The sequence below is a fragment of the Artibeus jamaicensis genome, unplaced genomic scaffold, assembly GCF_021234435.1.
Source record: "Artibeus jamaicensis isolate MK-2021 breed Jamaican fruit bat unplaced genomic scaffold, CSHL_Jam_final scaffold_474, whole genome shotgun sequence".
NCBI classification, from domain to species: domain Eukaryota; kingdom Metazoa; phylum Chordata; class Mammalia; order Chiroptera; family Phyllostomidae; genus Artibeus; species Artibeus jamaicensis.
Window position 1 is genome coordinate 11,425,714 of NW_026522046.1, and position 72,089 is coordinate 11,497,802.

Sequence of the window (72,089 nt, forward strand, 5' to 3'; positions counted from 1 at the left end):
TAAATTAGTACTGACAAAATTATTTTGATTAATTATCAATTATCCTATTTTTACCTTCAGCTGTCACATGAGCCTTCTGACCTGAGGTCAGAACTGTCGGACGTGCCCACTGACCTGCTGAGAGGACTGGATCCATTGGCATCGCCAGCAAGCACAAGTGTTTTTCCTTAGTAACGATCTGTTCCTGCACACCAGCACCAAAATGTCTAGAAAATACAAGTTGTTCTGAGATATTTATGGAGCATAATATATTTTATTGTCAGCTCAAAGACTGCAGATGCCATTTGCCAACAACTTGCTTATTTGATTTATGGAATAATTAATTGTGTATAAGATAAGCCATACACTGAACACTGGCAGCTATAATTAATCAATCATCACAGCAAAGAAATCTTCATGCGATCATGAATGCAAGTTCACGGACCACAGAAACAGTGCCTCGAAAATTGCTTTACCCTTTCTTGGTATCCCATCCTTCAGGTGTAGGCCCAGAGCTGTGTGAACAACAATGCTTTATATTCCATTTGACGCATTGTGATTTTCAAAGTAATTTCTGACATGAAATGTTTTGTTGGGTTGTTCCCCACCCCTAACAATGAACACAGAGAAGTCAATCTTAACTGTACCGAGGGCTGAGGAAACAAACCCTGAAAGGATAGGAGACATGCCCAATGCCATATGTGAAGTGTCAGCGCTGAAGAAAACCCCAGGACAGTGACTCTGAGTCTGCTGTGTTTTACACCATGATTGGAGGATGCTAGAAAGTGCTTCTTCATAGTACCTGGATGTGAACCCTGCCTCTTGCCATGCATGGCCTTTGTCAACAAATCTCTAAATCTCCAGGAGACTCTTGCTTCACATATAACAGAGAACAGTATAATTTCTACTGCAAGCTCCTGGTGAGGATTAGTGAAATGAAATAAAGCACGAGAAAGTCCCTGTCTACTGGAGCCTGGAACATAGGAGGTACCTCAAACTGCAGCTTTTGGCTGCTCCCCATGCCCCAGTCTCCAGGCCAGCCCTGACCCACCATTCTTGTCTGCTCCCACAGCTGTTGTGGGCCAGTTCACCAAACGCTCCCCAGGATATACTATGTCAGAAGAAGATTGACAGCCTTAAAGTGTGTCCTTTCCAACACTGCAGAAAAACTCCTTTGAAATAGATTCACTCCAGAGGAAATTGTGCTTTCAATAAAACAACGTTTGAGCCAGGTTCATACTTTTTTTTAACTATAAGAAATGTGGGAGATGGGGAGGAAGGTTTTTCAGGAACACATATAAAAAAGAAAAAAGAAAAGAAATGTCCCAGTCTTCAGACAAAGCTACTTACATGGGGACAGAATATTGACCAATGTCAGAGCAACAGCTAAAGATATTGTACTTTTATGTCTGTCTTTAAGCAACCTAAAACCTAAAGGGAACTTAACAAGAGAGGACATAGAGAATAATAAAGGTGAATCCTTATCTTTTTCTTAACTGAACATGAGAGCATAGCTTCTTCACCTGTCAACCATAACTCATTGCCAAAAATGACAATTTTATTTCCTTACAAATGAAGCAACTTTTCTAATTACAGTAATGTCTTGTGTTCAAATCACCAACTGTACTTTCTTTTTAATTGATAGCATACTCAACCAATAAAACAGCAACAATTGTTTTGCCTTGTGTCATTTTGTGTGCAAGTTGCTGGGCTTTTACTAAAATAAGGTCTCTGTTCTCACTGTGTCCATCTCTCCTGTCTGGGTTAGTCACTTCATAAATGTGGCTGGAGTGTGTGTATGTGTGTGTATGTGGATGCATGGAGAAAGGGAAAAGACGGTGAACACACTGAAGAATGTTACTATGAAAACCTAACATGGATTGCAGTTCATGAAATGGGTCAAACAGCCCTTGATTTATTGCTCTCTCTGAGCATGTTTTCATCACCATCAATAATACTTCCTGGAACATGATTTCCGGGTGTGTGATTTCTTCTCTAGGCTACAGACTGTAACTGCAGACTCAGCTACAGAACAATTTTCCAAAACATTCTCAATGTAACTTCAGATTATATACTTAAGAGTTTAGTCTGTTCTTCATCAGAGACCCACAAGTATCAATTTTTCTGATCACCATCCTGTGCAGTGTGGTTTGTGCTAATCAATTCCATCGAAAGTAACACTGAAATGAATTGATCAGAGAGGTTCTGCTACTGAGCTCAGAGTATCTGCTTTGTATTAGAAAAATGCACAAAGTCACCTAAACAGCAATTTGTTCTTAGTCTTGTGACCTGTAGAAATAGGGTGAACATATTCCTCCTAGATGGTTTTATTTAAAAAAAAACAACTTTTGTTTTGAATTAGGTACAGAAAAGAGGTTGTTTTAAAGATGAATGGTAGGGGGAGGGGAGAGTGTTGTATAAAATATGTGAGTTACTTTTAAGCAATTTAGAATGGATCTTATTTTAAGAAACACATAATCGATAGTTCCCAGTTAATGGTCGTGTCCAGAGAATGTTGATAGAATGACAAAAAAGGCATAACAAATGGTCCTCACAGAACTCACTGCCTTGCTGGAGACACAGGAACCGCCTTGACAATACAGTGGGGTGGAAGCTATGAGGGAGGAAGCACAGGGGGCTGTGGACACATGAGGAGGAGTAAGGAGGCACTTCTAGAGAGCTGATGAATGGACTCATATTGAAAGGTTGAGTGGGATACAGCCTGGGAACACAGGGGGAGGGCAAGGACTTTCAGGAGAGGCCATAAAAAGCCAGAGAGCATCGCAGGTCAGGGGGACCATACACAGTCATACATGACTATGTACTGATGTCAGGGTGGCAAGAGTGACAATGGTGAGCACTGAGGCAGGGCCAAATCTTTTTTTTTTTTTTTAATCTAGCCTGTATCTATAATCTATACTAAAGATAATGTATTTTTTTTTTTAGATTTTATTTATTTATCTTTAGAGGGGAAGGAAAGGAGAGAGGGAGAGAAACATCAATGTATGGTTGCCTTTCGTGCGTCCCCTGCTGGGAAATGGCCTGCAGGGAACCTGCCTGCAACCCTGGCATGTGCCCTGACTGGGAATCGAAGGGCCAAATCTTCACAGACCTTGCATGGTCCACTCAAGAGAAAGCTTCAGAAGGATGTCAACAGATGACGTGATCCAATGTGCGTTTGGACATCAGTGGCAGCAGAGTGGAGGGTTGGGCCTGAGGAGAAGGAGCCTGTGGCAGTAATCCTTACCACTCAAGGGCTCTGATCAAGGCAGAAAAGCCCTGGTGAGGAGGCAATGCAGGAAAGAGTGCATGTGGGCTCATGTGTGGTGATTTAAAATGTCGAATCACTGTATGAGCTCAGTCTTGATCTAATGAGAAGTCTTCATTCTCTCTTGGTCTCATTTGGCAGCTTAACACCTGGTCTGTGCCCGAGGAAGTTTCTGTTTTTATAGTGTGTTCCATGTTTAGTTTGGTTAGCTTTGGTTTTGATCACAATGAAATCAATAAGCAAAGGCTGGAAAGGAGATTCTTGGACTTACTTGGGATAAATTAAAGGAAACACCTTTGGCTCTTTCATTAGTTACTAAAGAAGATATTAGAAATGGCATTTTCAGTTCTTACCAATACTCATCAAATACACCTAATGTTTACTAGGACTCTCATTAAAAGCAACAAAGATAGTAGTAGAAATGCTGTCAAGGAGAAGCTTCCAGGTGAGCCATGTCATTCAACTGAAGGAGTATTTCTGAGAGTTAAGCCCCAGCAGTTACAGGGGGATGCAGTGATTGAGTTGCAGCCCTGGGAAAGGAAGAATAAAATACTCGTCCAACATAAAATGCTCACTTGCTCTTTGTCCCTAAAAGTTGCTCCTTGGATTCATCTCAAAAACATGTCATAAAAGACATTCTTTTTCCGGCTTACTCTTTTTGTCCAGATGCCACTAAATGTTCAAATGTTCATAGATTCACTGTATATAGAACAGAAGCTGTTCAAGCTCTCTCTCTCTCTCTCTGTCCACATTACTTTTTATTTCACATTCTACCAGGTATAGCTGGAACACATATTTTTCCTCTTAAATATATAATCATATATGTTTATTTTCTCTGAACAACATTTTATCACATAGTAAAGGGACTGTAATTATTTCATCTATAAACATGTTAATGGTGTTTTTCTCATTAAATACTCTTTTTATCTAAATTATGCTAGACTTGTTTTGCCCATCTCAGTATAATCATAGTGAATTATTCTTGCTTATGTATAATGATAACAAAAGCCCCATCCTTACCATGTGTGTGTATTCGTGAGGGTGTATATGGCAGAGGAAAAGTGACTGATGGAACAATGGAAAAAAGATAGAGGGAATTTAGAGATTAAAATTATAGGGACAAAAGCCCTCTAAAAATTAGGTAGATAATTTCTGCACCTCCCACTAGGTCTCCCTTTTTAATATTTCAGACATAAGAGAACACATCTCATTTCTCTCATTCTAATCCTTCACTACACTTTAATGAAATGTGCCTCAAATATATACTTTTTCTGTGTTCAGTTCGTAGTGCTAGAAACTCAAGACCCTTATCATCCAGGAAACAGTATAAGGTAATTATAGATGTTTATAAAACAACCCAGATTAAGGGACCTGAGAGAAATAGAAAGACAGTTCAGTGAAGACATTAGAGAAAAGGGCAGAGTCATGGTCATTTGCAGGATTTGGGGAATGCTCTGTGCACAAGGTGATTCTGAACACTTGAGGATGGGTAAATGTTCTTGATGGGAATGCAGAGAGCTCGTAAGAAAGAAGTAACAAGGACAAAGCCAAGCGGACAACAAGGAGTGTGCTATATGGAAAGTGTTCCAACCAGTCACATTTCACTGAGTGTCATGTAGGAGGGGTGAGTGGACTAAGAGTCTGGAAGGGAAAATTGGGCCTGTGTGTGAGGTCCCTATAAATGAATACCTAAGTCAAATGGACGTATGTGAGTTAGACTAAAGAGACAATAAAAAGTTTTGAGTAACAAAAGGACTATCACAACTATGTTTTTAAAAAATGTCTCTGGCATTTATATATTTTAAGGGAATGGAAAGAGAAGACACGATAAATTGGGAAATAGAAAAATTTGAAAGTTATGGCTTTAGAAAAGAGGTATTGAGTAGGGCCTAGAGAGAAACAGTGAGGATAGAAAAGAGAAGCCAATGTGTGCACGTTCTTCCTGTGTCATGGTTAATGTATTATTTTATTGTGATTGGCAAAGCCACTTCTTATGTAAGTAAATTGGTCTGCTTGAGTGAAAGAGACCATTCCATCATGGAATGCTTCACAAGTAGATCAATTGATTGATATTAATATAATTCGTATGAGGACCAGCTCACTCATTAGAGCTCAGGAATTTACCATAAAAAATGTTTTTAACTAAACCTTTGTTTGATTTTGGGAACCAGAATGAAGTGGAAGGATACAATGAAATGTGGAAAGACAGAAAATTAATAAAAATTAAGTATTAAAGCCCTGGTCTTGTGGTTCAGTTGGTTGGCGTGGCATTCTGTAAACTGAAAGATTGTGGGACTGATTCGCAGTCAGGGCACATGTACAGGTTGCATAGGCACCTGCAGGTTCAGTTCTTGATTAGGGAGCATGTAAGAGGCAATCCACTGATGTTTCTCTCCCTCTCTTTCTACCTCTCTTCCCCTCTCTCTCTAAAAGAAGCAAACAGTAAATTTTTTAATTAAAAAAATAACAACAAAAAATTTGGTGGAAACCAGATCCTGGGGCCTAGATGTTAAAGTGTTACTTAGGGGTCACCTGTTGGAAAGGTGGGCAGAAAGGGAAACAAAATGGGAACTTGGTGCAGGGGAACATGTAGTTTTTCGCTCAACATTTCTTGATTATGTCTGGTACTGTGCTTGGTACTGAGAACAAAACAAAAATGGTCATCTAGCCCCTTACACAGTTCACAGTCAAGTGTGACTAATTGTAGCTGTGGTGGGAAAGAGCTGTGGCATGAGTTAATGGATTTGAAGCATGTTTGAGTAGCCAGAACAGTCAGGAAAGTTAAAAAAAGACTGGCTTGGAAGAATTCATGTTTTAAATGAAGAAGATTCTCCTTTGAGACTTTTATTTGTCCAACTTTCAGATAAGGAGGTTTCATTTGTTTCTTAAAGAAGGCTATTATCTCACAATGTGGGAGCTATTGTGAGGCAGAATTCACAGGACTTGCTCAGTGAGAGGCAGAACTCATTCAAAATGCCAGGAGGTCTTGAGCCTGGGAGAGTAACAGAGAAGAAAAACATGGTAGGGGCTGTGTCCTTCCCCTCCATCTACCTGGGGAAAAGCCGGTCCTTCTCCTCTTCCTCTTGTGTGTGCGTTATTCCCATGTACACATTCAGCAGTTGATGGGAAGAAAGGAGGAAAAAGAGCAGTTTTAGGCGAAGTTTCCACACATTCAGAATTCAAGCTGAAAAGAGACATTAGAAAAATCAAAATAACTCCTTTTTTCATTAACATTCCCTTGCTTCTTTAATCAAAGACCACTTTCTTTGACCTTAAACCCTGTTCTTTCTCACCACGAATAACTGTAGTTGTAAGCCTCCTTTGACTATCTCATTTTTTTCAGTTGTAACTATTAATTACAATGCCTGACCCTCACTTTTTTCACATAGACTTAATAGGTATATTCTTTTAAATTCTCTCTGCTCCTTTGTAAGAATTGCAGTACAAGGATATTTCAGCGCCCCAAAAATATGTTTTATTTTCATTTTTTTCTGCCTCACAGCACCGCGCTATATATCTGTGCTACAGCAGAGGTTCTCCACATTGGTTGCACATTAGAATAATCTGGGGACCTTTTAAAAATCTGGATGCATATGCCATAGCAAAGACCAGCTAAATCGAGGTCTCTGGGGGAGAGGGAAGAACTCGGGCAGCAGTGTGCTTAAAGCCCCCGGGTGATTACAGCATGCAGCCAGGATTAAGAAGCACTGATCAACAGCAACACCTAATTGCTTCTCAATTCCCGGAACTGGCATTTATTTTCATGATTCTTAGGCCCATGCTACTTTTCCAGCATCAAATGCTTTTCCTTATTTTATTTCCTAAAATAAAACAAAACACAACACAACATGCACAGCCATCAAGATCCAACTCAAATGTCCTCTTTTTTAAAAACTCCTCTTTCTGCCCCATCACTAGTCTCAATTGTGCCTCCCCTCACTCCCATCCAAGTGACATGTACCTATCATTAACTTGAGGGACATTGGCTTTGAACTCTAGATAATTGTGGACATGTCCTTTATTCAAATGGATTTTAAGCTACTTGAAGATAGGGAGTTGGGCTTATTCATTTGTGTATAGTAAATGTTCCATAAATATTTTGAAATAAAATTAAAATTGCCAAAATAAACAATATAAACAAGTCTATACTCTTGCTATATATATTGCAGATGATGATTTGTGCCTTCTATTAAAAATGAGTTCTTTGGAAAAGCCGTAATACTATTTCTTATAAAAACATGGGATATGATTTACTATCCCTGGCAACAGCTGCTGCTCACAAATGATGACTTCAAAAGTCAGTTATAACAATAATTCAGCAGACATGGGGAATCTCAGCCTACACAAGATTCCACATGGGTTTCAGTACAGCATTACTTCCTGCTCATACAAATTCACTCCAGGTTTTGTTTTATAAAACTTAGATTAAGTGAGCATTGGCCAAAGCATTGAAGTCTTCCCATGATAAAAGCTGTAGACTAACTGCTAGACAAAGAGAGAGAGAGAGGGTATGCAGAGAGGGAGAAAGGTATAGCAGATGCTCAAAGCCCAGTCCTTCTGGAAGAGTTGACTTAGCATGACCAAGATAACTTCTCTGCCTTCCAGGTGTCCATGTCTTTTCTCTCTGCTCCCATCGAAACCCTGGATTTAATTCTGTCCTACTGTGACTGACTGCCTTCACTATCCAATGGGAACTAACTTGAAGGTAAGTAAATATCATATTTTACTCAGTTTTTATCATACATAGCACTTAGCTATCATAGTTCCTATCAGACAACAAGAGTCAAAAAGTATTTCTTGAGTCAGTAATTGAACAAAACGGAGAACCCTGAATTTATGAAGGTAAGTGTTGACATGAACAGCTCTCCCTCAAAACCTGCCCCTCTCGCCGGCTGCAGAAAGCCAGCACCAACTCCTCCCACCCCCATAGGATCAGTGACTGGAACAGGTGCCAGATTTGACCTGAACACCCAGAGAAAAAATAATTAAATTCACAGGTGATAAATCAAACAAACGCTACTTGATTAAGCCATATTACTTGAGATATACAGAATCTGTTATAAATTTCACTTACCTGCTAAAAAATCCTAAGGTGCCATTAACACTAGGGCCAGAAGTAGGGTGAGACAGGTGAGACACTCACTTTGGGTACAAAATTCAGGGGGGTGCATAAAACCTTGATAATCAAGATAAATAATGTGTAGTGTTATATTTTTCAGTTCACAGGCCAGTGCTCAATCCACTGAGCCACACCAGCCAGGGCACAATAATCCAATATTTTTAAAACTCAATAACAATGCAAAAAACCTAAGATGAGCAAATGTAAAGGCATAATCCATCTGGATATTTTTGCAAGCTATTATGTGAGTGTTATTATATCATGAGTAATATGATATGAACATTATTACATGATGCTATTAATAAAGCTCTGAGCAGGGTAATAACAGCCCACAGATTTTCTTGCATATAACTTTGAAACTGTAACCAGCTATGCACAGACATGGCTTCTTCATAAAAGGAAATAGTATGACACAAAACACTGTCGTAGGTGGTTTTCCATGAGAAGAGCAAATAATCTTTCATGTGTGTTTGAATTAGTGGTCAAAATAGCTAATGTATTAAAAATGAAATTGGTACTTCCCCACTAAAATACCTTAACAAATATTTATATATTGAAAGACATATGCTTTCATTTCATTCTTCACTGTTCTATCATTTCTTGAGTGTCTGACACTGTGCTCAGCACTGAGGCTAATACATGGCCAGCTACAGGCAGACACCCTTGTCAGCAAACACCAGTAATAGAAAACTGAGAAAGATACAAGAGAAAGCAGTGGGGTTACCATGGAGACGGGAACGATTTCTGCCTAGGGAAAGAATAAGGTGACAAGCTAAAAAAAAATCAGGTCAGTACTTTTCAAAACTGCATTTTCCCCCTCATGGCTAGTTGACAATATGTATGAAGTACATTAAAATTCAGAATGATTTTGATAAAGCACTTTCATTTCAAGGAAATTACCTCAAAGAATTTTCATGGATGTATGTGGAGACTTCTCTCCATGAAAGTTAATCACAGTATCATCTATAATACAATAAAAATAAAGGAATAAACCCAGCTAGTCACAACATGGTATTGTTGAGTTACACACATGGTTAATGGAATTCTTGCAGTGATTAAAAGTATGTAGTAAGGAATCAGTAGAAACAGAATGGTACCCGTACCTGGTACTTTCTCCTGGCCCAGCAACATGGTTGTGCTCCAGGAGATTCTTAGACATGCAGATTCTCAGGCCCTGCCCCATACCTACAAAGTCAGAATCTGCATTTCAACAAAGTCCCCAAGGGACTCCTGTGCACGTTAAAGTTTGAGAAGCTCTAGTACAAGCCATATTTTTAAGCAAAAAAACCACATGTATATAGCAATTCATTTTGACTCCCTGAAGTTTAACTCAATGGATAGAAGAAAAAAGAGTGGATAGATAAATATCCAAATGTACACAGTGATTATCTCTGGACTGTGCTTTTTATTTTCTTATTTTATTCAGACTTTCTAAATATTCAACCACAAAGGTATATTATTCTTGTTATAATGAAAGAATAATTATTTTAAGTGTAGTTTCTCTTGGCTATTTTTCTCTTTAAATAATTGTTCATGGCAACTGAATTATTTTCTACATAATAAAAATTCAGGTCAATTGTACATCGAGGTTTGCAAAGTTGGAAATATAATTTCACATCAGTATGTTCTAGGACCACATATCTAGGACACCTGTAATTTTAAATATTTCTTCACATGGTTTCCCTAAGAATATTTGTCTCTTGCCATTCACATACCTTGCTTTTCTGCCTGTTAAAGGTATTTTGCAGAATGTCTCGTCCATCAGCAGGTTATGTAATCTCTTGAATAATTCTTGGTTTCCTTTGTATCTGACTCTCTCCCCTCATGCCATCCAAAAACTTCTAAGATATACAAAATTTCTACTTTTCTCTTTGATTTTGTTCAAGGGATTAAAAAGCCTCCTTTCAATAGACAAATGTAATTGGCATACCTGGCTGTTACTAGTATAAACCCCCTTTGGGGGCTGTTTTTAATCCAATTTTTTTCTTAGAGGGGGATTCCGAGCTTAGGGGACACAGGTGGTACAAGTTTTGGAGCCAGGAAAGAGGAAGGCAAGACCCCCACCCAGAGATCAGCTCAGGTGGGCCCTGGTTGCCACAGAGTGGACTGAAGACAGAGAGAACGGAGGTATCAGGGGAGATGAGAAGGGCCTACCTACAAAGCTTGCCTATGACAGTTCTAGTTCATTCCAAGACATTTAAGGAATACAAGCAAAACCCATTTCAGCGCAAATCTTTTTAATGTAACATTTTGTTAATGAATCGTGTGCATGTCCTCTGAGAAGGGACACAGTAATTGGGCTTTGCTCATCTCCTCCCATGGATCTTATAGAACAAGTAGAGTAACACGACCTGTCCATGCAGCTGCCTGATTAAGGCAGACCCTGCCCTGTTGGACATTTGTGCTCTTTCCTGCAGCAGGGGCTTTAAGCAATAGCAATGGGAAGGTAAAGGAGACCTACAGCCTACTTTTCAGAGAAGTTGCAGGTGGAAAAGATGGGATAGATTATTGAAAAAATACTAGAAGAGATAGGAAGTAACGTTCGTGGAGGAACTAAAGGGCAGGCTCTTTTCACATATCATCATGTCCAGATTGGGCTGTCTATGAGCTGGCTGAGATTCAGTGAGGTCACAGCTCCTGTCAGTTGACCCAGCTAATGAATGGTGGATCAACTAACTATCCTGTTGAAGTGCAGGTTCCTGATTTTGTTGCCTCAGAGTCAGTAAGTCTGAGTGGGACACAGGCATTTGGATTCATCACTTCCCAGGCAGTTCTGATGCACAAAGCATTCAGAAGTGTGCCAAGGAAGGACATAACCCACACACTGAGGGGAGACCCTTGTCACACCTGTAGAAAATGCCGCCTTTTCCCACCAGCGAGCCTTAGATAACACTGCTCCCTTCTCTCGGTCTGCACTCAATACTTCACTGCCTGGTTTCAGGCCCTCAAAAATGGAGGAAAAGGATCTGAAGTGAGAAAAATGGAAGTTAAATCGTAAACCTCGCCATTGACTAGTGATGCTAGGTAAGGAAGTAAGAACTTCTTTGAAACTTAGCTTACTTTTCTACAAAATGGAGAAAATAATTCCCACCTCTACTATCTCACATGAGGATTGTGAGAAACTAATAAGAATATTTAGCTAAAATGGACTCATAGACTGTTACTGATTTTTCATACAGATGTTAGTAATTGGGTGAGGAGTCGGGGCTGGAAATGGAAAGACCTGGCCTTGAAGTCAGACGTGAGTCAGAGTTCTGGCTCTGTCTCTCACTAGCTCTCACCTTAAACACTTAAGCTCCTGGGACCTGTTCCCTTTTGAATAAAAAGAGAATAACAAACCTTATTCCCAAGAGCAGCAATGGAAGCAACCTAAACCTCCATCAGTAGGGGAGTAGCTAAATTAAGGGTGCTTTGTCCATGCTGTCAGAGAGAAGCATCTTCTCCCTACTTCTGGTTTCAAGGGGAAGGGATTTCTTAGTGCCCCAATGGCCTCTGCCTTTAAGTTACTCCAGCCCTGGGGAGGTGGCAAAACATACTGAGTGGTAGGTCTTGGCTCGGCTTCAGCCTTTTCATTTTGTGAACTCTGTTAGGCTACGCAGATGGGTTCTACATGTGCAGGTTCAGGATTAACAAGCCTGCCTAGCTAGTTACATAAAACCCCAGCCTCTGATCTGGCCTGTATCTGCAATAAAATTAAATTTGTGGCTTCCATATGCCATCCACTCATTTCATTCTCAAATCGTTCAGAACCTGGAGAGTAGGGGGCAGGGGAAGAGAAGGACCATTTATTGAATCCTCTCAAAACTCCAACATGTATATTGAAAACTGTGCAGTCATTTAACAAAAAAGGAGGTAAAACCATAGGTACCTACTGCCATGAAAATTACCTTGGGATATGTATGATGTTAAGTGAGAACTGGCAGACCCATAACAGTGCATTTACTGTGCTCCCATTTGTAGAAAAATAAAGGATGCATTCACAGAGAAACGCCATGTATTTAATTAGAAAATTACCAGAAAAATATGGTTGCCCTTAAGGTGGAAACTGAGAATATGAGATAAGATGTACATGTTCTAACATGATTTTAACTTTGTTAGGCAGGTATTGTCTTTTAAACAAATATATGTAATACATCTATCACATTGCTGTACTGGGCAGTAAACAATATCACATTGGTACATAAAACCTGCTTAATAAAGTCAATAAGTCCAGCTTCTTCATTTTTCTACCTGGAAGTCAGCTTCCCCTTGCTAGCAATGTTCCTTTGGAGTTTCTGCAGGTCACTTTCTTCCAGCACTGTACTCTGACTTCTTTTAGCCCTAGCATTGTCCCTAGTCATCAGAAGGTGCCCCCCAACCCCTAGAAAACAAGCTATAGAAGAGCAAGGGACCAAGAACATAACCCTCCCAGCACCTCACTGAGTCTGTTAACATAGTAGAGAGCCAACACATGTCTGTGACATTGAAAAGTACAAAAGGCTCTCAGTCTTCAAGCCAACCATGGACTCTGCCATGGAGTTGGAGTTGGCATAAAGGAAGCACTTGCATGACTCAACTAAGCAGGAAGCACAGCTTCTCAGAGTAGCTGAGGTTCCCCCTGAGATCGTAGATTCAGCCAGTGACATTTTGTGCAAAATCATCACCTATGGGCTACTCCCAACCACTATCATCTCCTGATACAGAAATTTTTAATGGAAACACATGAGGAAGACAAAACAAATATGACCTTTTCCTCTCTGTGTTTGGCGATTATTTATATATCAGAGTTTAAGAAAATGTAAAAAAAAATTACCTAAGCAAGAGAAAAATGAGCTGCGAGCTCCTTTGAAGTTTTCTACCTTGGGCATGGTTTACAAAGTTAACGTTGGTGTTGCAGGCCGAGAAGCTTGGCTAAAGTCCTGTTGGATAGCAGAGGACTCGGGCTGGAAGATCATGGACTAGGCAATCACACAGGAAGGGTTCAAACCCCAACCCCACCCCTGCCAGGTCTGTGGCATGTGCTCTGTGAGCCTTGGCTCCTCTGCTCTGAAATGAGAATGCTTACTTTGAGGGTATAAATGGTGTAATACCTGTAAAGTGCCAGATAGATCCCCTACATATGGTAATAATTATTAATTCAGAAATTAATTTATAAAAAGTAATGCAATCGACTGTGACGAATCATCTGTTGAGTCATTCATCTTATTTTTCCACCAATCCATGATCTCTTAGAGGACAGAACTTTCCTTTGTTCATTTCTCTAACCCTGGCTGTGACTACCTTGTCTTATTGATAGCTCACTTTCCAGTAAACATGTATTGAATACAGGAATGAGAGAACTGGAAATAACTCCACACCATGCCACCCAGTGTCATTTCCATACTCAACAGGGACCTATGTATCAGTGCAGTAAGTCTCTCACACACTATACTAAGTCCTAAGAGAGGGAGAAACATCAGGCCAATTGTGTGGAAATGGGTCCTAGCTCCTTCAAGTTCAAGACAGAGAATAAGCTAAAGCACGTTCCTTGAGTTAAAAAAAAACAAATTATAAGACAGTGTTTCTTAGTGATGTGCATTTTAAATCCCCCTGCTTCAAACCTAGGTTTGAACATAACTCTGGGACACACAAAAAAGGAAGTTTGCAAAACTAAAGCACAATATTTGGTCTTGCTATACAGAGTTTGCCATAAAAGCTAGCTATTTCAATTCCCCAAATACAAACTAAATTTTTAATATGTGCCAGCAATATTAGACATAGAAAAACCTCAACATGAGTAAGACATGCCTCTATTCCAAAAATATTATGCTTACCACCTAATAAATTTATAAAGGCCTTAATTGTTAACTTATTTAAAAGCACTACCTCAATGCCTCCTCTCTTCCTAACATACATAGCTAATAAAATTCTCCACGACACGAAATATGATAGGATGATTTTTTAAAATTCCTTATTAATTAATCAGTATTCATTTTACAGCTACAAAAGCCTAGTTTTATCAAAATATAGACATAGTTTTACGTGCCTGGAATATCTGTAGAACATATAGGTGTTAACCCACGTATTTTTTAGACACATGTACTTAAAACCAAAGCAATATTTATTTTAAAGCATACTAAAATACTATGTCATATCTATTTATTTTAATTAAAAAGTGAACTTCATTGAGATACAATTTACACAGCGTATACAGTTTGAGGAATTTGACAAATGCATACGTCTATGGAAATGGCACACCACTAACAAATCAGCAACCTTCCCATCACCCCAGAAAGTTCCCTCCTGCCCCACCCTAATTCATCCCTACCCTCAGAGGCAACCACTGTTCTGATGTGTATACTCTAGAGCTAAAGAGATTCGTGCAATATGTGTTCTTTTGTGTCTGGCATTTTTTGCCCCACATTATAGCTTTGACATTCATCCATGTTTTTGCCTGGATTGGTAGTTCTTTTTTTTATTGTTGAATGGTATCCCGTTGAATGGATATACTACATTTGTTTATCCATTCTTCTGTGGGTGGATATATGGATTATTTCTTGCTGTAAGCTATCATAAATGAAGAGGTTAATAACTATCCTTTTAAAACTCTTGGTGTATGTATGTTTGATTTCTCTTGGATAAATACTTAGAAAGCACTTCTTGAGTTGCAATGTAGGCATATGTTTAATTTGATAAGCCATTTCCAGAAGATTTGTATACTTCCACCAGCAATGGTATAAGTGCTCTGCTCACTTTCTGTATTTCTCAAAATTTGATTTTTCTTTTCATGTTAGTCTTCTCTGAAAACATAATGGTGTTGAACACTTGTTCACATGCTTACAGGCCATTCGTACATATCCCTTTCCAAAGTATCCATTCACATCTTTGGCCCAATTTAATTGTCTTTCTTGGTCTGTTGAGTTGTTGAAATTCTTCATATACAGTTTAGACATAAATTTTGTTAGATATTTGTTACAAAGATTTTCTTCCAGTCTAGGGCTTGTCTATTTATTTTGAGATATATGTCTTTGAAGAGAAGTTTTCAACTTTGATGATGTACAATTTACAAATATATTCTTCTAGTGATGATTCTTTCTATAAAATGTCTAAGAAATTGTAACAGTGGGGAATGTAACCCACCCTACCATTCTTTTGACATTGTTTCTGTAAATGCTTACTCTGACTAATATGTAGCTTGTAGATGAACAGTGTGTTTGTACAGGAATCCTAGGAACTAACTTCAAAAGATAGATTATGACCTTCGGGCATCTCAGCTCCAGGAGATTGGCTGACCTCTTACTGTGGAGCCAGGATGATGTGAAACCAGGTTGACTAAACCAGGATGATGCACACGGTCTTATCAGAAGGGACTGTGCTCATCTGCCCATAGAGAACTGTGCAACCCTCTTCCTTGACCTCTTTATTTTGTCTCACTCCCCCTCCTAATAAAAACCTTGGCCTCCAATGAGAGATAGAGATGAGCTTTGAGACACGAAGATGGACTTTGGAAACTGAGTTCCCGATCTTCCCAGGAGATGGGCTTTGTGAAATGAGTCCCCCTTCTTCCAGGTGGCTGGCACTTGAAAATAAACCATTTTCCTTTACATCAGCACCTGCCTCTCACGTGTTGGCTTCCATGGTGGCAGGAAGCCAGACCTGCTTTCAGTTACCAACTGTGTGTCTATTCCAAGGTCATTAATATGTTTTCCTGTTTTCTTCTAGAACCTTTATGTTATTTTGCTTTTTGATGTAGGTCTATGATCCACCTCAAATTAACTTTAGTGTATGGTGTGAGGTGTAGACTGAGGTTTATTCTTTTTATATATAGGTCTTCAGAGAGTATGGTTGTTAATTCTATATGTCAACACTGTCAACTTGATCTGGTGCCCAGAGAGCTGGTAATACACTCTTTGTGGGTTTGTCTGGGAGGGTGTTTCTGGAAGTGATTAACGTTTAAACTGGTAGACTGAGTAAAGAAGGTCACACTCATCATTGTGGGTGGGCATTCACCAAAACTTTGAGAGCCTTAATAGAACAAAAAAACAGGAAGAATAGTGAATTTGCTCTCTCCTTGACCTGCAACATTTATCTTCTCCGGCTCTTAGTCATCAGTGCTCCTATTTCTCAGGCCTTTGAACTTGGGCCAAGACTTACACTATGTGCCCCACAGGTTCTATAGATTCCGTGCATAGGAGTGTCATTAAATACAGATTTGTTCTTTTTAGTATCTATTCAGATTTTCTAATTTTTCTTGTCCCAGTACTGGTAATTTACATCTTCTGAGGAATTTGTTCATTATCTCAGGAACTGGTAAATTTATTATAACAATTGTTTATAATTGTTATTCTCTTAATGTCAGTAGGGTTGGACAGATAGTCTCCTCTTTAATTATAAACATTGGTAATTTGTGTTTTCTTTTTTCTGTAACAGTCTAACTAGAGGTTTATCAGTTTATCAGTTTTATTGATCTTTTCCAGGAACCAGTATCTTGTTTCACTGATTTTCCCTACTGTCTCCCTATTTACCATTTCATTGATTTCTACTCTTGTGTTTATTATTCCCTTTATTCTATTTACTTTGTATCTAATTTGTTCTTCTTCTTAAAGTAGAAGTTTAGAGAATTGATTGTAAATCATTGCTATTCTCTAATTTAAGCATTAAGATATAAAGTTCCTATTAAATGCTGCTTTTATGGCACCCATCAAATTTTGATATGTTATGGTTTTATTCTAATTTAGTCTAAGGCATTTTTTATATTTATTTTGATTTCTTTGATAAATGGGTTGTTCAATATATGTGATTCTTAATTTATAAATGTTTGGAAATATCTGAGGTATTTTTGTTGTTGTTGCTGTTGATTTCTAATTTAATTTCAATCTGGTGAGAAAAGACACTTTTAAATTTATGGCTTGCTTTATGATCCAGCACATATTTTAGCTTGGTAAATGTTCTTTGTTTTCTGTAAAACAATGTGTACTTTGCAGGAGTTGGGTGTAATTTCTTATAAATATTAGTTATGCTAATTCAATTAATGGTATTGTTTATACTTTCTATATCCTTACTGATTATTTTTGTATAGTTTTCTAACAATTACTGAAAGGACAGTTAAATCTAGAAGTCAAATTGTGGATTTATCTATCCCTCCATTTAATTCTCTCCATTCTTGCCTTGTGTATTTTGAAGTTCCATTACTAGTTGCATAAACACATAGATTACGTCTGTTCTATCTTCTTGGTGATTTGATCTTTTAAATGTCCCCTTTTATTTCTGGTCACATTCTTTTTTTTTAACTTTTTAAAAAAGATTTAATTTATTTATTTTTAGAGGGGAAGGGAAGGAGAGAGGGAGAGAATATCAATGTGTGGTTGCCTCTCGTGGGTCCCCTGCTGGGAACTGGCCTGCAACCCAGGGATGTGCCCTGACTGGGAATCCAACAACGATTCTCTGGTTTGCAGGCCCGAGCTCAGTCCACTAAGCTACACCAGCCAGGGCCTCCTGGTCACATTCTTTGTCTTGAAATCTGTTCTGTCTAATGTCAGCATAGTCATTCGAGTTTTCTTGTGACCAGTCTCTTCATGCTGTGTTATTTTACTTTTAACCTACATAAGTCTTTATAGTGTGTAGAGTTGGGCCATGGTCTTTTAACCAATTTAATAATCTTGAGATTTAATTATAGAGTTTAATCTAATTACATTTAATATACATACAAATATGGTTTAAAATCTTTTCTCTTGCTATCTTTTATTCCTGTTTGTTCCACTTGTGCTTATTTTACTTTATTTTCTACCTTTTCCTGGATATATTGAGTATGTTGTAGCTTCATTTATTCCTTCTACTTTTTGTATGGATTACAATATGCTAGATAGATTACTTAATCTATCTTGAATTAATACAAGATTTCTTTACATATATTAAAAGAACCTTACAACAGTATGGTTCCATTTACTCTCATTCATTACAGTAGCTATCACCATATATTTTATTTCTATATATGTTGTAAAATTCACATTACTTTATATTTTGATTTCTGTGTTTTAAAAAACAATTGTCATTTAAAGCAGTTCAGACTGAAAAATAATGTATTTTTTATTCTGTAGGTATTTATCATCTTAGGTGCCCTTGATTCCTTTGTCTGATCTGAATTCTATTTGTTATCATTACCTTTCAGTCTGACAAACTTTAATATATTTTATTATAGGCGTACTTGTGATAAATTCTCTGAGTTTGTTTGATAGTGCTTTTATTTTGCCTTCAATTTTGAAGACAATTTTACTGCACGAAGAATTCTAGATGAATGCGGTTCTTCTCTTTCAACATGTTAGTGGTTACCATACTGTGTGCTGGCTTGCTTTATTCTTGGGGGAGAAGCCCATGTTCATTTTCACCTTTGATCTCTAAGGTAATTGCTTTTCTTTCTATAGACTCTTAAGATTATTTTTATGTTTAGTTTTTATCAATTCACCTATGAATTGCCTAGGTATGGTCTTTTTTTTGTTAATCCTCCTCCAATTTCTTTGAATTTCCTAGATCTTTCAGTTAATTTTTTAATCCAATTTGGTAGCTGTTTGACATTATTTGTTCAATTTTTTTCTGCTTCAAAATCTGTTTCTTTTTTCCTATACCTCTAATTACAAATATGTTCAGACCATCTAATATTATCCCACAGACCACTGAGTACCTATTCATTTATGTTCTGTCCTTCATTCTCTCTCTGCTTCAGTTTAGATAAGTTTCTTTACACTTGAAGTGCATTAATTTTTATTAATAAGCCCATTAAATATAATAATGGGCTTTATTATTAAGCCCATTAAATTGTAATTCTTTTAGATTTTGCATGTTTCCATTCTAGCATTCTCATTTTTTGTGTGGCTTTTATTTCTTTGTTTGTTTGCCCCAAGTATGCACAATTATATCTATCTTGTTTTTTAATTCCTGAACAAATTTAAAGTGGCTATTCAAATCTTTGATAGCTAATGCTAAAATCTGTAATATCTCTATAATTACTTCTATTGATGGTTTCTATTCTGGTTACAGGTCACATTCTCCTATTTCTTCACATGTCTAAAAATTCTGTTGAGAATCTAGATTTGTGTTGTCTTCTTTAAAGAGTTTTAAGTTTTGTGTTGTTAGCCAATTAATTTACTGGTAAATAATCTTGATCCTGTTGAAACTCATATTTATTAAGTTGGTTCTAGAGCAGTCCTTACTCTTCCAAAACAGAGCCTTTCTGCAGTCTTAGGTGAATTCCCAAGTTTCAATCAGACTACTTGAACTCCAAGGTCCCTTGCAGAGTGAAATCTTCAGAATCACACTGTTCAGCTCACACACTCCAGTAGCCATTTTCTTCCAGACCTCATAAAGTCATGCCTTAATGTTTAGTATTCAGTATTCTTAGCATTCACCTCGAAGTGCAGATTTCTAGAGCTTTTTCTCTGGAATGTTCCCTGTCTGCTTTCCCTTGGCCCTCAAATTTCAGCTGTCTCACCAGCCTCAAACTATTCTGTTTTCTACATCTCACAAGACTATGCTCCTCTCTTTGGCCTCAACAACCTGAAACTGCAACTTTGAAAGTGCCCCCATGGAAAAAGTCCTGTTAATCTAGACCTTACCCCACATGTAGCCCTCTGCCAGTGATCACAGCCTGTACTATTTGCTGTCCAAAGACTGAAAACACTCACTTCAGATAGTTTTTCTACTTTTATAGTCTTTGGAGGGGTAGGTCTAATATATATTAGTTCATCAAGGCCAGAGCTGGAAAACTAGATCTAAGCTATATAATTATAACTAGAAGTGAAATGCAAAGTTGGAACAATAAGAAATTTTTAATAAAAACAGTTACTATTATTATGTTCAATAAGAACAAAATTCTATGAGAGAAAGAAGGAGCTACTACCCTTTGCAACAACATGGATGGAACTGGAAAACATTATGCTGAGTGAAATAGGCCAGGTGTTGAAAGACAAATACCATATGATCTCACCTTTAACAGGAAGCTAAACAACAAAACAAACAAGCAAGCAGAATAAAAACAAAGACACTGAAATAGAGAACAAGGGAACAGTGACCAGAGGGGAGAGGGAAGGGAATTTAAGGGGGGAAAAGGGGGGAGGGATTTGGAGAAACAAATAGGAAGGACACAGGGACGAGAACTAAGGGGGGTGGAAATGGGAGGGAGGTGGGGAGCACGGGGCGGGGGAGGCTGGAATGGGAGAAATAGACAAAAAAATGTACTTGAAAAATAACTAAATAAATTTTTTTTAAAAGAAAAAAAATATTTAAAAAAAAGAACAAAATTCTATGAAACTATTATTCCAAGGATGCAGAAACTGACACCGAGTGAGGTTCAGTGAGGTCAGTTGGTAACTAAGAAAACCAGAATTTGCACCAAGACAAGTTTTATATCACAGTCTACTGCTGGAGTAGTAGTATTGGAGTCTACTACTCCAGTGCTTAAAATAATCAAAGCAAGTTTCTTAAAGAAATTACAAGTTGAGCTGAGTTTGAAAAATGTGTGGGCTTTGGGTTGCTGAATAGATGGGAAGGAGCAGACTCACATCCTAGCTAAATGGACCAGAATGCAGTGGGAAGTGGTTGAGACCCTGACTAGAGAGGCCAGGTTCCATATGGTATGTATTGGAGACAAAGTTAAACAGTGTATACATATGTGCTTGAGGTAAGCTGATAGCATAAAATGCAACATGGGCAAAAAGCAAAGAGAAAGAAAGAGAAATAGTATTGCCTTATCAAAATTTTTTAGATTGTAGTTTATTACAATGTTTTAGCCATAGAATTTTTCACACTGCTAGTAACTACATAATTATATCATTCTTATATTATAGAATCTTCCCTTCCTATGTTTGTAGCTTCATGAACACAGAAGTCTCTGCCATTCTTAGTTACACAGATGATAAAAGTTTAAAAGAGAAAGCAAAAAGGGAGAAGGTAAATTTTACCCCTGTTTTTCACTATACATATCTGGTTGGTTTTCATAGTAATGTAAAGTGTTTCTCTAAGCTACTCAGATATCAAAACGTCTAGAGTTGCTGCAATTCCCTTTCTGAGATCACAAGAGGTATCTTGCCTCTTCTCATTTAGTTAAAATTTATCTACAAAGTCTTCCTTTAGGCTTATGACCTCCTCATCCACAAAGATCATATCTATTTAGAGTTATTATTTGAGCAGTCTCTTGGCTGGAGGCAGGGTCACAGACCTGCCTTCCCAGTTGTAACTTGTGAAGAGAATTCCCATTCTTCAGCTGTACAGCCTGGCTTTCCTTGTGTGGACCTCACTTTAAAGACAACTCTTTGTTTGGTATTAAAGATCTGAAATTTCTTTAAAGATTTACAAGATAGCTTTGATTTTCTAAATGATCTTTAAAATTTGACTGTTTTAGCACTGTTCTACTAGGTGTCTAATTTTGTTAACACCAATTATAGCTAACACAGACAGAGCCCTTTCTAAGTACCAGGAACTGTGATCTCTACAAGAATTATCTCACTCGAAACCGCCCAACAGTCCTTGAGGTAGTTTTACTTTAATTGTATTTTTCCATTACTGTGTGTTCCCCTTCTACTCTCCTCCACTCCCTGCAATCACCACCCTGTTGTCCATGTCCATGAGTCCTTTTACTTTATCCCTCTACCTCTTAACCCCTCGTCCTCAAACCTGTCAGCCTGCTCTCTATGAGTCTGTCTCTATTTTCCTTGTTAGTTCAGTCTGTTCATTAGATTCCATGTGTGAGTGAAATTATATGGTATTTGTTTTTCTCTGGCTTATTTCACTTAGCATAATGTTTTCCAAGGTCCATCCATGCTGTAATAAAGGGTAACATTTTCTTCTCCTTTTTTTTTTGAATGGCCCTGATTTATTTTTTAAGCATTTGTAATGATTATTCTATTACAGTTTTTGCATTTTTTCCCTTTTATCCCCCCTCCACCCTGCCACCCCAAGCCTCTAGCATTCCCCCTCTTAGTTCATGTCCATGGGTTATACATATAAGTTCTTTGAGTTCTCTGTTTCCTATACCATTTTTATCTCTCCCTGCCTATTTTATGCCTACTAATTATGCTTCCCTGTACATTTTTCCCCCTAATCCTCCTTTCCCCCTCCCCACTGAAATCCTTCTGTGTGATGTCCATTTCTCTGATTCTGTTCCTGTTCTAGTTGTTCGCTTAATTTTTGTTTTTGTTGTTTTTCTTTTCTTTTAGATTCATTTGTTGATAATTGTGACTTTGTTGTCATTTTACTGTTCATATTTTTATCTTTTTCTTAAAGAAGCCCCTTTAACATTTCATATAATAAGGGCTGTTGATGATGAACTCCTTTAACTTGACCTTATCTGGGAAGCACTTTATCTGCTCTTCCATTCTAAATGATAGCTTTGCTAGATAAAGTAATCTTGGATGTAGGTCCTTGCCTTTCATGACTTCAAATACTTCTTTCTAGCCCCTTTTGCCTATAAGGTTTCTTTTGAGAAATCGGCAGATAGTCTCATGGGCACTCCTTTGTAGGTAACTGTCTTCTTTTCTCTTGCTGCTTTTAGGGTTCTCTCTTTATCCTTAATCTTGGGTAACTTAATGATGATATGCCTTGGTGTGTTCGTTCCTCTTTGGGTCCAACTTCTTGGGACTCTCTGGGCTTCCTGGACTTCCTGGAAGTCTATTTCCTTGGCCAGATTGGGGCAGTTTTCCTCTATTATTTGTTCAAATAAGTTTTCAATTTCTTGCTCTTGTTCTTCTTCTTCTGGCACCCTTATAATTCAAATATTAGAACATTTCAGGTTATTCCAGAGGTCTATACATCTCATTGTTTTGAATTCTTGTTTCTTCATTCTGTTCCAATTGGATGTTTATTTCTTCCTTTTGTTCCGAATTGTTGCTTTGAGACCTGGTTTCCTTCCTGTCATTGTTGGTTTCCTGAATATTTTGCTTTATTTCATTTTGGATATTTTTCATTTCTTTTTTCATTTTTTGACCAAGCTCAATCAGATCTGTGAGCATTTCAATTACCAGGGCTTTAAATTCTCCATCAGATAGGTTGGCTACCTTCTCCTTGCTTAGTTCTCTCTCTGAGATTTTGCTCTGTCCTTTCATTTGGGCCCTAGTTCTTTGTCTTGGCACAGCTGTTAAGTTGTAAGGGGGCAGGCCCGCTCTCATCAGTCTCTTGTTTATATGTCATATAGAGCAGTGAAGCCCCATAAAAGATCTGTTGCACATTAAGGCCACTGTGAACCCTCCCTTAAAGAGAACAATTCAGTTGGCAAAGAGCTGTTACTCTCCCTACACTTTGCCATTGAGTAGCAAGGACTTTTGCCACAATGCTGGCTCACTGCCTCAATAATGAACCCTGGAAGAACAGCAGAGGTACCCATAATACTCAGGAGGACGGTGGCAGAGAAACAATGAAGGACACAATGGCCTTGGAGAATCATCCAAAGCAGATGAGTAGCAGGATACAGGATACATATAGCAAGGGCAGCTTGGAGGTGAGCACATCTAGGGGCTCTCAGAGAACAGGGAGGAAGACTTTTCAGAGAACTGTACTATACAGGTAGGGAAAATGAGCCAGAGTAATTTAAATACTGACTAATAAGGTGGCCTCATTTATATCCAAAGGCTGGAGATGTCTAGAGAAATTCAGGTTACATTATAATAAAAACTATTATTACTATGATTGTGGTGTAATTGCATTTGAAGCACAGATTTTGCTCAGAGCTGCTTGCTTGTCACTTTGGATAGCACCAATTTTCCAGTGGCATAGACTCAATTTTCTGGTGGTTTGAGTTTTAACTTTCTCTTGACATTGTTTAGGGGGTCAATATGAGTAAGCTTTTAAGAAATGTGTATTTATTCCTTAAGTACATTTCCCTTTTTAAAATGCTGACATGTTTTTCCATACGCCTAATTAAAGTTTACGTAAACCTTCGTGTTTGTGCATTTCCTTGCATCCTATGAGAATAGTTCTTTTTAAATAGGCTCATTAACATAGGAACGATTAGAAATAGGAGGCCCTGCATTAGTGAATTTTTTATCCTTAATTAAAATCTTTAAAAAAAATGATTCCTCTTAAGAGTTTTAGCTCAAGAGGTTGCCATCTGAAATATATGTGTGACAGGCATATCATCCAGTTTGATTCATATTATAAACTCATCAGAAAGATTAGAGGATAAATTAAACTTTTTGTATTTAATTTTTTAATTTTGTTTAGAGAGGTTTTTTTTTAATGTTTAAGAGAACCACAAAGTTATAGTCATCTTCTTTAAGGTCTCACAAATATAACACCTATGGAAAAGAGGTTAATTTTCATCAAAAGGCCAATTCATACCTTCACTGCTGCTTAAGTAGAATTTTTTTGCTTTAGTTAATTTCTCTGTAAAACAAATCTCTTCCCCCAACACTCTCCAAAAACAATTTTATGTAATAAAACTTTTAAACTTTTATATAATGAAATATATATGACTTTCCAAAAAGAGTTTATTTATAATCTGTGACATGATAATGAGATTGTTCAAGGAAATGAAGCATATGTTTTCAATACAGAATAACAAAATATGTTGGTCTCCTACAATTTGACCCAAAAAATCATGTTTATTTGGCAATCTAGAGAGTTAAGCTGCTTTGTGTAAGAAATGCTAAATCTGTTTACCATGAAACGGATCTTCATCTAATCCTGCATTTTAGGCATTAGTGAGAATACTATCAGCTGCCTGGCTGGTTAAAAATGGACTTCCCCAAATATTTCTTACGTGACAACTAGTCTTTCCAACATTTATATACTGAAAGTATGCTGACAAGAGTATCTAACCAGAAGATAACCTCTGGTTATTGCCAATGCACCTCTTACCTTTAAAAGCATAAACCCTTTGAAGAGAGATAAATTTTTCAATACATCAACAAGTATTTATAAGTAAAATCAGTACTGTTATTACTTAACAATAACTTTCTATCAAACATTTAGAGCCATGCTTCTAAACACTTTACATGGATTACATTACTTATCCAATCGTAACTATATGGGGAAGGTTATTCCTTTTATTATTATGATTATTCCTACTTTATAGAGATGAAAACCGAGGTTTGGTAAAGTTAAAAAACTTACCTAAGGTCACACAGTCAGGTTTTGGCACATGTCTAACCTGAAAACATGCATTTACAAGCTTGCAGTTATTCTTATGAGCAAGACACTGATAAGAGCTTATAGGGAGACAAAATATCTCTCAAACCTGAGTTCTTGCCTTGGGTCGTTTATAATCTCACATGTAATAGAAGGAGACACACTGAAGGGCAGAACCATCCAGGTGTATTGAGCTGTTCCAAGGCTCCCTCCTTTCAGTACATCCCTCTTCCAAGGCCAGGGGCTTGGCCACTTGAGAAAGGGAAACATGGAGGTTGCTGTGACCTCAAAATAGGACACATTGAAAAATTAAGTTTTCCTGGGATCATGTTTACAGTTTTATATACCTAGAAACTACCTGGTACTAAAACTTGAGATTCACAAAAATATTGTGGGGTTTTGGAGGAAAGAGGCAGCGATACCTGGCCTAAGGGAGATCAAACAACAGCAGGAATTCAGTTTAATGTGGAAATAGTAGCAGAATGTGTCCACTTTGGGACTGGAAGTTCCTGTGGTTCTGGTAGTATTGATGTGGCTACTTTACCTGGTTAGAGAAAACCTATTAACTGAGATATTTATTTTCCATTTGACATTAGTGAGAGCTGGCTTTGAAAAAACCATTTTCATAAAGCAGAAAAACTTGTTTCACAGGTCTTCCTATTTGAATGCTTTTCCCCCCCAAGGTGAGTAATAGATTACTTCTCTAGCTCCTGAAGAACATTTTCCTCAGTTTATTTTGGCTACCCTTCTGTAGAGGTGACCTGAATTAAAATGGCCTAGTCTATTACTTATTTTTCCTCTAAAATTACAGTAGTGCTATACTGTGCAAATTTCCATTGCTTTTCAACATGAAATTAAAGTTACATGATTATAAAAAGAAGAACTTCAATATACAATTTTCGAAAAGAAGTCTTATACTTCCAAGTATAATTACATAGAGCTCATTAAAAAGTGGGATTATTAAACCAAGTGCTAAAGTTTCTAGTAACAGTGGATTTTTTATGATAGTAATTATAAGAGTCATAAATATTAAGCATGAAAGTAATACCCTCCACTTAAAGGGAAAGTGTGCACTCACATCTTTACTAAACTTAATGTGAAAAAGGAGACATTGAAGAAGTCACCAGATTGTTAACGAGCCAAACACAAGCTCTATATTTGGACTCCTAATTAATGAAAGTCATTAGAATAAACTGTACCCAAAATTTCTATGTATATACAAGTCAACAGATAAAATATATCCATCACTAGGAAAGGTGCACAATAGTACCTTAAATGGCCTTTTTCCTAAACTGTTCTGAGGGAAAAAGCAGGCAGCAACAGTATATTCAGTATGATTAGAATTTTGTAAAAATGTGAAAGAAAATTACTAGAATGAAATATGCTTAAACATTAATAGCAATTATATCTGAATGGCAGATTTATAGCTGATAGTTTTAGCTTTTTAATAACTTTCAGTAATCTCTCAGCTTTCTCCAATGAGCATATATTTCTTGCAGTTTACCTACAACTTTCAACACTTATTTCCAAGATTTCTAGTTTCTTTTCCACAATGGTTTGTTCTTGGTTTTTTTAAGCCTTTATTGTTGTTGTTGTTCAAGTAGAGTTGTCTCCATTTTCCTGCCACCACCTTCCCCTGCTGCACTCACCCCCACCTCCTACCTTCAATCCTTCCCCCCTTTGGCTTTGTCCGTGGAACCTTTATACATGTTATACTTTACATCTCTCTGGATGTTGATTAAATTTACTGTATCTTGTACTATATTTTGTATATTGGCCCAGCTTGTTTGCAGGGAGGGCTCACAGTTGTTGCAGACTTGCATGGCAGTGTTTTCTGCATGTGTTAGTGGAGTGAGGGTTGGGGTAGTGGAAAGGTGCGTGTGCCACTGGACTGTATGCCTGTATGGTAGGTCTTCTGGGAATGAAAGCTCTTTTCCTTCCAGGTCGTCACCAGTAGCTAAGAGCACTGCCAGGTCTCTATAGTCACAGTCCTACACTCCTTGCTCCAACCTGTAAGTTAACAATGAAAATGCCGTTCCTGGAGCACCCCATGCCTGTTGCTTCCACAGACTTTGCTATAGAGCATCTTTGTTCTCCTTCCTCTTTGTATGACACTTCTCTCCATAGATGAGATCTCTCTCCTCCTAGGATTTTACCTATTTTGTGACACACCGAGGGTTGTTTTGAGCATGTGCCATATATTCAATCACTAACACAAACAAAAATCTTCCCTGTTTTTTCTAAATATTTGCACTGAAGAGGCAGACCACAAATTGTATTTAGTCTGCTGTCTAGAAACAGAAAAAATAAAAAACAATTTTAAGTGTTACTTTAAAACACCCATTTCAGTAGAGTTGTATTTTTGCTAATTAAATTAAAAATAGTGCTGCAATGAACCTCGGAGTGTTGACATATCTTCTAAATTGTGATTTTTTGTTTTTCAGATAAATGCCCTGAAGTGGAATTGCTGAATCATGTGGTAGTTCCATTTCTATTTTTTTCACATTGTTTTCTTTTTCCACTGAGGCTGCATCATTTTACATTATTACCAACAGTGCACAAGAATTATAATTTCTCCACATCCTTGACAACACTTGTCTTTTATTTTTTGATGATGGCCATCCTAACAGGTGTGAGGTAATATCTTATTGTGGTTTTGAGTTACATTTTCCTGATGATTAGTGACCTTGAACATCATATACCTGTTGGCCATTTGTATGTCTTCTTTGAAGAACTGTCTATGTATTTAGCCCTAACTGTGCATTGGCAAATGAACGGATAAAGAAAAATGTGACTATATGTTAAAATGGCAGTTTTCAGGTTCTGAGGGGGGAATAGGAAATTGTGAGTTGACAGGCACACAGTTTCGCCTGCACAAGATGAGTAAGTTCTAAAGGTCTGCTGTATAACTTTATGCCTATAGTTAAAACACTGTACTATACTCTTCAAATTGTTAATAGATCTCATACTAAGTGTTCTTACCACAATAAAATAAAATTTTTTAAGTGAAAAGTAAAAATAGAAAACTATGTTCATTGATGCCTAAGGCATTCAGTCCGGAATACATGGCAAAAGTACCACTGTCACCTGGTCCGAGATTCTCTTTTTTAATATTATTTTGGGTATATGACTGGGGTTTTCATTTTGCTTTTGAGAATTTTTTTCTTTCCTTTTTGTAAATAAGCAAAGATATCTCACTTAAAGATAGACTTTTCAAGCATAAATATATTTAAAAAAACAGCAATAATCAAGTAATAAATTTAAAAATTAAAACTTTTAAGGGTTATAAATGTATATTCAGTTTGCCAGTGACTTGAAGCAATACAGTGTAAAACCTTGCCTGTTCATCTTGCTTATCTGGGCACACATTACAAAGTGTGCATCACTCAAAGACTGTCAGTATGTACTAAGCGGAAAAGTCAGCCAGTGTTTTGGGAAAAGACCTTGAAAATGCTGTAATTTCACTCCAGTTCCCTCAGAAGCCTTTTTTTAAATCAGAAGATTTATTCTTTTTTTGTTATTCTTGTTCAATTACGATTGTCTCCATTCCCCTCACCACTCTCCGCCACCCCCTCACCCCTACCTACAACCTTCAATCTTGCTCCCCTTTGGCTTTGTCCATGTGTCCTTTATACATGTTCTTTGATGACTCTTCCTCTTCTTTCCCCCATTAACCCTCTCCCATCTCCTCCCTCCCCTCTGGTTACTGTTAGTTTGTTTTTTATTTCAATGTCCCTGGTTATATTTTGCTTGCTTGTTTGTTTTGTTGATTATAATCCAATTTAAAAAATGGGCAAAGGACCTGAACTGACACTTCTCCAAGGAGGACATACAGAGGGCCCAGAGATATATGAAAGGATGTTCAGCACCACTAGCCAGCAAAGAGATGCAAATTAAAACCACAATGAGATACCATACCGCTTCACACCAGTTACAATGGCCATCATAAACAAATCAACAAACAAGTGTTGGAGAGGATGTGGAGAAAAGGGAACCCTAGTGCACTCTTGGTGGGAATGCAGACTGGTGCAGCCACTGTGGAAAACAGTATGGAATTTCCTCATAAAACTAAAAATGGAATGGCCTTTTGGCCTAGCAATTCCACTGCTGGGATTATATTTTAAGAATCCTGAAATACCAATCCAAAAGAACCTATGCTCCTCAATGTTCACAGAACACAATTTACAATAGCCAAGTGCTGGAAGCAACCCAAGTGCATACCAGTAAATGACTGGATCAAAACTATGGTACAGTTACACAATGGAATATCATGCAGTAGAAAGGAAGAAGGACCTCCTACCCCTTGTGACTGCATGGATGGAACTGGAGAGCAATATGCTAAGAAGATATATTCTTTTAATTCTGAGTTAATCTTAATGACTTGTGATACAGTTAATCAATGTGTTTTCTATAAAACTTTACTTTAAAAAATAAATATGGAAAATCGAATAAAAGTAATAACCAGAAAAAGTAAAATGCCCAAATGGTTATTCTCTCAGCTCATGAGTTGGAAATTTTCAGATTGAATTTTGTCCTCTGAGGATTGTGTTTTATTTACAGGCAACAAAAAGAGATTTTTTGGTTTTATAAAAAGGAGAAAATCCAAAATTATTTTGAACATCAAGCATGTTTCTTTTATTAAATCATATGTATTGTTATTTTATTACAGTTGTACCAATTTCCCCCTTTGTGCTTTTTCTCCCATACCACCCCTGCTCCCACAGTCAATTCCTCACACCACTGTCCATGTTTGTGGGTCATTCATACATGTTCTTTGTCTAGTCCCTTCCCCTTCTTTCTACCATTATCCTCCTTCCTCCTCCCCTCTGGTCACTTTCAGTCTATTCCATATCAAACATGTCTTCATCAGCTACAGATAATGACTTAAGGGTAAAGGAATCGGAATCAAGGTTAGATTTTTAAAAAATACACAGGGGTTAGAAAATGAATGGGGAGGCTTAGCCCTGAATACCTTTGACTTATCCAAAGTCTGAAACATTTAGGGAAAAAATAGTTGAAATTATTTGCCAAGCTCCAAATATGGTTTGTTTCTCCAATATGTAAAAATGATGCTATTAACTTTTCCTGAAATTAATTCCAGCAATTAACTACAGTATAATCACAACAGAGAATTTTTCAAATGAGGAAAAATGAAACAGAAGTGTAAAAACTGAACTATATTGTTGCTGACTAATCTTTGGCTCAGTCTAACTTAAAGATCTGGTCTTTTTAAACTTCCGATGTTACATTTGGGGCAGAACAGCAACACAGAATTTATCTCACTCTTTTACACACTGTTTAAGTAGTGAGGTTGACAAACAGCAAACTTAAAGGGGAAGCCTGACCAAGGCCATCCACATTCACTTGTGATGCAAAGGTGAAGACAGTGAATCTGATCCTGGTATTCATACCACCCAGAGCCAACCCCAACCTGGACTGCACTGATAGAGAGGATGGACAGAAAGTGCTCTGTGGTCATCTTCAAATACTGCAACTGGGCCATAGCTAAGAAGCAAAAGAAATCATCTACAAATAGCCAATAAACATGAAAAGATACTCCACTGTACTACTAATCATAAAAAAACCGTAAAGTGAAATAATGAAATTAAAATATTCATCAATTATTTTCATCTATCAGATTGGCAGAGATTAAAAAATTCTTTAAAAATTGGCTTAGGGACAGTGTAAAGAAACTGCATTTTATTGTAATCATAGAGTGATCATATATATATAACTCTTCTGCTCAAAAACTCTCCAATGCCTGCCTCACTCCAAGCAAAAGCCAAGTTATCGCTATGGCCTACAACATCCTACCTGGCCCGGCCAACACTCATCATTAGGACTGCCCCCTCCACCACTCTCCCCTTGCTCATTTCACTCCAGCTATACTTTTTGCCTCCTGTTATTCTTTAAACCTTATAACCATTCCTTGCTGTTCCTTCTGCCCCCAAATACCGTGTCCCAAAATTTACACAGGTGGTTCATTTTCTCACCTCCTTAAGAGTTTTCTTCAAGTGTCAAAAACGAAGGCTTTCTAAACTCCCTTTTAACATAGAAATACCTCTCCTATTCCTTTCTCCTTGCCTGTCCTCCTTCTCCCCCTTTGCTTGTATTGTTTCATAGCATTTAATAACATCTAAGATAAGATACTGTATTATTCACTTATTTTCATTGCTTATTTTCTGAGTCTTCTCTCACCCCACGGGAACATAATCTCCACAGGGTAAGGATTTTTGGCTGTCTGAGTCCCTTCTGTATCCACAGTGCCTCTAACAACATCCAATATGTCATAGGTACTCCATGAATAGTCACCGAAGCAATGATACGGGTGTGTACCAAGTGAGCAATAGGTATCACCGGGGCATAGAATTTGGGCTGGTTTTTGTTTTTTCTTTGGTGCACATACTATTTTTAAAATAGACTGTTTTTAGAGTAATGGTAAGGTCACAGTAAAATTGAGCAGGAAGTAGAGCTCTCATGGACACTGTGGCCCCAGCGCACCCACAGCCTGCTTACCATCAACACCCTCCATCTTGTTACAACTTGTTACAACCGCTAATCTACACTGACACATTCGTATCACTCCGTTCCCATAATTTAGGGCATGGTTCACTCTTTGAGTTGTACATTGTATGGGTTTGGGCTAATGTGTAATGATCATTGCTATTGGACTGATGTCTTCACCATTGTTGTATCATACAGAGTAGTTTCTCTGCCCTAAAAACCCTCTGTGCCCCAGTAGTTCATATCTCCTTCCCCACTGACCTCTGGTAAACACTGATTTCTTTATTGTCTGCATACGTTTGCCTTTTTTAGAATGTCATATAGTTGGAATTATTCATATGTGGCCTTTTCATATCGGCTTCTTTTACTTAATAATATGTACTTAAGGTGGGTTCCTTCATGTCATTTCTTGGCTTGATGGTCCCTATCTTTTTAGCACTAAATAATATGCTGTTGTCTGAATATACCTCAATTTATCCGTTCACCTGCTAAAGAACATCTTGGCACCTTGGTTGCTTCAGAGCTTTGGCAGTCACTAGAAAAGCTGCTATAAACATTTATGTTCAGGTTTCTGTGTAAACATCACTTTTTACTTATTTGGGTAAATACCAGGGAGCATAATTCCTGAATCTCGTGCTAAACATATATTTAGTTTTTATGAAACTGCCAGACTGTTTTCCAAAATGGTTACACCATTTTGTATTCATGCCAGTGATAATGAACAATTCCTATTGCTCCACATCCTCACCAGAATTTGGTGTTGTCAGCATTCTGGATTTTGGTCATTCTAATACATATGTTATAATCTCATTGTTGCTTTAATTTGAATTCCCTTGATGACTTATGATACAGAGCACCTATCTGTATTCTTTTAGCCATCTGTATATCTTTGGTGGGATGCCTGACTACACCCTTTGCCCATTTGTTAGTCAGATGGTTTATTTTTCTTTCTTTTCAACTTCCTTCCTTCCTTCCTTCCTTCCTTCCTTCCTTCCTTCCTTCCTTCCTTCCTTCCTTCCTTCCTTCCTTCCTTCCTTCCTTCTTCCCTTCCTTCCTTTCTAACAGTACGAAGTTCTTTTTACACTTATCATGCTGTGAATTCATAGGTAACAGGATCCAGCAGTTCAGGCTACGTTCCATTGGTTCTCACAAAAACTGTGCTTCCCAGGGCAGAGCTGGTTGATGCTGTGGTGAACCCAGGTACCTTCCTCTTTGGCTTCCTTCTTTTTCTGGTCATAGGAAGCTATTTTGAGTCTTACTGCTCAATACTTACAGTAACTCTCTTGGCCAGAATCTTGCTCTTAATTTGTATGTTTATAACGTGGACTCACTGCATGCTGGGTGGCACTGTAGATTCTTCCAGTTTTGTCCATGCTAACATTTGTGGGGCATTTTGAACAGTACTCATTTCCTTGATCTCTGTAGAACAGTGATAGGAACAACTTCATGTCTTCTAAAAGGCCTAGAAAATGTATAGAAGGTACCTTTCCTCCTTCTCTTTGTGTTAGGCACTTTACACAATTAGACAGATTCCTGGAAGATGGCAGTTCCAGCTGAAAAGAGATTGTTTATTTTCTGATTGTTGAGTTTTAAGAGTACTTTGTATATTTTGAGTAACAGACCTTTATTAGATATGTCTTACAAATATTTTCTGTCTGTGGCTTCTCTTCTCATTCTCTTGAGATTATTTTTATAATTGAATAAACATTTCACATTTGAAAACATATATCATAGGTCATATGCCAAGTGAGTACTAAATTATTTCAACTTATGTCTGTGTACATAACAGCTTTGCTATATTGGTTATACCATAAAGAGTACACATGAATCAATATAGCCTGAATCTATATAACTGAATATCCTTCTGTGCTTCTTTACTATTTTTAATATACACTTTAAAATACACACAGCCATTGCTGGGATTCCTCACTCCATGTAGGCCATGTCACATCTCAGTTTTTTATACGCAGAGTGAAAGCAAACACTCTATTTCTAGACAAAGCGTCTGTCCTGAGTCCAAGATTTCATACATGGTAAACAAAGCAGCACCCTCTTCCTCTTTGCCTTGAGCAGTAAGTATCCCAGGCAGATGCTCCAGCCTGCCTTGCTTTTGGACCGGTACTACTCCATAGAAGCAAGCATGCCTTACCAGAAGTCTCCTTAGCCCCAAAGGAACCAGCCACCCAGGACCCACTTCAGCTGAAAGGCATTCAAGGACCTCCCATTCCCAAAATCCCCAAAGATTCCAAACTGTGATCAAAATGCCAAGAGGCTAAAGATCCCCAAAAGTCAAAAGGTTGTGTCCTTCCTCTCAGATGTCCCAACCCCTTCAAATTTTTCAGTTTCATAATCTCTTCCTTGCCTCTATGAAGGCCTGCCAGAAAATGTAAGGAAGATAGATGTCATCCGTCCCATTCTCCAGCCAAGAGACTCTCTATCAATCCTTGTCTGCTTCTAATGGAAAAAGAGCTCTCTTTATAATTATCGATGGTCCTTAAGCATGTTTCTTAATTTGCTTGAACCTCAGCTTCTGTCTGTCGAATGGAGGTAAAATTGTCTTCCTCTCAGGGCTATTACAAAGACTAAGAAATGATATATGTAAACCACATTACATGCCTTAGCTACTCAGAAACTGGGTTGTTTTGTTCATCCGTTTCTGTTAACTCCCCATCCTTCTGTCCACATCTTTCTGGATTCTCAAGTTGCATTCCAAGGTTCTTCCTTGAGAAAGCACATGTGAGAGGGCAGGATATTCATTCTATTTACTGTTTTATGTCAATAACATATCTTTTGTGATGAGTTGTTGCAATTCTAATTGCTGGCTAAGTAAGTGGGGAAAATGAGGCTCAGATCTGATGTCACACACTGATCACATGCAGAAACATGGCTGGGTCTTAACTTCAATCTGAGGACTCTATTCTACCTTTATCATCACAAGGAAGCATTTTACTGATACAGTCACAGAATGTTAGAGGTGAAAGAGAACTGAAGCTGAAGCACAACAAGGTCTCCCGACTCCTGGCCACAGCGATTTTCCCTGTACCACTCAGTCACCCCCACTACATTGCTCTGAATTACCATGCTAGAAGAATTAAACTGCTACTCTCCCCTCCACTTGGCCCAGAGGTGCCGCTAAGCTGTGCACAGGCACGCAACCCTGGAGGTGACGGGGCGGCACCTGCCAGAGGGTGCCTGCAAGTCTGAGGGGATGGAGAGGCGATGGAGAGGCGATGGAGAGGTGATGGAGAGGCAATGGAAAGGCTCTGTGCTTCCACCACCTTCCCTTATCACCCCAGGGCTGCTGCCCGTGCGCCCTCTGAGACCTCGTCATAATTTTGACCTCTGTAATGTTAACCTATGTCTTTTTTTTAAATTGTTGAACAGTATCATTTTTAGAGGCCATTCTCTCCTTTATTCCCTCGTAGCCACATTTCTGATGAATCCTCACTTCCACTTTACTGATATGTTGACTTAGAGTCAAGGGAGAATTTAAACATTGGTCAGCAATTTTTCCCACAAGCCATGCAACATGCCTAAATCTCTGCCACATTGTGTAGTGGAATGGGCCATCTCTCAAACCAAGGCAATGCTTAGAGACTCGGCTCTAAAGTGACTTACTCCTATTTATCTGTATTTATGCAACATGCCATAAACTGAAGCTTAGTTTCCATCTGTAAATGAAGAGGACAATACCAAACTTATAGGATTACTGACAGTGTAACCCTTTGCAAATCATAACCCCCTTTGTTATAAATGTTATCTATTATTTTAGTTTTACTTAATTGTAATTGAATAAATGATGTCACAGGCACACTATTTTGTAGACAAAGCTGGTCACCACCAGCAAAAGGCCAACATAAGAACAGTGTCAATACCTTCTCAAATGCACTGCTCAATTACAGATTGCACTGTGAGCATGGAGGAATAATTATATTCTTAACAAAAATGCACTGATACTGTAAAGATTGTAGTCATTGCTAATGAAATGTTTGCAGAGGGTAAACATCTTCCATCTGTCAGCAAAACAAATACCGGAATGGCAGGAGGTCACCTCATATTTGAAAGACAAACTAAGAGGTAATTACAAGGAAACCAATTAGAAGATTAACAAACCCCAAATGGTTTAATGTTATACAAGTTACTATTTAAAAGTCAGAATTTTAAATTCAGAAGATAGCAGTCTTGGAAATCCTCCAGTCAAATCCTCCCTGGGGCTTATGAAGTGATTTGCCCAAGGTCACACAAAGACTTTGTATGAGATTCTCTAGATAGTTCAGGTAATGTTTAAGCTCTTATATTTTTAAAAAATTTAACCACAATGCATTTTTGGCTGTTAGATAAGATAAGCTACTAATTGTTCTGTGCTCACTAAGAGCAATGCATTATAGAGAGAATTTCATGTACATCATCTCATTGCTTCCTCTCAGCCCCAGGAGGTGGAAAGTAGGGTATTTCCCACATGGGAGGTGAGAAAACTGAGACTCAGAGAGGTCAATAAACTTGGTCAAAGCCACAGAACTGCAGTGCAGTGGTGTCACGCTTCAAATCTAGTACTGCTTCCACAGACGGTACTCTTCACATTATCTTTCCTTTTATTCTCAATCTTGGCAAAGAACAGTTATTAAGGATACAATAATAACTAACCATCTTGGCATTTCACAAGAAAACTAGGGTAGGCTTAGGGCGGAGCCTTTCTGACACATTATCACTGAGCCCAAAACGCAACTCTCAGCAAGGTTAGCAGGTGCCTTTACCATCCTGACTCCTGTTCTGAACTACTGGTTTCTGCAGAGCTTCGGCAAGGGCATTAAAAAACACAGCGAGGCTCCAGAACAAAGACACAGCCCTCTGTTGACACATGAATATCCATCATGTTTCTATGAATATTGTTAGAAAGCAAGTTCATGACAAATGGCACCTGTGGAAGAGTGAAACATGTCCCGAGGTTAAAATCAGAAAGGCTGAGTCCACGCGGGATGCAGCGTCACCACTTCGTACCTGTGTGACCTCAGAGTGAGATTCTTCCCTTCACCTGTAAGACAAGGCTTGGAAAGGACATCGTGAAGCAATTTGGATAGCTTCAAAAAGTTATTAAAGTATGAAAAAGTATTTACAGGATACATCATTCTGTTATATATAATACAGTGTAGAGGAATCTGCTATGTGCTAAGTTTACAATACAGTCCCTACCTTCAAGAAATTGGTAAGCTAGGTAGAAAATCAAATATGAATAGCTCTAGAAAAAAGTTTTGCATCTGGTTTTCTATCCCCATTATTTCCAGGTTATAAGTAGTAATACTGGTACATTTTTAATGAAGTACTTGTTTTGCCTTTTGAATTTTTTTCTACGGATAAACTTCTAATTTTACATTATGTCTATGTTTTACTGGTTTAAGGCATAGGTTGGGCTATCTATTGCTGTAACCATTAATCATCCCCAATTAAGTGGCTTAAAACAACAACCACCACTTTTTTATTAGTCTTTGCAGCTCTGGGTTTGACCAGACTCAGCCAGGCAGTCTTTCTCTGGGTCTCTCAGGTGGTTGCACTCAGCCTATAGCTGGTACGAGAATCGTGTCAAGGTCTTCCTCACTTAGAGTCTGGTGAGTCCACAGTTCATGCTGGCTATGGACCAAGACTTCAGCTAGGGCTCCTGTCCAGAACGCCTGCACACGGCCTCTCCATTTGGCTTCTCCATGTGCGCTTCCTGCTTCCTCTTGGTATGGTACCTGGATTGTAAGAGCAAACACCCCAAGCAACACAGGCAGAAACCACCTCATTTTTTATGCCCTATAATTAGAAGGCATAGCATCAATTTAGTTATAGTCATAGACCTTTCCAGATTCAGAGGGTGAGAACATCATCCCTTTCCTTCCAAGGATAATGTCAATGTCATATTGAAACATGATCATGGAAAGTACTATCTACCACTGGGCACAATCTATCAAATGTCCTTTATACCATTATGAAAATTATATATATATGAAAGCAAAAGGAATATACAAAAAAGAAAGTTCTTATCAGACTAGGGGGGATAAAAGAGTCATTCTCCCAAATGTGTGTTTTTGCCATAGTATTTTTCTTTCAAAATTCTCACTTATGATACCAGGTTGTTTGTATTCTCCGATGTGGCCAGGCTGAAGCTCTCGGGTGCAGAAAGAGGGACATAAGTGCTCATGGTAGTTTAGGGCCCTCAGTAGAAGAGTGAGAGGTTGAGCCTTTATTCTTCAGGTGGCAAGAGGCCAAAGACATCCACTGAAAAGGTCAGTCTGTTTCAGAAAGTATTTTAGGAAAACACACCTTGGGTGGAAAATGAGGGCCCTTGCAGTCAAGGCAGTAGATCAGACTCCATTGTGATCAATCACTTGTAAAGGTGTGAGGGCCTAAAGAAAGGTGGGCCAGCACGAAAGGAAAGGAAATGGAAGTAAAAGGCCTGACACGGGAAGAAGGAATGGGATTTGGAGACTGGCGCTCAGTGAGATGGAGAAGGACCATTCCCAGTTCGCGGGCCTGAGTAAAAGTACTCCTCATCTCTCACCAGTCTAATGAGAAGGTCAAGTGGGCATCAGCGGGCAGGGAGAAAGTTTTGGGGAGAAAGATGGGGCATTCATTTTTTTGTTACCACTCATTTATAATCAGTTTTGAAGAAACAGGCATAGAGATATTTTTGCTAATCCATGGTAATCTTGCTCAAGACCCCAACTGTTCATTTCTGAATTTATACCCTCACCACCTCTGTGCTTTTGTCTCTCACTCAACATTTTTTGTATAGTCTTCACTGAATAGTTCTACTTGTATTTCATGTCTCGGCTTAAAAATCTTTTTCTGGGGAAGTCTTCCCCTGTTCCAGGACTGCATCAAATTCTCCAGTTACACACGCAGGGCATACCGCAGGGCTCCTTCACAGCACTCAGAGCGCAACTCCTTTTTCAGCATCTGTAAAAAGATGTCTGTGGCACTGTTCCCCACTGGGGAGGGACCACACCCTCGCTGCCTCCCTTGGTGTCCCCAGTGCCATGCAATTCACCAGGCACAGGGTGGGTGCTCAGAAGCAATTTCCTAAATGACTGATCAGCTCTTCTTTCTGAGTTCCTTGGATTACCTATTACCAATCTAAATACTTCCAAGGTAGGAAGGCCAAAGTAAAGGAAGCCAAGTGGTGAAGACTATGGTAAATTATAACCTGAGCCCAACAAAAGAATTCAAATTCTCAGTAAAAACCAAACAGCAGCAAAACAAAAAATAACACTGTGTACTGAATAAAACTTATTTTTAATTGCCTCTAGCTCACAGGCACTCTTATAACTCAGATACTACTTGTGGTCTCCCAGGTAGAATTTCTCCCTATATTAGAAAAGAGCCAATCACTAAACACTCACAAACAATCGGGTGATCTTCCAGAGGGCACTCAGACTTAACACAATGACCTTCATTATCACCGTTCTAATACGAATTCTGATGCTATCCAAATCTTGTTCCCACATGTCATCTACCACCCCTTTCAACAATCCTCCTCCATTCACTGAATGGAGAACCTATATAGAAAGGTACGCATTTCATATTCTAATCCAATTATTTTACAAATGAAGAAACTGGGGCAAATGACCTACTTGACAGGTCACGAAGCCAGCAATTAGAGTGATGGAGAAGATATGACAAGAAACCAACCTCATCTAAGTGCTGCCCAATGTCCCCCCCCCCCTCCCGTCGTCACAGTATCTGAAATGAAGCTTGAGGTGACTTTTGGAACTGAAACACTATGAAAATATTCACTACAGAAGTAATTTTGTCATGTGTCTATTTTAAAATAAAATATAAATATGCATACGAATAAATATTCTCACTCATTGCTTTTCTATAATTCTGGTCATGACCCAGACTGGGATCTGAAATTGATCCCTTGCTAATGAGGGACAACTAAAAGGCAGAGATTTAATGATGGAGATTGTTTATAGTTGGCCATAAATAATGCAGTAATGGAATATTTATTGATCCCAGGTTCAGTAACTGAAATGAGTGATGGACTAGGAAATGCCTGCCACTTTCTGGAGGCTTCCACACTTGAGCGTGGTCCACCCTACTAATGGAATGTGCTAAAACACAGGGCCAGAAACTGACTGGGCTCTCCGGGCATTCCAGGCTGACTCATTTGCAAAACAGTTCTTTTCTTAGATTCCCACAATGGAAAATATAATACTCGTTTTTGTACATTGAAGGAAAAAAAAAACATGTGACCCTGCTTCCTATTATTGCTGTCAAGCTGAGGAAAACAGACAGGTGTCAAAATGACCTGAAATATAAGTTCATTTCATGGCCCATCTGTCTCACCAAGTACCAGGACTCCTCTGAAGAGCCTCAGAATCCTGGCACCATGGTATTTTGTTCGCATTTCAATGTCCTAGAAGAGACTCAATCCTACAGCCTTGATGCCTTTTCCTTCCCCCACGCCTCTCTGGCATGAGTGCCAAACAGACACCACCTTGCTGCCTCCGTTTAATCACAGAATGACAATATTTCAACATAACAGAGGGGCTGTTTGTGCTTTATCTTTTACTGCATTTTTATGGGGAGTAATATATTTTCTTCCTTCCCTCCCCTGATACTGTAACAATCTTTCCTAAATTAAATATGTAACAAATTTCTCATACGACTTTATTCCCCGGCTCTTTTTAAACCATCATTAAATATCTTCATGCTGTTTGACAGTTATTCCTCATGACTTTATTCCCAGGCTCTTTTTAAACCATCATTAAATATCTTCATGCTGTTTGACAGTTATTCCTCATCAGTATGTTACCTTAGAGACTGCCTGCTGTAAATGGAAGTTTACAGTGTGCAGAGCAAGGGGAAGAAGAAGGGGGAGTTGGCGGGGTTTGGCTGGACCCTCACAGGGCAGGCAGGGCCAGGCACCAGGGAGCCAGAGAGGTACAAACTTGAGTTTGTCTTATTCATCTTTGTATTCCCAGGACTTAAGTCTGTTCCAGGCACAACAAGGCACTATGGAGAAATTTGTAGGAAAGAAAAGGGGAAGAGGGAGGAGAAGAATAAAGGAGAGAGGGAAGAGACTGAAGAAAAGGCAGGTGGGAAGCAGCACATCAGAGAGAGATCTGGGTGAATGTTGTGATCACTCACTGCTTTGATCCAAGACAAGATGTGCATAGTGATGGCAAAGTGCTTTTCAAGGACTATAGCTACTGAAGAGGATGACAGTCTGCAGAGCTGCCCCTGAGGACTGGGATTAAACCCTGCAGAGGACCCAGGCAGCTGCGACCCAAGAGGCAGGCAGGGTGGTGGGTTCAAGCAGTGGGGAGGGGAAGGCTGAACCCCACTGCCAAAGGGGGCAGTCACTGGACTGGGGGAAATGTGTATCTCAGTGAAACCCAACTAATAGCAGCCATGATATCCAGGAGGACATTACATGGGCCAATAAAGAAACACACAGCTTTTCTACAGCAATTCTAGTTGCACTTACGTGCATTTATTGATCACATCACTGATCAATAAAGCTCATCTGAAAGACAAGAAAACTGGGATTCGATGTGGACTATAGTCATAGCTGCTGTGTCAGTTTTCATTTGCAACTATTTTCTTTAAAACATAGCATTTGTGGGGTTGAGCAAGAATTCATTCCAAGTACCTAATTCCTATGACCTCTGCAGACATGTGGACCTCAGCTTATGCATCATTAAGAAAAAATAAAAACTGGACACTTGAGCAGTATTTAAGTCCCTTAGGTAACAAAACTGTGTAAAAATAGTGCTACTTTGGCACTTTTTATTTTTGGTGTCAATCCAGATATGTAGATGATTGCAAAATCAATGTTTTGATCAGTTTTTAGCGAATAATCTAATTCAGCCAGTATTTCTTGGCAATCATGTATATTGCTGCCTACAGAATTATTTCCTCTGTTAGACTTCGCATCGGGCTCTAATATGGTATATTGTGAATGGTGATGGTCTGTTTATAGTAGAATGAACTGTCATCCCTGAAGTTTTGGCACCAAGTTTTTTAAGTTCAAATCTAAGCCATATGAAATATTTAGAAAGCATCTTGAAATGAGGAAAATATCTTACTAGGAGTCAAAAGAGCTGGTTCTAATTCACATCTCACCACTAACTGGGAATCTGATCTTGAATAAATCCCGTTTTCTGACCAGGCCTCAGTTCCTTATCTATAAAATGAAGATCTCGACCAGATGATTCTGAAGAACTCTTCCAACTCCAACACCTTTAGGTACAGACACAAAATAAGGAGTGACATTTAAACCCATAACCAAAGTCCCAGGAGGCACAGCAGAGTGATTACCTCTCTACAGTTTTTACTCCTCTGCCTTGGAATTCATGCCATTGGCCAAGATTAAGATAACAGCCACTGGTTCTGACCATTGTGTAGCACAGGTGCTCAGGAGGACAGCCTTTGACATCTGAAAACATGGAACTGACTGGTAATGCATGCAAATAAGATGCAAATAGAAGTCCAACAACACTCTGACCCTCCTCCATTCTCTTCTTCCTCACCCAGTGACATTCATTGAAATAATAAAGCAGAAAGTTAGAGATGGCATGAAAAACACAGAAAATAGAAGGCAGAGACAACTGAAGCCCAGGGTTTTTTTTGTTTGTTTGTTTAGCTTTAGTTTCGTTTTGTTTTGCAATAATTTTATACTTATAGAAGTTACAATAAGAGTCTAGAGAGTTCCCTTAGGCCCTTCACCTAGTTTCCCTAATAGTAACAGTCTGCATAATGATAATACAACTATCAAAACATTGGTTCAATAATATTTGTTAAACTACAAATTTTACTCGGATTTCATTTTCCACTAATATCTTTTTCTGCTCCAAGATCCAAATCCAGAGGCCTGATTTTAATTGGGGGCAATTTAAGATGGTCTTTTCACATAACAGAGCAGGTCGAGCTCTTGTCATTGGATCCTCTGTAAATTAAGCTCCATGACATCCAAGAAAGACTTTGTCCACTTTGTTTATCTCTGTAATCCCAATCTGGAACAGTGCCTGCAATGCAGAAGCTCAAACATGTGTCAAATGAATGAATGGATGGATGAACAAGACCAGTTAGGTCATCTGACCTTCATTTTTACAGATCAAAACAATGTAATCAAAGTGTTCTAAATGCTTCATTTTCCCTTAATTTTTGAATTCTCTTGGGTACTTCAAGGTTTTTATATGGCATAATTTTCCTAGAATTAGATTTGAACTACTGAGAATTCTGGAGACGCAGATAATGATCTGACTACTAACTACCTCCTGCCCCAACTACAAAGTTAGGCTAGACACCTCCATCTGAGTTCCCTTGAGCATGTTTCATCACTATGCTTCCTATATTATCTATATTGTAATTAACCTTGTATTTTAAAGTGAACTTCTTTAAAAAATTACCTATAAATTTTATTTTTATTGAATTTATTGGAGTTATATTGGTCAATAAAATTATATACATTCCAAGTGTGAGATTCTACAAATCACCAGCACATTGTATTATATGCTTGCCATCCAAAGTCTACTCTCCTTCTGTCTCCATAAAATGAACTTCTGAGTGAGAGAGTTTTTTTCATCTAATTATACCAACAAATGTTAGGTACTTAGTAAACACATTGAATGAATGTATGGTAACCTTTCTTCAGCACAAATCATTACCTGTGCATCAACATTAAACACAAAGTCCTTTAACTTAGTATTATTGGTGCTTATAACAAACTAAGCACAATCATTCAGTGGAATATATTATTATATTTTCATCCCCTGTCTTAGGAGAAAACTGAATTTTAGGTCCACATTCTCTAGCAAACCCTTAAGAGAAAGTTTATTCTGTAATCAACTAGCAGATCTCTGACCTCCCTTTTCCCCTTCAAGGCATATTTCTGGCTTACAAGAGGTATATTTCTCCTCTTTACATGTTTAGTAGATTTGTCCCCCAAACAGAGTGGAGCTTGTTTATTTTGACTGTGGCCTTAAAGTACTTAAAACACTGCCTTGTGCTATATGGTACTCAATAAAAAACTGTCCTTGGTGTAAGCAAAAAAGAGCACAGACTCCGAAAGCCATTCACTGCCATGCTTCCAATGCTTTATGACTACTTCTCCAAACTGTCTTCATTCTTGCACACAGTAACTCATGCAAACCCACATCCTTCTCTGTGACAGGTACCAGCACCTTGCTGGCAGGGCCTCATGGTAGGAGAAAATGTATTAAAGAGTTTTAGATCAGCTGGCTCATGGACAGGACAGGGCTCTGGGTAATCAAAGATAATTCACTTGTGCATGCACATATAGTAAGCAAATCTGTCTACAAACCAAAAGCAAACCACATAATTTTGGAGCAATAGAGCCGGGGCCCTTGTGGAAGATAACACAGGGTACTAGGGAGGAAAGTGGCTCACCTAGGACCACACTGCTAAAGCCCTAGTTGTTAGCACTCTAAATAGTACTTCACAATGTATGGTAAATTGCTGAATTGATGCTTTGAAAATCACTGCTTCAAAACTGGGTGCCAAAGGTAGCAGCAGTAGGTATCACAAATGAGACCATGTTGTCCCCTTGCTCGAAACCTTTTAATGGACTCCGACTGTGCTAAGGGGCCACGCTCATGAGCATGATTTACAAGTGTGTTGGTGCTCTGGGCCCTGCTTGCACTCCAGCCTCATCTCTCATCATCCTCTCATAGCACGCAGGCTCCCAGCCCCTGTCAGACTTGAAGTTGTTCTGTGATGCCTGGTCCATGTTCCATGCAGTTTCTGTGCCCTGTTCCCACTGCTGGACCATGGATAGGTCCCATCCTCTATGCTCTCATTTCATGCAATGACTCCCTACATTATACTGCATAGTCCAGGGTAGAAATTCCCCTTTCTTTCCCCTTTTCTTCACAAAACAACTGGAGAGTATCAATCATATGTCTGATTCATTGTTATTCCCAGGACCTTATACTGTGCCTGGTGCATTACACGTAGTAAATAAACATATTTTTACTGAATCAATATACTTAAAGAAGGAAATAAACATTATTATTAGTTATCTCAAGTCACAACTAATTATTTTATTAATACCATTTCCTCCCTGGGAAAATAAAACTATATAAGCCTAAGACCAAACCATATGGTTTTTATAAGGGTTGGTTTACTATAAACACAAAATCTGTTATCATTTTAATTATTACTAAACATCATGCTGTATCTATGCCCTTTAATCAGATTACAAAAATACTACATCTGTCCACTCTATTCCCTGCAAAATGCAGTTTCAACATGCTGGGTCCTTGAAGCTCTACCTTCTGAATTTTGGATTTGCAGTCACATCTATAATAGTTACAGAAGAGCTTTGTCTATTCCTAGCCGCTGGGTACTGGTACTCAGTGTACCGATGGGGTCCATAAACTTTCTTGCTAACTCTCAGAGTAAGCAGCCTATGACATCCTGTATATGCATTATTTCTGCTATAAAGACTCTCAAATAAAATGTTTTATAGTCCAGTGGCATTTCATACATATAAAAGAGTTAAACTTTTATTCCTATAATATTCCCAATTTTTTCTGGCAGGGCCACATGACAATAAAGCTGTCTTTCCCTCAAGTATTTACACCCCTCCTGTCTTCTTCCACATGTATATAAAGAACTGCATTTGGTTCCCTGCTGAATAAGCCTTAATTGATTTTTTCAGGTGTTTTCTATTGCCATGGCAACCATAATCAAATACCTTTTCATGAATAGCCTTGTCAATTGCAATGTAATATTCTCACTGAATACAGTCTCCAGTTCTCTTTCTGCCAAGCTCTCCAGAGCTTTCTCTTTCTTGACCTAATATTTCTTCCAGGTTCTCAGGCCCCATGGAAATAATATATTTAAATAGCACGCATGGTGCTAAAAAGAGATCCTGCTTTCAAGAATAACAGATATTTTAATACTGGCATACTTTGTCAAATATCTATAATCCTTCTCAAATCACCTTTGATGGTGTTGTTTCATTTTTTTTCCCTCCCAAGAAAAATCATTATTCATCTTAAGAGACAACATCTTGTCAAGTGTTGCAGTTCAACTAAATAAGGAAAACATCTCTGCCAAAATGCAGCAAATGTGATTACACAAGGCCAAGGAGAAGCCCATAATTAGATCATTACCATGGAAACAACCTAATTACATGTGTAAAGCAGTAAGGGCTAAGTTACAGATCTGGATATGTTAATACCATTGTCTGTGTTATAATATTTCTGCTACTTAGCCTTTCCCAAATATAATCACAGAAGCCATATAGATAAATCCCAACTCAGCTTAAATGAATGAAAAAATTTTGTGCAGTTATGTGAATGGAGTTCAGGGATATTCACTCTCTATTATAAACACACACCTATACCCTTAAATGAGAAAAAAACATTGTGTGCATTAATAATAAATATCTATTAGCATGTAAGTAGTTGAATGGCCTTAAGTATGCATTCTGGAATTTCACCCTACAAAAATTATTTATAAAGACAACCAAAGTTAGGGCAATGTAATTTAATTTTTAAACCATTTATTATTTATACTAGAAAATAATTTTATATGATTCACTCCTAGTTATTTAGAGGCCAGTTGTTTTCAAAGTCTCATTTGATCACTTAAGGCTGAAACATGAGTGTCAATTATTCAAGCCAGTCAGAGGTGAAAGCCACATCCCCTGAGGGGGGTGGGGACAGGACCCAGAACAACCTTGTTAATGTAAGGGCCTGTTTACTTTTACAAATGATCAAATTTAAATACCTGTCCCTTACTGCCTTTAACTCTATTTACAAATGTTCTCATGTCTGCATTTCTTAAACATCTTCCATTTTCTGCCTTTGCTTTTCCTAACTGGATCCCCCTCATTCAGTCATCTGTCACGCAGGCTGTCACAGACATGACTGGCAGGAATGTCCCCTCCCTGCTGAAAGTGTAAGCAGGGCTTTGGTGATTCAGCTCCAGTCCTCTCACCTGGTACCATTTGGAAATTATCTTCCCCAGCAGCCCCAATATTAGCTAATCCCTGCCCCTGCTCCCACCTTTCCTGGAAATAGCATGGCTTCCAGGGGGCAAGAGAGGGGGAATGTGAATGATCCCCACCTCTGCACCCACCCTACAGACACCCAATCAGGCTCAGAGGGAGCACAGCGTTGAGCCTAAGAGTGAAGAAGGGCCTTTTTTAATTTTCTTGCTGGTCTGCATTTTTCATGCTGTCCAGCAATGCTCCTCTCTTTCTGTCATTCCCTAGCCTTTCCTCAGACACTGCTCTCCTGCTGGAGGGGAGGAGAGGAGAGAAGAGTGGAAGAACTGTGGATCTCTGGGCGATGGAGATGCAAATGCATTCTGGGGCTTTCTCCTACATGCCTTCTTTAGCTTTCTCCTCCCAGGTCGCTACACACACATGCGCACACACACCAGGGAACTGAGTGAGAGAAGTGCCAAGTCCATCCTGGTTCCAGATAACAACGACTTTCTTTGACAGAGGGACCAAAGGACAGGTAACTACCTGGGAACAGAGAACAGAGTCCATCAACACAAGTACTGGATCTGAAGGAGCGAGGGGATTTGGTGGGGGGAAGATAGCTGGGTTTAGTAAGGCCTTGGTTCTGCCTTTGGGTTGTAACCCTGGGTGCCTCACTCTCCCACCAGGCCCTCAACTTCCTCCTCTCTATAAAGCAATAGGATGGGGCTATGTTCGTTTTAGGTGTCCCACGGGCTCTATCACTCTGATTCTATGGCTATAAACTGAGCTGAGCTAATCCCTGCTTCCCATCTTCTTCCCTCTCACACTCAGCCTGGGTGGCCCCAGGCCAGGATACTGGGCTCACTCAGGCTCCTCTGCCCTTTCTCATCCAGCCACCCAGCCTGCAGAGCACATCCACTGCTGGGATAGAGAGAAGGAGACTGAAATGGGGACAAGATTGCTATGTTCAGGCTTAAACATTCACATAACCTCTTTAGGCTTTGATTTACTCTTCTGTTGAAAGGTGGCAGTGGAAAGGGAATTGGGAGGACTGGTGAGAGAAGAGTCTCTGCGATCCCCTACACTTCACGTGGACAATTAATTTTCTCTGTGTACTACTTTCACCAGCTCCCTTCTATACTCACCAACCTTCAGTGACTCCCTATTTTCATAAATTCCAAGTACCAAGGCCACTGAGCTTCAGGACACCCTTTTGTCCAGCTGCAGTGTTCTGGCCCTGTCTGATTCCCTCCGTACTCTTTTCACAACCTCACACACCCCAACTCACTGGTCCAGCCAGGTTTTCTCACAGATCCACACACCCACAATCCAGTTTTCTTCTGAGCCCAATACTGCTTCCTTAGTCATGAACTTGGCAGATAGTAGGCACTCAATAAATGTTTGTGGCTGGACTGTTGCACCATGCTCTCCCCCACTATCCAAACACATCCTAGTTTTTAAGGAACACATTAGGCCTCACCCCATCTGGGAGGCTTGCTCTGGTCCCTCTAAATTGCATAATCATGTTTCTTTAATCTTCAGATTTTATGTTGAAACACACCATTTAGGACCTATAGTCATGACCTCTTAATTACTGTTGAAAGTGTGTGGAAAATTTAATCTACTCATTACAAGTAGGCATTCTGAGGACTACTAACAAGTTTTCTACCTCCTCATAATTCCCACCCCACCTACCCCCCACTGAATCTTTGATAGGTACTTGGCAAATATTAAATTGATAGGTTTAGATGTGCTCCGAGAACATCTCCTCTACTGGGGATGCATTTCATCCCTATCATCCAATCTCCACTTGGCAAAATACTCATCTTTCATGAAGAAGCTTAAACGACTGCCTAGCGTGACTTTTTCTCTACACCGCTAGGCAGAGCTTGTTATTTCCTACATGTGTCTGTTGGCACTTGTCACACTGCTGTTCCTATTTGTTTATACATCTCTCTCCTGCCTAAACAATGAGCTCTTTTCCTTCAGGAGAAGAACCACATTTCACTTTTGTTGTAATTTCATGCCCAGTACTACTCCAATATTATAAGAAATGTCAAATAATGTTGAATAGATATATAGAATGTATGCCCACACTTTTAGGAAAAGACTGAATTTTTGCTGTGCTCTCTCTGAAAGCTCTAGAACCAAGTTGTGACCATCTCAGATGAAGGACTAATGTGAGGCTTGACGCTAAGTTTACAAGTTCATGTTCTAAGCTGTATACTGGATCAAGAAATAGATTTCTACTATATGTGCCTATTCTACCCCCCCAATTACCTTTAATAGAACTGAATTGGCAAGGCATTATACTATACTCTGTGGTTTTAAAATACACATATGAGAATCATTAAGTATTTAAAAACCATGATTTAAAATTAGCATAGTTAATATATTAGAAGGTACAAAGAACATACTTGTTAACAATATTTTCTCTTGGAATGGTCCATAAATTGCTATGAGACTTAAATTGCTCTTTTAACACCATACATATACCTCTCATTATCACTATCTACCTAGAAGTTAGTTTATTAATGTATTACTAATCCTCTCTATTGGATACATATTCTCTGAGAGCAGGGACAGTTTTAAATGTCTCTGTTCTCTGTAGCACTTAGCACAATCATTTCTATGGGGCGGGGTCTGAGTAACCAGTTGCCATATGAATCCATTAAGGACTGTACTCTGAGTTTCTGATGAATATTAAAACTGAGCAACATGAAAGAAATTACCCTTATCATAGTCTCAGTAATGTTTACTCATTTCCTTAGCAACTAGTTTGTTTTCGAAAATGATTTCAATGAATTGCATTGTTGCTTCCATTTTTTTTTTCTCTTAAAGTTGTCCCCTAGACATCTCAGAGCTAACATGGTGAAGCACTCCCAGATAGTTCATGGAATTTCAGGTACAAGTTCATATACAAAAGTCTGTCTTCTTTTCTCTCTTAATTTTCACTTTATGTAATCTTTCCTACCAATTTCTGTTTAGTATTATCTTGCTAGATCATATGCACCTTTGGAAGTTGTCTTCAGTTATTTCCAGGCCAAACAGATATTCAGGGACATAAACAGACGCAGGCACACATGCAGTAAATATAAACTAATAAATGACAAATATTGAATCCAAGAGTTTTGATTCAAATTAATTCTCGATTAAATATCACTCCCAGATTTTCTGATAAATATTCTTAAATTGTGATTACTAAATCACAATTTTAATTACCTTATAGATTATTCATAGTTTTGATTGTGCTTAAGAAATATCTTTCTACTTATCATGGAACCATCTGATCTCACTACTACACACTTCCAAACTTAGCCAGTGGCTTTATAGGGGAAAAACAGGATGACAGTGCAGACAATAATTGTCTCTGAGATTATGTTTGTGCTTGAAGAGCTGGGGGACAGGACAGGTGGAAGCAATGGGGGAAAAGGTGGGGCAACTGTAACTGAAAGACAATAAAAAAAGAAATTAAAAACAAGAACTGGGATGCAATACTAGCTGAGCAAGCACTATATTAAGAACTTAACATTCTCAGTTAATCTTAACAACAACCTTAAGAGGTAATACTATTATTATCATCTGCATTAGTAATGAGGAAACTGAGGCACTCCCAGGTTCAGTAACTTGCTGAAGGTCACACCTTGAGTACAGGACAAAGGTGGAATTGAAATTCAGGCTGACTAGCTCCAGGCTGTGTGCTTAACTTTAAGCACTCTGCTAACTGCCTCAACTATTCTGGGTCTCCCAAGTCCTTCAAAGATCAGTAGGGTAATATTGAAATATCAGCTTCCAGTCTTGTCCAGAAACTATGACAAGTAATAAGGAGGGAATGGCAAAGCAGATAATCAACTACGCTGCCGCAAGTAAGAGACAACTGCTCCCTTATAAAACCCACTCTGTTCCCCAAGATGACATTTTCCAGCCCTCGCCCCTCTCAGCCAAACAAAGCCTTCATGATGGTGCATTAATATAAACTTTGTGAGTTTTTAAGAATTCAAGTCTATTTAAATGAAAGGGATTGAGAGAAGGGAGAGTTTTCTTTCACTCTTGGTAGCAAAATTATTCATTGCCTGCTGCTATTGTAAGTCATTTGTTGCTTCAGTCAATACTGCCCAAGGCAGGCCTGTGCTTTATTTGCCATCTCTGTGTTTGAGCCTTGAAATGAGGTTATCGATTTATGATCGGTATAACTCCTGGCTGACTCCTGGATGTTATGATACCACTAATACAGCGCACTGAGGAAATCACCTGCTACCCCTCAAGGCAGGATCTACATCTTGTTCATTTTCGTGTCACCCCAGCACCTAGCACATAATAAACACTCAATAAATATGTGCTGGCTGAGTGACCAGATCCATAAATTATTCTTTAGGTATAGACTTTAAGTTTCTAATGGGTAGTCTCTGTTTACCACCTTACGTGGTGCTAACATTGAATAACATGGACATGATTGAGTGAATGACCTATTTACAGTTTTAAGGTAAATAGTAAAAACAGTTTATGTGTTGCTGAACTCATATGTTAGAAGACACATGAAAATAAAGGCCCTGCCAATAACAAAAATTTACTTGAAACAGCATGAATCCTATCGCATAAGGAACCAATTTTAATAATTTATTAACTAGAAATCTGGCTTCATTTTTTTTACTTCCTCAGAAACATAAAGGAGTATTAAGCTCTCACATATTCTCTATTTTAAACCTTCATCCCCTTAAATACAAAGTGACTCCTAGGTATATGGACCTTAGACAAATAAAAGACATATATTTCTCCAGAGCATTAGTCGAAAGAGGTCTGTGATTTTGTTTCACCACAAAAGGAACATTATGATGCCATTCAGAGGAGGTTTCAAAATAATGAGTGTGGCTGAGGTGAGAGAAAACAGTTCCCACTATTCTGGAATCGAGATCCAGATATATCTGGCATTTAGCTTTAGAAGGAACTCCGGTCCATTAAGCAGATATCCACTTGGTAATTTACACGGTACATGAAGAATCTCAAAAACAATTTCAAAACATATTTCCAAATGGGGACCAAACTCATGCAGAAATGCACAGAAGACTAGGGGTGGTCAAGACACAGGGAGCCAGAGTGCCAGCGAGATTTCGCAGAGTCTCTGAGGAGAAGTGTTCGGAGGGGAATGAGACAGGCATGATAAGCATGGGAGTAAGCACGAGTGGGAGGGGATCCAGGCACAAGAGCCAGTTCTAGTGTTGCCCCTAACACCTCACCCACAGTTCTATGTATGAATGACACCATGTTCCCCGCTCAGTAGAGAGGTGTCCCTTTAATTGGATAAAACAGTAACTGCTCACTTCTCACTTTCCAGAAGCCCGTCACCTAGTGAGCTGTGAGTACAGAGGGCTTTAGGTGTGCGCTGCTGGGTAAGGACCTGGTGTTCAGGTGGGTAGAGGCTGCTGCGAGAGCAGTAGAAATCCGTAGAAAGGGGAGCCTGGGACTGGGTCTGTGAGGGCACATAAGGAACCAAAGTCCATCTGGGGTAGACTCTCCAGGGAATGGCAGTCCTGTTTGAGTGAGTGGACCTCACGGCCAGCAAAATTTGTTGTTATCCACTACAAAATTCAAGTTTAACTCTAAATATGAAATCACCTGTACCTACATGCTGGAGAAACCTAAGAACATGAAGTTTGTCAATTCTTCTGTAAGATAAAATTACTAATTACTATATATTTTTGACTGGCATCATGCTTTGTGGTTTCATATACCATCTCACTTCTTTCCTAGCACTCCATGAGGCTGGCATTACCCTATCTAATAGATGAAGAAACCGAGGTTCAAAGACACAAAGAGACTGGACCTCAATCACACAGCTCATGTAACTTCAGTGGGCATATAGTTCCACAAAAGGAAGAATGTCTGTGTGTTATTCACTCTGAGCCACAATGCACTGATCACCTGTTTCAGGAGACCATGAGTACTGACTGACAAACTGTGATGTTCAAGTTGGAGGGCTACCTGGGGAAAGGTGAGACTGCCACACCAGCAGATGTCCCTGGATCAACTTGTCCACAGCAGCCTGGGGTGCTGACTTTTCCTGTCCTTTGTTTCCCTTGTCTTCTAACCCTACTTCTCCTTCCCCTTCTCTCTCCAGATAGGTACCAAGAGTGTCTCGTGGTGGCTGGTGCTGGGAGCAGAGTAGTTATCTGAAGGAGGATGGAGAGGAGAAGGATAAAGAGGAGGAAGTAAAGAAGGGCAGGCAGACAGTGGGTGGAACTAGGAGAACTCCTACCCACTTGTCATCCCTCCATGCTGGGTAAAGGCATTCTCTTTTTTAAATCTCAGCCGAAATGTGTAAATGCAAGTAACCAAACACAGTAATGTACTTATTGGATAAAGAAAGCCATGGCAGTCTTTTTTTTTCCAAGTCAGCAAACAACATGATCCATCTGCAAGATCAGCCAAAACAAAGACCCCAAAAAACTTTTCAGCATTAAGTGGGTTTTAGTATTCTCTTTTCCTTCTTCCTCATTCCCAGAGCCAGGTGCCCTTTTCTGCTTCTCCTCTACATCCCTGCAGAAGCCAGCCCACCAAAACAACATACCCGGGCCAAGCAGGAAGCCACTCGGGCTACAGGGCCATCAGGGCCCTGGGGCGTCACTCACCAACCAGTCTGCCTCCAGGGCTCTGCGAGGACTGGGAGATGCTCTTCCAATGGACTCTCTGTCCTAGAGAGAAGAGTAGATAAAATGAAGGTTGCCAGGGACAGCTAGATTGGCAGAGACAGCTTGGCTCCTAAATACTGCAGTGAGAGGTTTGCATCAGGGTCAGGCTGAGTGCTTCTTACTTTCTGAACAAAAGAAAAAGTTGCCCCCATCCTGGCACCAGGTGGAGGCCGCCTGTCTCTGCTGCCACTGTGCAGGTGACTCACCCACCAGGAAATACAGGTCAGAGGTGTTGATTGCACAAGCCTGATTAAAGAGGTGGGGTGAGCGCCTGAGCTTTGAGGAGTGAATCAGAGACTGTCCTCACCACTGCTATCAGACAAGTTCTCTTCCTCTAACACGTACGGAGTGCCTGCCACATGCGAGGAATTGCACCATGAATTAAAATTTTAAAGGAATTCTGAAAACCTCTATTACCTTTGATCAATAACCCCTGGGCAGGTAGAGTGGTTCTTGTCATCAAATGATGAACTCAGCCCCAGAAAGTACTGACAGGGATGCGGCAGAGAAGTCGCAGAGCCTGGCTGCCAGCTGCCCACTGTACGAGCTGGGCTAGTCTTTCAACCACGTGGACTTCAGTTCTTCAGCTGTAACGAGGAGGGCGGACCACTTAGTCTCTGTTAAAGACTCCTGATGGTTTGTTTCTTGCCTTGTAGCTAACATTTATTCAAAACCTAGTAACATGAAGTGGGTACCCATTTTATACATAGGCATATGTCTAACATTCCATGATGTGTTAAAGTCCATGTTCTCAAAGCAATCCATTCAAATTGTGTATTTTATTTATATTAAATTCTATATTTAATTTTTTTATATATTAAATTTCCATGTAGAAGAAATAAAGGGAAAATGAACAAACTTTCTTGTTTCCCTTCCAGTGGCATTTCTTCAGCCAAAACTCAATCTTCTATGACGTCTTGCTTTTAGTTTTGCAGGGAACGTGGAGTCTGAGCCAGAGCACCAAGACTTGCAGAGTCATTTTTATTGTTGTTATTTTTGGTTTTTAACATGAAAAATAGTTGCAGAGAGAAGGCATTTTTCAGTTCATCCTAGGGGTGCCTCAGAAGGTTATGCAAGCTTTCCGGGGGTAGGAGTCTAAAATTCCCTCTCAAAATGCCGTTGTAAAAGTTTCCATAATCTATGTATTGTTCTCAGCTGCTACTGTACATTTCTGTGGCAGTTTACATTTATTAAGGATTTTATAATATTTGGCTGACTCTGGTGATAAGCTACTACTAAATTAAAACTCAGCCTCAGTAATGACTGTTTTGACTCCACTTGCCAAGTCCACTAGCCGGAAATAAGCGAAGACCTCTGGTTGGGAAAAGACCTTTCTGTGTGCTTCTAGCAAGTAAACTGTCATCACATTTAATTGAGATTTGAGAAATGGGTAGCAAACCAGCAGTGAACGATGATATTTGCAAATTAGTTGAAGCCAAGTGAATTTTTGCCTGGAGTGTTAAGACTAAAAAATAAATAAATATGGGGAAATCATTGTTAGAGGGGAGAATTTTTTTGTTGCCCTGCTGATTTTTCACAAATTAAAATGCCCATATTTGATTCGGCTTAGAAGTCTCAGTATCATTCTTTTTTTGATCCTTTAAGGGAATCTGTCAGTTTTGAAACGAGGTATAGATGTAAGATAAGACTGGTAGCAACAATCTTTGAACTGACAGTACTGATCACAGTAATGGCCATCCTGTGTCTTCCCCTGCTCAGCCCCTAACATAGATTTCTCCTCCTCCAGGGAATCAGCTCAAGTTGTTCCAAGGTGGGGGGTTGGGAGGAGCTTTTCAACTTTCTTCACTTTCTACCGTGATACAGGCAAAACCATCAATACTCATTTCTGCCAGTAATTGATACTCATGGTTATCAATGACTCTCCCCAGAGGTCTGTTCTCCATGAACTCTTGAGCATTTATAAAATTTAAGTATGTGAGGTCAGTGCAAAAGTAACAAGCTTTGAAATAATATTAGATAGTAAAGTTTTATCTTAGACATAGTCACCTCTAACAGTTATGTGTAGCCATCTGAGTTATAGAACAGTTCTATCTCAAGTGTAACATATATTTAATTTAGAGTTTAGAGAAGCTGTCATCTATTTAATACTAGTTTCTTTTTGAGAAAACATTTTCTACTTTCCAGATAATCCAATAAAGCCTGTTTTGCCTTAATAATTACTTTAAATCAGACAAACTCCATTTCTCTGTGGCAATATGATTAAAAACCTGTCTTTTCATATTTGCATATATGTAGAGAATATATATAAATCTGACATATAAAGGTTAAAATTTTTGCTGATCATTCTGAAATTTTCTCTGATTATATTCTAGTAAATGTCAGTAAATATTAAGCTTCAACAAAGACTAGGACTTTTCCCCTTATGCCTAATTTGTTCTTCACTCCAATGATACACAAAGAGGAAATAAGAAAATAACCTATGTTATAAAAGACAATTGATCTAACTTTTTCCCTTCCTTTCTTTCCAAGGTCTATGGCTGAATTCTAGAAAGAACTAGGCACCATGAATAGCTTTATGATCAAAACTTTCACTGTGATTCTATTCAACCCTTTTCAGCATTTACATGAGGTGTACATGTTTATACAATCAAAATACATTTCATTTAAAATTAGATTTATTTGCTATGCTGATAAAAAGCCTCAAAAAAATTATTGCAGTTTTTGGCCATGGTGCTTTGAGAACACTCCCAAATTTGTTTGCCATATCAGGCATGTAGACTAGTCATTTCCTCTACCTTCAATAGAAACAGAAAAAAAATAGATTGCAGGGGGAAAAAATTAAACACGTCAGAATAATTTTTAGTCCCTGAAAATGCTTTGAAAATGATTTGGGCTTTAAATTGCCATAATTTTCACCCACCTCCATATAAGAAAAGAGAAGCAGAAGAGAAAGAAATCACAAAAATCTCAGTGTAGTGTATTCTGACTGTATTGCCTCGTTGTTTCCAATTCCTGCATGACTTCCCAGCACATCTACTTTACTCCTACCCTATTCTTCTCTAATATGTTTCACATTGATTTTTTTCTATTCTCTGCTGACTGCACAGTCTAAAAATGCTTTGACCTTAAAGTCAAGGTCAAGTTTGCATTCCTGGAGTAAACAAGAAAGAAAGATGGAGAAGAACTTAAAACCATCTAACCAAGAAAAATTATGGAGCAAAAAATATGTCCCCTAAAAAAAAAAAAAGAAGAGTGTCTCTCTTCTGGGATTTCTTTTTCTTCTATATTTGGCAATTCAAGGTGAAGAGCATTAATATAAGCTGCCAGAGAAAGGAGTGAAATTTTCCCCCAAGTATTATTCGTGAAGGAACTAGTCTGGCATTAAATATTCCTATCACTTTGTAGCATAATAGATTTGATAGAATGAAATATCCAACCATACTATTATGTTCAAGTACTCTACTGGAAAAACAAGAACTCCACATTATGGCTCCAAGAGTTTAAATACATTAGTGCTGAAAAAATATACTAAAAAAGCCTTGAGTTTGAATAATCTTCTAGAATTGTTGCAGGTTTTTGAAGATACCATCTCTGTCTCAGGGTGCAACTGCAGTAATTTGATTGTTAAGCATTCAAAAAGATAGTATTTCTTGAAATGTTCCATTTATAAGAAAGGCAGAAAAACCACCACTCATAAAAACACATTTCTTCTCTTCCCACCCTCGTCTGGAGCAAAGGTGCCAGGCAATGTAAAGAAGGCATTTGAAAGCCTCAGGACGGTGCATCTGGTGTGCACATGGTTTCCCTGTGCAGAGTTAACTCAAATGGGTGTCTGAGAATTATCCTTTTTTGTAAATGCCCTCCACTGAAATACCATGTCCCTTTAGAAGGCATTTTAAGTTAAAGTTAGGTCTCTGCATAGCCTTTCCATAATCTGTGTCTTAATGATGATGTGATACACTGTGATGTCATCCAGAAAGCGGTTTCAGTGACTGCTCTGGGTGCCTCCTTTGGCCGAGGCATGCAGGGCCATCGGACAGCCTGTGGCAGATCTCTAGCCTCTGAGAACACACATTAACTGAGATCAGAAATCTGCATGTGATCTTGGGTGAATAATATTGGTACCCTCTTCTTCCTTTTTTAGCAGAATCTAATTCTGTCTAAATATTCACCTTTCCTCCTATAAGCATGAACCTCAACTCCAAGTCAACCTCAGTGGAATGTGACTAGTTCTATACTTTGGCCAGGAATTGATTCGGGAATAGAAATGTGGTCCAACTCTGGACAAGGAGATATGAGGAAAGGCTGCTAGGGGGACTCCCGAAAAACAGAGAAGAAGCCCTTTCTTCCTCAGCCGGACATTGCTCCCCATAGCCTGCAGACACAGCCTGCTTTGTACCATTCTCAAGAGGAAACAGCTCAGAGGGTGGCAGGGGGGAGAAATCATTGAAGGAAAAAAGGAACATGATATCAAGGTACGGTATCAACCAGCCCTGAGGCCCACCCTACTTAGGACTTAGGACTTGAAAGTTTTAGTTGGAAGAATCTATAATCTTTCTGAAATATTGCACCCTGTGTTTCTTGTAAAGTGTAAGGAAAATCTCGCTGGTAGGCCCAAAACATCCTAGTAAGACACAAACATACCTGACTGTGTGGGTATCAAATACTCCTGGCAAACGGGCACTTTAAATCTCTTTTTCATCAAATTAATGACCACAAGCAGATCATTATTTAAAGCAACCTATGGCTTATTTTGCAAAACAGAGACTCTTTATTTAATGAAGACTCTCTTCCAAATTTTCCATTTTAACCCCATAAACACAGATTTCCACATGCCATATTTCAAAAAAAATGCACCTGAGTTTTTATTTACCTCTGTTTTAATAATTTTAATATTTACTGGAAAGCACATGTTTAAAAAGTCCTTGAATATTCCATAACTTCCCACTGGCTTTTTTAGAACTTTGCTTCTTGCCGAGACACTTTGAATAGATTCATGAGTATAAGTGATTCAATTCAATTCAACTGTTAAAAATTCAGCGGATATTTATTGAGTCTTTAATATGCACCAGGCACTCTACTACACCCTAAGGGTACAAAAGTGAATGAAATATGGTCCTCCCTGTGTGGAACTGACTCTGCTAGAGGAGGCAGACTCCTCCGCAGATGCTACAGCACCAAGTCAGGACTGTAAAGCAGTATTACATGCAGGTTTCTGTGGGAGGGGGAGGGAGGGCTCCTTAGCTACTGAGGAGATTCAGGTAAGGCTTCCTAAGGAAAATGGTGCCTGAGCTAGAAATAAATGGAGTCATAATAACTTTTTCAGGTTAAAAAAAATTCTGAAAAGCATTCAGGGCCGAGGGTACTGCATGATCATGTCCCCAGAGGGCAGGTAAGAGAGCCCAGAGGTTTTAGAGCTTTGTGAAATGAACCAAGGCTGATGAGCTAAGTGACTTCAGATGATGAACACCCTGGCTGGCACCCAGGCATGAGAGCAGAACTTGATGGGTGTTCCAAACTACCAACACTGTAGCTGTCAGATCGTTTCTTTTCTGGACTAATTTTGCAATAATTTCCATAGCAGACCTTTAACATCAATCTTTGTTGAGTTCAAGGACACATTTAAAAACCAGAGAGAATGATAGTGTCAGTGAAACAACTAATAAATAAAGGGCAGAGGCAGGAATATTTTCTAGCTCCATTCTTTGATAATGCTAATAGCCTTTGCTTTTTGGGTTTGGTTTTGTTTTGTTTGGCACTTGGCATTTTAAAGATCCTTTCTTAAGCAGAGTTTCATTTTTCAGAGCAGCTCTGTGATAACATAAAGCAGGTATCATTCTTTCTTTTACAGATGAGAAAACGGAAACCAAGAGATAGCCATACCTGGAGTAAGTGGCAGATAAGAAGAAAGTTTCAAGTCTTTAGGTGGCAAAAATCTTTGCTTTTTCCTTCACCATGAGATGCAATCTACACTAAAGAAACTCCTTGCCAAGCATAAGAACAATCATTGATAATGGATACTATAGGTAACACAACCTTACCACACAGGTTAACCTACCACACAGGTATAGGTTTTTTGTAAATTTGTCCACACTGTGTTCACCACACTCCCTATGTAGATGCCATTAATAATGATTAAAAACTAATAATATATCGAGCCAGGAAGTGATTGATTTCTAATTTTTCTTTTCATTATAAGCATTTTAATCTACAAATTTTCCTCTAAGAATTGTTGTAGCTGCAGCTCACAAATTTCGATGTGTGGGTTTTTAAAAATTATAATTTAGTTCAAAATATTGTCTGATTTGTCTTGTGAGTATTTTTTTTAACCCATGGGTTATTTGAAAGTATTTTGTTTAATTTCCAAATATATGGAAATTTCCTTAATATCATTTTGTTATTGATTTCTAATTCCATTACACTGCTCTGGAAAACATACTTCTTGTGCTTCTAGTCATTTTAAATTAACTGAGATTTATATTAAGGTCCAGCATATGGTCAAGGTGAATGAATATACCATGAGTACCTGAAAGGAATGTGCGTTCTGCAATGACTGAGTAGTGTAGCGTTTTACCAGTAGTGATGAGGTTCAGGTGGTTGATGATGCTGTTCAGATCTTCTGTACTTATGTCCTCATTGAATTTTTTTGTCAACTCATTCTAGTAATCACTGCAAGAAGACTTCTAAAATACCTAACTGAAATACTAGATTTGCTTATTTCCCCCTGAAGTTCTATTTTGAGCATTTTTAACTTCTCTGGTTAGGTGCCTACACATCTGAGAATTTTATGCCTTGCTGATGAATTGCCCTTTGGTCACTTGCAAGTGCTCTTTTTACTGGTGGTAATGCTCCTAATCTGAAAGTTCACTTTGTCTGATATTAATGTATCCACACCAGCTTGCTATGCTTTTAGCATCGATTCTCCTTTAGCATCCTTTTATTTTCAGTGCATGCTATCACACTTAAAGGGCATCTGCTGACTTCCAGACTCCACTCAGGAGGTACAATTGGAAAAGATGTTGCTCCCATCGTTAGCATGGTGGCAACTATAACAGCAACGAAGGACACAGTTATTCTTTCCAATGCTGTCCACTCCACCCCACAGACCTGGCTGCTTTTCCCTTCACCCGAAAGAACTTCCTTTAGCATTTCTTTAGCTTAGTTCTGCCCATGGCTACTTCTTAAATGGTTTGCTTTATGAAAAATGTCTTGTAATACAGGCCTGCTAAAGATGGATTCTCTCAACCTTTGCTTATGCAAAAATGTCTTACTTTTACCTTTATTGTTGTATTATATGTTTTCTGCTGCTGCCATGACAAATTACTGCACACTTAGTGGCATGGAACAACACAATTGTATCATTTTATAGTTCAGAAGTCGAACATGGGCCTCGCCAGGCTGAAACCCAGGCGTCAGCAGGCCTATTTTTCCCAGAAGCTCTAGGAGAGGATCTGTCTCCTTATCTTTTCAAGCTTTAGAGCCGCCTGTGTTCCTCGGCTCTGACCATCTTCCAAGTCAGCTATGGGTGCTCCTCTCGTCCTCCATCCATAGTCAGACCTCCCTCTGACCACAGCTAGGAAAAACTCTCTGCTTTTAAGGAATATGATTACATGTTATTATATTTAGCCCACCAGATAATTCAGAATAATCTTCCCCACCTCAAAGGCGGTAACATCAGTCACATCTGCAAAGACCTTTTTTTTTCCTCCTGTCAGGTTCTGAGGATTTGGGTGTGAGCATTTGGGGAGGGAGGGCATTATTCCGCCCACCACTATTTTAAACCTAAATCTAAAATTTTAGATTCACAGATTTATTTCCCTCTATCAATACATTTGACATATTATCTCTTTGTATTCAGGCCTCCACTGTTGTGATGAAAAAGCAGCTATCATTTTTGTCATTGTTCTCAGTACTAGTATATTTTTCTTTAACTTTGTTTTTCAGCAGTTTGAATATAATATGCCTAGGTACAGTTTATTTGAAGCTATCTTATTAGGATTTGTTCAGCTCTTTAAATTTTTAAACTGAGATGTCCTTTAAAGATTATGTTGGCCATTACTTCTTCAAATACATTATCTACTCAAATGTTCTTTTGCTCCTTTGGCTGGTATTCCAATTCCACATGTATTAGACCAGTAAACACCGAGACTAGTCACCGACACTGCCCCCCTCCTTGGCTCCACCTCCCTGCACAGTGGCGAGAATGCGTAAGCAAAGGGAAAGCTGGACCCATGACGGGGCGGATTTCCCAGGGCTTACAGTGCTCTGCTGACTGTGTACTAGTGCCTATAAAAAGTTGACTCATGGGTTTTTGCTCAGTTTTATAGTTGTTTTCAGCAGGAGATTTAGATTAGTCCAAGTTACTATGTCATTGATGGAAATAGAAGTTGCCAAGATTAGTTTTTAAAGAATAATTTGCACTCTATTTTTGGGTCAGGATAGGAACTTTTTCTCATACATTACTCCCTTCGGTTCAATTTGCCCAAGCAATCTCTCCATTTTGTAACACTAACAGGAACTGCCATGGATAAGTGTAGGCTGAGTATTAGCCTAAATATAGGAATTTTATGACGATAACACATTAAGCTTTTGCATAAATTTATCCAGCTCTACCATCAAAATTATTGCTCTCCTTTGTGTTCCGAAACAAAAGATATTTTTAGTAAAATCTCTCATATACAAATGTAGAGATGGTCAAATTGGTGGCTCATTTTATCTATAATTTCTATTTTATGCTGCCAACCTAGCAAATTGCCTTTTCTTCTTACTTTAAGCAAAATGATTAATCAAATGCAATGCCCACCTTTCGCATAGGCTGTCCTAAGACTTCATGACAAGAAGTCGACATTACGAAGTGGACTCATCAAATGTACTCTTCTCGGCTAACTCCTGTGAACTTAGACGCAGCATGGCGAGCACCTGTTTTTCCCAAGGGATCATTTTGGGGGTTGTGGTACACATGGGACTGGGCTTCTGCCTCGGCCAAAAAACGGTCTCCGGAAACAAACCTTTGTTTGGATACTGGCCCCATTATCCAACATAACATGGACTGTGACCTCCTAAGCTTCCACTTTCACGTCTATACTCTTGGTTTAATCACAACTGCCCTGTATGGTCACTCTGTAGCCTAAATGCAGTGGTTTCTGCATTGTGTCTGGCACCCAACAGATGCTCATCCTCTTTATTGAGCACTCTTCATATCTCTACCCCTTCGTAGCCATAATCCTCCGAAGACACGATTAGAATACTGTATTTAAATCTGTTCCCTGTTGAGACTTTGCATTCTTCTTAAGTAGTTATTGGGCCACAGGCATTGAGAAATGACAAAGTATGGAGGTACTGTTTAAACCTTTTTATCTTTTGTAGATATTGTGGCTTAGCATGCATTTCCTTTGAAAAAATAGGTTCCAGTCTTACAGATTTAGGGAAATAAATAGGTTTTATACCCTTTCCTCACTGTTAGCCACTTCTCTCTAGAAGCAAATACTTGCAGACATGTTACAGATAAGGGGAAATAGCCCTCCTTCTCTTTTCCTGTTACAATGTTTCTAACCTCTGCTTCCTGCATGAATACGCAAACCCTTCTGCTACATAAATGATTTACACAGTCTTCATTTGGCTTCATTTTAGATTAAACGAAGAAGTAAAAGTGACTATAGGAAGAGAAAGGTAAGAGACCATATTACCCAGCACTAACAATAAATCCAATAAAATTGTACAGCCCATCATGATTTTAAAGGTGTCCATAGACATCATTTTGGGTGAGCCCTACAGCCAGTATGACTGTGAAACAAATACAGAAAGCATTTTTATCTTCATTGAACAAACGGGGAAGCTGAGGTTTAGTGAAATCTTACACGAAGAATGGGGAAAACAGAGGAAGAAGGGCAGGCTTGCCCTCTCACAAGGGCTATTCCAGTTGGGGGATCGCCATCAAAAACATGTCAATCAACTAAAAAATTATCAATACATTCTCAATACCAAGAAAATACTATAAATCAGTACATCTGAGAAGCATTTCTTATCATATTTTAAGTATTTACCATTAGGCTTCAGTAAGCAGTTTCTTCACTTTAATTTCTCATCTAAGACAACTGAGAACTTTCTAACATTTGTTCATGCGTCTGTTGAGCTATTTCTCTTTTCCTTTTGACTCATCCATGTAACCCATAGCCTGCTAAGGAAAAAAATGTAAAACAGAACTCCTATTTTACCAAAGCAGGTAAAGAATTAAAAGTATATTGTTCAAAATGACAACAATCAAGCAACCAGAAAGCCTCAGTGAATGTTTAGAGAATGTTCGTAACTAAAAGGAAATGTATTTGGCATGAAGAGGCATCACTGAAATTATCTAATTTCAGACAAGATGCATCCCTGAAGTTTTAGTCCAAGTTTATTGTAGTTTCCTATCTTTTTTAATTAGGTAATTTTAAGTTTATAGTTTTGAGTCATCAGGAAAAAAAACTGCAACATAATCTGTTTAGAGCCTAGTTATGCTGCTGACACATTCAAATAGCTCAGAACTTTTATAAATAAATACTGCAAGTGTTTATTTCAAAACATCCGAGAACAAGGGAAATACAGTGACTCTCTGCATGTTTCAATTTGGAACTGTTTGTGCTGATTCATCATGATCTGTGGACCCCAATCAGAGAGAAGATGGAGTGTGTTTAGTACCTGGCAGGTACGTAGATATGAATAATTCTGGAAGAAGAATCACTTTATTAAACTTATTTTTCCTACCTAAAAAACTGCAATAAAAATTAGAAAAATAATTCTCTCCAGAACTGAATATAGTGGCTTTTACTCCCAGTGTTCATAACTTTTTCAAAGAGAAAAGTTATTTAAATTGAATCTGGAATCTTGTTTCATTTCTCTTACATTTAGAGAGAAAAAACTAAAAAAAAAAAAAAAAACTTACCAAGACTTTATAAATTGGGTTTCTAAGACTAACTATTTCTTTCTGCCTCATAAAAATTAATTCAGTGGTTTTCACCAAGTAAAGGGGAGTGATGATTTTGATTCATTGGCCAGACGGCTAGACATACCTTAAGGAAGAAGGAAAATTAAAAAAAACATTTTTCTGTTAATTGTGTGTTATTCCTCAGATTATTAAAGTTGCAAAGTTTTTCAATCTATAATCTGTAACTTAAAATATTTGTAAGTTTTGCATCTGTGGAGCCTCACAAATACTCTTGGTGTTATCTGTCAGTGTTTAATCAAATATCGTATCCATGTCCAGAGCTAAGCAGAAAATAACCTTCCACACACCCTAAATGTTTTCCGCTGAGCTTTCCAAAGATGTGCGCACTGTTCTTTGGGCCTGAGACTTAAAATCAGCTTGTGTGACTCTCATTTTCTTCATTCGAGCTAGTCTTCACACAAACATTTATTATCAGTGAATATTTGATAGGTAGCATACTAGGCCCTAGGGATGGATAATGAGATATAATTGTTGTCATCAAGATTGTCATTTTCTAGCACACAGAGACAGACACATGAAGAAACAAGGTAAACATACAAGACAAATGTGCAAGCACAATGGGGCCCCAAGGAGAGGCAGTCAGTGACTCTGTGTAGAGTAGGATGGGGTTTTACTCTTAGCTATTTTTTTAAAAAAATCATTCTTTTATCACATTCTCAAAAAGACTATTTTAGTTCAATGATTTTAAAATATGACAGACTTAACAAACTTAGATTAAAATTTTAGTGCTAACAACTCATAACCTAAAATTACATTATTTAGTAGCATTGTTTTATGCAAATTCCTTAATCCTCTGTTCCTCCGGGAAGTCAGCTGGTGGCCACCCACAGGCCGTGCGGCTCCCACACAGATATGCTAGAATACAGAGATGTTAAAGTCACTTCTAACTTAAGAGTTGAGCATTTCATGAAAATACTGTTTAGATATAAAATACTATTCTCTATTAATCTGTTTTGTTAAAAAGTCAGATGACTGCAAAACTCCTATCAAGATTCAACTATGGCTACCTCCTCTTTGAAAACAGATAGTTTAATACTTGAAAAAGGACAAGTATAAATAGTAAGTATTAGTTTACCTGTTCAAGTCAAACTTTGGCTGAATTTACAGATAAACTGGTCTTGTTTTCAAACAGAGAAGTGAGCTAATGTCAAGTACATGAAGAAAAGTGGGCCAAGATGCCCAAGAAGAAAAGATCCCTCGCCTCGCACGATAATCTGCAGGGGCCAGAGCTGGCGCTCAGACAAGGCCCTAGAGGGCGGCAGAGAAGAGGAAGGTGGCCCGCATACAGTAAGAACGTCAAGATGATCGCTTTGCCTCAAAGCACACTTGGTTGAGGTAAGGAGCCATACTATTTATGAGCAGAAGCTAATGGTTTCACTGGGTTGTCAGTGACCTTAAAGAAGCAAGGCTGAAGAGCTGGTGACAAGGAGGTTTTATTTACCAATGTATATCTCTATGTTACCACTGCATATGGTATCTGCATAGTACCCCAGGGCAGTGACTACATTTCATCTGTGCTGCCCAGTACAACTCTATTTTTCTCTGAAAATGCAAGTCTATTGTCCCAAGCAACCATGGAAACAATTTCCTCCTTTTAAAAAATATGTATTTGAGTACTGTTATAAGAAAGGCAGGAGGGAACCTCCCTCATTTTTCAGGGAGTGGAGTCTTAATTCTGGCTCCCGGTGGCAGCACTCTTCATTGAGTAGAATGGCTATTAAAATAAAAAAATGCTGGTATCGCAAGGATGGAAAAAAATAATCAGAAGTAGGTTATCAGGTGTTATCATCAAACACATCACACATCGCTACACCCCTTGTTCCCAGATCTGTCCTTTCTCGGTGTGGAAGGAAAGCACCCACACTATGACCACCTTGGGTGTAGTACAAGATCAAGCTAGTGGTTCAGTCAAAGGAATAATAGCTAATGACTAAGACATGGGCGATGGAAAATGCAGCCAAGACCCACCAGTTCTGTGTCTTCCCTGTGCCTGCATTCCCGGGCCACCATGTTTTTCCATCACAGTCACACTGCAGTCCAGCAGTCTGCTCTTCCTGCTGTTACAGCAAAAAATAACCCAATGAAGATAGGGTGGAAGCTAAGGAGCGGCAGTCTCTCTGCCAAGAGAAATCTGGAGATAAAGCCAGGAAAAAAAGATAGTGGAGGTGGAAGCCCACATGGCATATGGTTAGCTACCACCTGACTTTCTGGAGGGAGAGAGAAATAGGGGATTCAGTAGAAAGCCCCTAGTTTGGGGAGAATAAAGTAGAGGAAAAAAATAGGCAGCATCTGAACTAATAGGATTGATAGGAAACCCTGCAGAGAAACTTCCTGCCCCAGAACCTCAAAATAGAAGGTAGAATATAAAGTATCCAGGGGCTAGAGCATCGGCATGATTGCAAGGGAAAGAAACCATGGTCCAAACAGAAAGCCGGCCCTCACCCTGCGCTGACTGCTCAAGGACCTCCATCAGGGACCATGTCTCATGATCCATCCTCAGGTCCCACACCACCTACCCCAACAACAAGAAGAAAATGGACTCTGGCCTCGGCTGCTGACTCTACACTGAACATTTTTAAAACATATCACTCTCTGCTCTAGCTTTTCACATTCCCTTGGCTGAAGTCCTCCTCATTGATTGATTCTTTACTCAAATTTCGCATTCCCAGGAAATTCTGCCCTGACCAAATTCAAAGCTTCTAGTCCCCTCCAAACACACACTTTTCACTCTTGATCCTCCCCAATCAGCTCCACTATGTTTCCATAGAACTTATCACATTCTAACATACTGTGCAGTTTACCTAGTTAGTTGATTATCTTATTTATTTTCTGTCTCCCTTCCCCAGAATGCAATCCCCATTTGCTTTCTTCACTGATATATTCATAGTTCCTATAACTGCCCAGGGACACAATCAGTGCTCATTAAAGGGTTGTTGACTATTAGAGGAATAAATGAATAAATGCCATAGACTGTCAGCTCTGAAGTTACAGGGACTAACACGTATTCATCTTGCATTCCTTGCAGTTGGCACTGTACTTGGCACATACGAGGTGCTCAATAAATACTTGCTAAATGAATAAATGTATGAAAATTATAATCTCAAATTGAAATAGCTAAATTTGTATAAATACTAGATGGGCATGAGAGTCCTGTGGGATAAGTAGTCAATCAAAGAAAAGAGAATATGATATATTAATAGTAGAAGTAGTGTTTATACTACTACTACTACTACTAAGAGCTAGTGGTAATGTCTGTCAAGCATGTTGTTTAATATACTATGTCTGGACATCACAATCACCCTACAAAGAAAGAATTATTATTTTTGTCTAATAGATGAAGGCTTTAAGGCTCAGAATATTTTAATAACTGCTTATTACCACAGAAATGGTAAAGACAGTCAGGATTCAAAATTGGAACTCACTAGTATCTGATGTCCAGTCAAGATGGTGGCACAGGCATATATGGCTTGCTTCCTCAAACAACCACATCAAAACTACAACTAAAATATAAAACAACCATCACTCAGAACTGTCAGAAATTGAGTTGAATGGAAGTCTGACAACTATAGAAATAAAGAAACCACATCTATCCAGACTGGTAGGTGGGGCGGAAATGCAGAATGGGCTGGTCTTACATCCACATGTGGTGAATAAAAATTCAGGAGGGATATCTCAGGACCAAGGAGTCCCAGTCCCACACCAGGCCCCCCAGCCCAGGGTTCCAGTGCCAGGAAGATAAGTTCCCGTAACTTCGGGCTGCAAAAAACCAGTGGGGATTGAGTTGGTAGAAGAAACTGCTGGCATCCAAAACAGTTTGCCATAAAGAACCCACACACAGACTTACTCAGACTCACTCCCTCCAAACTCTAGCACCGGGATAGTAGCTTGAAAGGCACCAGTGGCATACAGGAAGAAACTGAAGTGTCCGGCTTCAAGGTGGAAGCTGGTGGACAGCTTTTTGCCAGACAGAAAAGTGGGCAGAGGTCATTATCCCTTTTCTGACCCCTTACCACACAAAGCCACACAGCTGGCAGCCAGGTGCCATATCTGACACTCCATCAACCTGGCTAACACTGTTTGCCCCACCCTGGAGGTCCCCTGGGAATCTGTCTCGCCCAACTTATGGGCCCACCCCAGCTGTTAACTGTGACTTTTCCATATGAATGGCTGGTCTTGGCCCGTGTTTCACAACTTACTAAAGTCTATCAAATAAGCAACAGCTGGCTTTAGTGAGCCCCCGGCACCTGTACCTCTTGTTAAGTGGCCCCAGGTACAGCACTAGCAGCAGCCAGCCTAGATCCACAGCTTGACTTTGCCTGGGACTCTCCAAGCTAGTCACAAGTACCAGCCATCTCAGATTGCTTTACAGTTCATGCAGGGTGGCCCTGGGCAGAACACAGGTGGGCTGACCTTGGCCTGTACCACCTGGGAAACTCCAGAAACTGCGCACCCAGTGGACAGCTACAGACCATGTTGGAGCACCACCACCCTGCCCCTGCATAGCTGATCGTCCACGGAGGGTGGAGGTTGGTAGTCAGTGGTCACAGCTGATCCTTTCAGCTGACTGGCCTGGGTAAATCCCTCTCATTCACCTGCCAACAGCAAACAAGGCTCAACTACAAGAGGAGGGTATACTCAGCTCTCACAAAGGGCACACCTTGAATACTTAGCTTAGGTGATAGGGGAGGCTATGCTAGTAGGATCCTACAGGACAACCACTACGTTAAGCCACACTACCAAGACAGGGAGTCACACATAACAGCGCTACCTAATATATAGAAACAAACACAGAGATGCTGCCAAAATGAAGAGACAAAAGAAACATGGCCCAAATGAAAGAACAGATCAAAACTGCAGAAAAAAAAAACTAAACAAAATGGAGATAAGCAATCTATCAGAAGCAGACTTCAAAACACTGGTTATAAGGATGCTCAAGGAATGTAGTGAGAAACTCAACAACATAAAAAAGACCCAGTCAGAAACAAAAAATACACTAATTGAAATTAATAACAATTTACAGGGAAACAGTATTGGAGTGGATAAAACCAAGAATCAAATCAATGATTTGGAACATAAGGAAGCAAAAAAAAACCACAAATAAATAATCAAAACAAGAAAAATGAATACAAAAAAACAAGTATAGTGTAAGCTGTAAATGGCAACTTCAAGTGGTCCAACATTTTCATCATAGAGGTACCAGAAGAAGAGAAAGACCAAGAAGAAGAGAAAGACCAAGAAATTGGAAATCTATTGGATTTAAAAAAAAAAAACCTTCCCTAATTTGGTAAAGGAAATAAACACATAACTCCAGGGAGCACAGAGAGTCCCAAATGAGATGGATGCAAAGAGGCCCACCCTAAAACACATCGCAATTAAAATGCCAAAGGTTATATAGATAAAGAATCTCAAAAGCAGCAAGAGAAAAGCAGTTAGTTACCTACAGGGGAGTTCCCATAAGACTGTCGGCTGACTTGTCAAAAGAAACTGCAGGTTAGAAGGGGTTGGCAAAAAATATTCAAGGTCATGAAAAGCAGGGACCTACAGCCAATACTGTTCTACCCAGCAAAGCTATCATTTATAATTGAAGGACAGATAAAGAGCTTCCCAGAAAAGAAAAAAAAAGGAATTCATTATTACCAAACCATTATTACATGAAATGTTACAGGGACTTATTTGAGAAAAAGAAGATCAAAACTATGAACAATAAAATGGCAATAAATACATATACATCAACAGTTGAATCTAAAAATCAATTAAGCAAACGAGAGGAAGAGAAACAGAATCATGGATAAGAGAGCATTTTGATGGTGGCCAGATGGGAGGGGGTTGTGGGGGAATGGGTGAAGGAGTAAGAAAATTAAGAAGTACAAATAGGTAGTTAGAGAATAGCTATGGGGATGTAAAGTACAGCATAGGAAATGAAGTAGCCGAAGAACTTACACACATGACCAGGAGGATTGCCTGATGGAATAGGGGGGTGCTGGGTGGAGGGAGGCCAAGGGGGAAAAATTGGGAAAGTTTAATAGCATAATGAATAAATATAATAAAAAAAAACACATGGAAACTGACTGGACTAACCCTAAAACCAAGGCACTATTGTGAATGATGCACTTGGCAGTCAGCTACAGAAACTAAACAGTGTTTTCTTCGCATCACAGGTGTGCCAACATGGAGACACAATAATGCAGGCAGCTTTGACCACCCAGTTCTAAAGCAACTGGGGCCTTTGGAACATGGCATAGCATCATATGTGAAAGTCTTGCCATTCTCAAAAAAGTAAAATAAACATTAAATTGAGAACTGAGAGGGGTTGAACTCCATGTGGCAATTCAAGAAAAGCTTCCTAGAGGAAGAAGGTATCTAGGAAGTATTCAGAATGATGTAAGAGAGGGGAAGGGGGAAGGCAGCAGGTCACCAGAAACAATATATAAGCCGAGCCTTAGCAGGGCAGCCTAGGCTGGAATGCAACCTTAGCACTGTATATTAATTTATTCACTAACCTGACATACATTATGCAATCTCTAAATTCAAGGTGCTTTTCTGGGCGCTGAACATACAGCAAAATGGTCAGAAAATTCCTTCCTTCATGGAGTTTCCATTCAAGTACAGAGCAAACAAAAGAAAATGTTGGTGCAACATATAGCATATTAGACGGGGTTAACACTAAGTAGAAGAGGCAAGAAGAGAAAGAATTTCAGAGTACTGAGTGTTATAATGTAATAATGGGCTATTTTAATACTACTTGAAGCTATCAAATAAATTGGTACATTGGGGGCACAATCGCCAGGTTTGTGTAAAACAATTCAACCTTGAGCTGTTTGGCTGCATAAGATTTTCTCATTCTTCAATCGAAGCTGGCAGTTCAAGAGGGCGACACGCTCGCTGTCTCTGTACTTGAGGCTCTCTGTTGATTGCCCTGAGCCGCAAATAATAGCAGAGCTCCAGCCAATTTTGAGACTGGTGAAAATCTTGGAAAAGGAGATTTTAAAAACATTATTGCCCACAGAGTCCTCACCGTAGGTGAAAGATAGCAGTGCCTCCGCAGGACAGCCAAAACTCTGGCCTGACCACTGAGTGTCATTGTGGTCACAGAGCTCAGACTTGGGTCAGTAAAATAAGAAAAGGAATGGAATAAAATGCAGGTCATGAGCAAAGAGCTTCATCATACTTGATAGGTCATTTCTAGAGAATTACATGATTAAGGCACTTGGGAGAGCAGAGTAGCCAATGTATAAGGACTTCGGAGAAACATCTCACGTAAGGCTTTAAAATTACTTAGGAGCTTAATAGAAATTGGCATGTATATGGACACTGTCGCACGGCTGAGAGGCCAGCTGAAAGACTCAAAAGCCTGTAAACAAATGAAAATAAATGACTTGCAATTCACACTGGGAGGAGTTCTCAGGGCTAGCCTCTGAAGAGCTCTGATTTAGGGTGAGAGCTTGATGACTAAGCTGCTACAGTGCGATAAATAGATTGGAAATGAAATGTGCAAATGAACTAACTTGGCAGGAGTCTGGAAAGGTGGGGAACCTTATACCACCGAGTTGTTTATATTCACATTTTCAAAA